Source organism: Rutidosis leptorrhynchoides, chromosome 6 (assembly GCF_046630445.1).
Source record: "Rutidosis leptorrhynchoides isolate AG116_Rl617_1_P2 chromosome 6, CSIRO_AGI_Rlap_v1, whole genome shotgun sequence".
NCBI classification, from domain to species: Eukaryota; Viridiplantae; Streptophyta; class Magnoliopsida; order Asterales; family Asteraceae; genus Rutidosis; species Rutidosis leptorrhynchoides.
The window spans coordinates 209,483,694-209,555,782 of record NC_092338.1 but is presented as its reverse complement, the minus strand read 5'-3'; positions in this window follow the sequence as shown (position 1 = coordinate 209,555,782).

The following is a 72,089-nucleotide window of genomic DNA, read 5'->3' as shown; positions in this document are numbered from 1 at the left end:
CTTAGAGAGAGAGAGATGAGTTTCTAGAGAGAGGAAGCTTGAGTTAATGATGAAGATGGTGATTTTTGCCTAAATTGGAAGCGGGTTTTGGTTCTCCTTGGTGTTTCTAGCTACTAGAGCTCGTTTTGGTGCTTGAGGTAAACCCTAATCCGAATTGTAGTGTTTGATTTCTTGTTTGAGTTAGGGTTTGTGTTAGTTAGAGTTATAAACCCATTTTATTGTGAAATTTGGGGGTTTTGGGTAAGATTCATGTAAGTAAGCCTAAATGGGTGACTTAGGGTTTCGATTGATTAAATTGTAAGTTTGGATCTTGCGTGTGTGGTTAAACCTTAGAACACTTGTGTTGACTTGGTTTTTAGGTGTAAACCCTAATTTAGGTCAAAACGGGTCGAATGGGTATTTTGGGACAAGTAAGCTTGATTCGGTGTTAAATTAAGTTTCAAGTCAAGTTTTGGTAAGTCAAGTAGGTAAATACTTGATTTAAGTGTTAGTGGTTGTCTTGGAAATATAATCACTAGTCGTTAGTGATTTTGGGGCGTTTTATGACTTTGGTCAAAATGGGTAATTTGAATTGGGTCAAAATTAAGGATGACACTAATTTGGATTAAATGGATGTTAAACGATTTTGTTAAGTGTTAAATGATGTTTTTGGAATGAATTACTCGCAAGAAGTAATTGTGAGTTAAAATGATATTTTAAGATTTAGTCAAACGTGGTCAACCTTGTTATGGGTCAATATTGCACGTGTTGGGGTTTTTGTGTAATTGGCGTTTGAAATGACTACTACCTAAGTAGTAATTTAGTTTTAAGACCAAGGTTTGGTCTAATGGGTGTAAAGTATGATTTACGGTTAAATCGTACTTTGTTGTGTTGGTTTGAATTACCACCCGAAGTGGTGATGTGTTAGTGTCCATTAGGTTTTAAATGGGCGGGTTTTGGCGAGCAAGGTGTAATCCCTCGGTTAAGGGATGTTTGTGTCGGGTTCTCTTTTAGAGAATGTGTAATTTATGTGTATATTGTGCCTATGTGTATTATAGGTGATTACTTGCTCGGATTTGAGGACGAAGATCATGTTGTAGATGACTTATGCGGGCATTCCAAGGTGAGTGGAATAATTATATGCGTATGTATATAATGTATCTATTTGTTGTAGCGTGAAAGGTGTAGTGTCGAGGTGTTAAGACACCACGTTTCACGTGAAGAGTGTAGCATCTAGGTGTTAAGATGCCACTCGGGTGTAGCATCGAGGTGTTAAGATGCCACCTAGGAGTGTAGTGTCGAGGTGTTAAGACACCACTCCGTAAAATAATGAGTGTTGCATCGAGGTGTTAAGATGCCACTCGGGGTGATGTGTCAAGGTGTTAAGGTGCCACCCTAGGGGTTAGTGGTGCGAGGTGTTAAGTGCCCTAACGGATGTTATGAACACCGATGGCGTTTTCGCGAGCGCCGTTCCCTTGTACTATTGGTCGACCATGGTTATTTGTGTTGTAAGCATATTATATTATTCGAGTCATATTTATATGCGGTTGTTATGCTAGCTTGTGGTATTGGAGATTTATAGCTTGTTATTGTGACGATAAGCTAATTATGTTTGCTAGCGTGTTTGCGGTTTGTGTAAGTGTTTGTAAGTAGGTATAATTATATATGTATTCGTATAATTATTGCATTCACTAAGCTTTTAGCTTACCCCTCTCGTTGTTTACCTTTTTACAGGTATTGTGTTATGAAACTAGCTAGTTGTTAGACTAGTTGCGTATGAGCGCTTGGGCTCGATGGGGTAGCTTTTGGATATGCGGACGCGGATTGGGGATTTGGTAGTCCCCGGGATTATGCTCTTGGTATCGGGTTGGGTTATAGAGTCCTAACTCGTCTAAATGTAAATTGTGATGGAAACTTGTATTTTGTACGAAAGTCGTAAAACGGCCAATGTGGGCCCCATTATGTAAAACTTGATTTTACGATTGAAATGTGTTAGTTTCATATATTTTAATGGGTTGTGAAAAGCGTTTGGTCTAATTATGTCGGGAAGTGGTCCATCTTTTTCGCGTTTCAAAACTTTTGGACAGGCTACTTTTGCGCGCCGCGCGAGGTCCATGGCGCGCCGCGCCACTTGCTGAATAAATAAATTTTTTTTTTGTGTGACATTTTAAGCGGGTTCGAACGTGGTTTGGTTTGGGTTGTTACACAAAAGTTAATCCTTCTAACTTGACTTTTAAAATTAACTACACACATGTTCTATATCTATATGATATGCTAACTTAATGATTTAAAACCTGGAAACACGAAAAACACCGTAAAACCGGATTTACGCCGTCGTAGTAACACCGCGGGCTGTTTTGGGTTAGTTAATTAAAAACTATGATAAACTTTGATTTAAAAGTTGTTATTCTGAGAAAATGATTTGTATTATGAACATGAAACTATATCCAAAAATTATGGTTAAACTCAAAGTGGAAGTATGTTTTCTAAAATGGTCATCTAGACGTCGTTCTTTCGACTGAAATGACTACCTTTACAAAAATGACTTGTAACTTATTTTTCCGACTATAAACCTATACTTTTCTGTTTAGATTCATAAAATAGAGTTCAATATGAAGCCATAGCAATTTGATTCACTCAAAACGGATTTAAAATGAAGAAGTTATGGGTAAACAAGATTGGATAATTTTTCTCATTTTAGCTACGTGAAAATTGGTAACAAATCTATTCCAACCATAACTTAATCAACTTGTATTGTATATTATGTAATCTTGAGATACCATAGACACGTATACAATGTTTCGACCTATCATGTCGACACATCTATATATATTTCGGAACAACCATAGACACTCTATATGTGAATGTTAGAGTTAGCTATACAGGGTTGAGGTTGATTCCAAAATATATATAGTTTGAGTTGTGATCAATACTGAGATACGTATACACTGGGTCGTGGATTGATTTAAGATAATATTTATCGATTTATTTCTGTACATCTAACTGTGGACAACTAGTTGTAGGTTACTAACGATGACAGCTGACTTAATAAACTTAAAACATCAAAATATATTAAAAGTGTTGTAAATATATTTTATACATACTTTGATATATATGTATATATTGTTATAGGTTCGTGAATCAACCAGTGGCCAAGTCTTACTTCCCGTGTAACATATGTTTGAAAATGAAAGAATTTATCATTCCTTCGGAAGCATGGGTATGGTTTGACAATAATCGAAGATGTGTCCCTGGTATGGTTGTTATCAACATTCTCGGAGTTTTTGGATATTCAAACAAGAAAAATGAAGTCATGTACATGGCACATGGTGGTGATTAGGTTGATCGAGTCCAATCACCATCACGAATCATTAGAACTTTGGTATGGCTTACCGTAATATAACCACATTGATCGAGTGTCGTTATATTACGCTAACTCATACCTCCATTCCCACATCACTCCATAACATCAAGTTCGTGTAACTGTGAAGATCTAGAATGAACAAAGTGTAACGACATCTCAAACGTGACTCGTATTAAATCGAAAGAATTTCTGCAACTCTAAAGAAGCGTTCCCCGAGGGAAGTGTATAAATGTTTGTTCACGTCAAAGCGGTTCGAGTCAGACAATAATGTATTCAGGTATGAAAAGAGTAACGAGTCATGATAACGAGTAGCATGCAACCGTAGTGATAAATGTTGATGACGATACTCACCTAGAGTAGTGATGGTAGTAACACCAAAAAGTAGATAGTAAGAAACACCAGTGGGAAACCAATAGTAAGTTGAAACGGTGGCAAATAACAATCCGGGAGACAGAGTTCCCGAACAAGTGTGACTAATGAAGTCGTCGTCATCCATACGTGTATGAATCTTGAATTTACGTGTGTTACCAGAAAGTGGCAGAATACGGATTCGTATGATGAAAGTTTGGTACCATCAAGAAGTTTGCCTAAGAATGATTCAAGTATAATGCACAAGTAGTCAAGTAAGTGCTATCTATAGCAAATGTATGTCAGAATGCAATGGCTAACTATCCGGTTGTAGTCTAGATTCACTAATGCGTCCCAACGACTCTGTCAGACACACTAATGCACATCCTAGTTCCCTACAACCAATGCTCTGATACCATCTGTAGCGACCCGACCAAATCGTCATTGACGGCGCCGACTACTTAGGTCCCGTTACGTGGTCGTAGTCCCTATATGAGACTCGTTTGACCAAAATTATGTCGCATTCTTTTGAAACGTATCATGTTTGCAAAGTTTAGTTTACAAAACCGTTCGACGACAAGTTTAAGTTTACAAGAGTATAAAGTATAAATGAAATAACTTGCGACATAATTAGTTTAAAATTGCGGTTGCTATAAATAGCGTAAGTATGTAAACAATATGTTTGAATCCAAAGGTGCTATCACTAGCGTATGTATGTATGTATGCTTGACCCCAAGCAAGAAATCAGAGTGTATGCATGCATGCTTGACTCCAAGCAAGTATGAGTGTACGCGGAAGCATGTATCAAATAGCCATGTATGAACCTGAGAATCATATAGAAAACTGTCAACGAAAAACGTTGGTGAAATCATAGGTGTTTTAGTAAACGTTGTATTTGAACCACAAGATTTAATATAAGATGATTATCAAAATCATTTGCATTCCAAAGTTGTTGTTTGTATCCCGGGCACCCAATTATCAAACTTAACTGTTTTGCACCCTTTGCGTAGTGTTAGAACATACACTAGACCCGAAAATATATTTCATCCGCTAACGGTAGCGAACCGTCCGAATGAGGCTCGTCAAGCCCATGTGATCACATAATATAAGTTCTCGTTTACACCCTGCAAGTGTAACTAATGATAATTGAATTGAGGCTTTTTGTTCAAACCCGCACTTGGAATGTTCGTTTTCGTACTTGTGTTCAAGTCTAAAAGTATGATACGTATATGTTTCTCATCCCATAGTTTAAAGCATAAAAGTTGTTGAAAGATGGGACTATGATCTCACCTCGAGTGCACGAGTATAAAAGTACTTCACAAAGTAAATGTGTGCATGATAGTTGCTTAGCCTTGACCTAAACAAATTAGTTGTATCAATTAACCGGTTACAACACAAGGTCGGGTGAAATGTGTTCAATTAGTCCTATGGCTCGTTACGACTCGATTATGTAGCATGTGAATCAAATTGTCAAGTTTCATGCAAGATACAAGTACAGAAACAAGTTAGGAAGGTTGCATAATCATTTGGTTAAGTTTGACAAAAAGTCAAACTTTGGTCGGTCAAAGTCAACGAAAGTCAACACGTTCGGGTCGGGTCCCGAACTATTTTTCTGAGGTTTTTATTCATATATAAGCATGTTAGAACAAGTCTCATGTGAATTGAAGGTGCGTAGCATAGCAAACATTTTTCGAAATTTGACAAAGTAGGTCAGAACCCAAACACGGCTATTGCCGCGCCGCGGCCAGAGGTGTCGCGCCGCGACATTAGGCGTGGCCTGGTACCTGGTCAGTTTCAAAAGTTCAAGTCTTGATCCAAAATTCAATTTAGCACAAAACGCAAACCGTAAACACTTAGAATACGCATCTTATATCATTGGAAAGCTCTTTTGACAAGGAATACAATTAACTACCTTTCACCAAGCAAAAACATCAATTACAATAACCGAAAACTCGTCAATTGATCAAGAAAGGTTTATTTTCAAAGTTTCAAGTTCGTAAAACGTATTTTATGATTCGGGAATCCAATTTACACATACGATATGCCGCTTCGAAGGTAATTAAGCATACATTGCATCTAAACACTTACTAACAACATTAACAAGCATTCAACGCATCAAAAGTTCATTTCAAAGTCTATCAAACCCTAACCAAAATTCACAAAAATCAATAATCATGTGTTTGAAGTTTTCTTAATCAACCTACGCATCAAAACGAAGCTAGTGATACTAGTAACACAATTAAAACATGAACTTTAACAATCAAACAACATTTAATCTTTCAAAATGCAAGATTAAGCAAACCCATTTCAAATGTTCAAACTAGTTACTCAAAACAACAAATCGAGCAAACAAAATATATATTCATGTTACACACGAGCCATAGACACTAACTAACACCATTTCAAGTATAAAAACACGAATTTAGAGAAAATCTAGAGTTTTAGAAATGTTACCCAAACTTGATGAAATTGGTAACAAAATGTAGAGGATGAAGAGAGGATCACGAAAATGTAATTTGTTTTGATGTTTCCTTCTTGATCCGGATTTAGATGATGATTTTATAAAGATGGGTGTTTGAGTTCTAAAATGGAAGAGAGAAAAAGAGGGAGAAGATGAAGTGAGAAATGAATGGATGAGATGGTGGGAGGTGGTGGTGACTAGTTACCAAAATTTGGCCAAGTGCCAAGATTAGTCCCTCAAGTTTCAAAGCGGGTGCGGGAATTAACCAAACGAATATTTTAAAAACGCTCGAGTAAACGAGTGATGTTATAATTAAATGACGGAATTATTATGAATGTTGGTCAATGGAAACTACGAATTTAAATAACGAAAGGTATTATTTTAAAAAAAAAGATAGTGTTAAAAATAAATTTAACGGAAAAACGCGGGATGTTACACCACATATTCTTCGCAGAATATCAATGAAGTTATGGATCAATACTTCATCGTTCATTATTGTTGGTACTCCTTGGTATCTATGGTGCGTATGATGTTGATGTTTGTGGGACAGATTATGATGTCGAGACGTGTGATGCGGAAGTTTTTTGTTAGTGGTAATGATGGTATTGTTCATGTTATTGATGGTGGTGCTGATTATGCTGCTGGTGCTGCTACTGGTGTTTGCAACCTTCGCACCATGTTCTCCAAAGCCGTCACGCGAGCGCGAAGTTCCTTAACTTCGCACCATGAACAAGATTTATAATATGGGATAGTATATAATCGTGACGAGATACTCTATAAATGAGAGAGAAAATGGTGTTTCGAATAGGTTCGCCGGTAAGTGCTTCAGGTTTATCGCCAAGAGGGCAATTTGGTGGATGGAATGGATCACCTTCTTCTTGTCTCCAGTGATTTAGTATATTACGAACCCATCCCCAATTCATCCAGAATAGATGATGGGAAATTGGTTGATCCATTCCGGTGACGCTGCTTTCGGAGCCCGAATGGAAATCCATATCGGCATAACTGTCGAAATCTGAAGAATTCGAACTAGATGCGGAATCCATCTTGTATAATGGGGAAAATGAATTTTTGGTATGGAATAGATTATAGGAGTTAGATTTGGTACTCTTCAATACATAATTTACATATGTGTATATAATACCAAAATCCCGTAAATTACAGAAAATCTTTGAAAAGATATCAGTCAAAGTTCGCAATAACAGATATGCTAAGATAAGAATTCGTCTATACACTATCAATGCAGTAAATGCAGTAAAACGAGTCTAGACTTATGAATGATAAGAAGGTAATTTCCTAAGGATGATAAGCAGATGATTTACGACTAGAAATGATAAGCAAAACTTTTGACATGTAGACACGGTCGAAGTCCAGACTCATTAATGCATCCTAACAACTACTAGTTAGACACACTAATGCAAGACCTGGTTCGCTACGACCACTGCTCTGATACCAACTGAAAGTTGGGGACGCATCCCACTCAGTGCCTTCTCAGCTAACCGCCTGTGACCACTGAGCGTACCTCAGACACTGATTTTACGGCCCGCCTCTCGGCAATGTACAGCCAACCCTAATATGGACCGCGAGGAGTAAGAGCCAATGCTTCGTCACAGGTAACACTGTGAGAACCCCCTATACAATTAACCCGCTAATAAACGGCATTAAACTAGCTCTGATACCAACTGAAAGGACCCGTCCTAATCCACCTGGATGAAGTCATTAACATTTGGTCCCATTACGATGATCGGCTCCAAGTAATGTCCTTATATTGAGCAAATGCACAGCGGAAGACTTAATTCGTACCTGAGAATAAACATGCTTTAAAGTGTCAACCAAAAGGTTGGTGAGTTCATAGGTTTATCATAACAATCATTTCAATATGTTAATAGACCACAAGATTTCATAATCATAAACATAATACACTCGCAAGTGTATGTAAAGCATTCTAAGTGGTTGAGCACTTGGTAACCATACTTAACATTTAATCAATGTCGCATATTCCCTTTATTATGAAATCTCACTACACCGTACCAAGTGTAGTCACCAAAACAAAGTACTGTGCAACCGTTGAATACTGGTCGTCCAGTCCGGTTGGGGTTGTCAGGCCGGATAGATCTATCAACAGGATTCGCGTTTACAATACCCATGTAAATAGTAGTTACCAAGCTACAGGGAAATATGCCACTGGTACAACTCAACGTAGAATATATTTTTAAGTACTTGTGTCTATTTTGTAAACATTTATAAAAGCAGCGCATGTATTCTCAGCCCAAAAATATATATTGCAAAAGCAATTAAAAAGGGAGCAAATGAAACTCACTTTTGCCTTGAAGGTATTTAATTCGACTTGGTCTCCGATAGATATCACGAACCTAACCATATATATAATATATCAACATATTTTCTTTTTAAGTAATCGTTACATATATATACACTTTTAGTACTTTTAATATTTTCTTAGTCCGTAGTTAGCAGTCCGATGTTAGTGGTCCATAATTAGTTGCTTAAATAAAATAAATAAAGACCCCATCGTATTCGTATTGATCAGAATTAATCTCGACCCATGGTACCATGTTGTCAAATGATGTGTTGCGTACATAAAGTACCGTGTTGTCAAATGACGTGTTGCGTACAATCATGAGGTCTTATGATTAATCTTCTCGTGTTGTTTATGGGTGGTCCTGAAATATATAAAATCAAATCATAAGTAATTATATATAAAATATCATATTAATTAGAAAAGATATGATTAATTTACTTTTTCTCCAAATATTTTCGTAGCTAAACTAGCTTCGGATACCCAATCTTGTTTTAGTCGTAGTTTCTTCATTACAACTCCGTTTTTATTGGTTCAACTTGCCACTTCCTTGGATCGAGTAAAATATGAACTGAAAATACCTTAGTTTGTATTCGAAATCATAGGTTATAGGTCAAACTTTGGTGAAACTTATGAAAATGATCATTTTCCATCATAAAAACAACATTTAATGATCATTTTTCTAAAAATATTTACACTTTGAGTTAAACCATGAAATTTTTATGTGTTAACATATTCATAAGAAATATCATTTTTTTCAGAACATGAAGTTCCAATTCAAAGTTCAAGATGGTTTTTAATTATCCAACCCAAAACAGCCCCCGGTTGCACTCCGACGACGTAGATTCAGTTTTTAAGATGTTCTTTGTAAAACCAAGTTATATCTTGTTAGGTTAGCATATCATTATTATATATTACAGGTCTTGAAGTGTTTTAAAAGTCAAGTTAGAAGGATCTATTTAGTTTGCGAACAAGTTTGAAATCATTCAAACTATGTTCTTGTTGTTAAAATTTTATACCACAAAATAAGATAGCTATATGAATATGAATTGAATAAGATTATGAATAAGGTTACTACCTCAAGTTACTTGGACAAAGTTACTGCAAAAGATAAGAATTAATCTTGGAATCAAAGAGTGGTGGAGTTAGATAAAAAGGTTGGAAGTAAACTTCTTTAAATGGGTGGTTATTTTGATATGTTCTTGAAAGAGTTTTCTTATGGTGTTTAAGGCTTGTAATTGAAGCTAAATGATGGGGAAAATGCTTGAAGATGATCAAGTATGAAGTTAGGAGTATTTTGAGAGAGAAATGAGGGTGTAGGTATGAGAAAATGGAGTGAAGAAATGGTGTTCATTTATAAAAACGTTTTTAGTTTATAAAGAAAGAAAAGGATTCCTAATTTTGTTTTCTTACTAATAATTCATACTACTTGACAAATTCTAGTTACCTCATATCTAGAGCAGTAATAATGTTGATTAGGATGTTGATTTGATGTGTATATACCAATAGTAAATACGTATAGAAGCTGGGTATGATACGGGTACATATACCCTAGATATACGTATAGAAATCTTGAGGAAACGGAACGAGAATTCAAATATAGCTATCTTTTGTGAATATATTTATATTGTTTTATGTATTTAAGTCCTTAAAAAGTGATTAAATACATTATATATACGATACATGTATAAGCATTATAGATTATAAGTATATATATCAAAGAATGTTACGTATAGTTATCGTTTTGAAAACTTAAGTTAGTAGTTTCAAAATATACTTATAACTCATTGTCATTAGTACACAATGAAATGTTAAACCATCCATAGATCATGTTAAATATATATAAATACATATATATACACAAACGTATAATTATCGTATATTATATAGTTCGTGATATCATCGGTCATATTGGACGGTCAAACGTTGTGTAAAACTCTTTTTTTTAAAAACACAAGTCTCAAAAATTTGGATTGCTTATCATATTGGTATGGTTTAATTTATGTAAATATTAATCTCATAAGTATAATTTGGTCGGAAAATTCCGGGTCATTACAACATGCTTGTACTTTTGATATTGCATTTAGACAGGGTAGGTTGAATCTTGAATTAGTTACACTTGCGGTTGAGATAAGGTATAAGATATGCATGTCCTTGGAAAGCTAGCGAAAAATTAAGAACTTTTCCTTTAGATATCGAATGGTTTCGATGAACGGATTAGAAGTTATAATCAATTGAATTTTCGATATTTTTATTAAAAATGATTATTATTATCGTTGTTTTTATCGTCGTTCTAGTTTTATCTTATTATTATCATTATTATTATCTTTATCAATAAAAGGGATTTATCATTAAAAATTGTTATTTTTTTTATTATTACTATCGTTATTATCGTTAAAGTTATAATTAGTATTATTATTATTATCTAATTATAATTATTATTATTATTAGTATTATTATTATTATTATCATTATTAATATGTATATCATTATTTAAAAATGGTTATTGTTATTGTTATTATTATTATTACTATATTATCATTAAGATAATTATTAGTATTATCGTTAATAATGTTATAGTAACTATCATTATTAATATTAGTGTAATTAAAACAAATATTTGTAACACCTAATTATTTTGATTACTATTATTATCATTATTATGAACACGATATAAAAGACGATTAAAAGCTATTAAACGAAACGATTAGGAAATAATGAGTAAGAGTATCATGATGAAATTAAAATATTATAAGATATTGATTTAGATAAAATTATCATTATTATTATTTTTATCATTACTATTATTATTAAAAGTATCGTTAGTATTAAAACTATCATTTTAACAAAAATTATCATTTTAATAGAAATGTCATTGTTACTATAAAATATCATTATTATTATTATTTTAAATAGAATTATTATTTTAAAGATAATATTAAAAATTATCGTAAATATTAAAGTTATCATAATTAGAATTATCGTTTTATCATAATGTCATCTTAGTAATTATAAATATTGATATTTTTATAATAATAATATTATTACAAAATAATACAACTTTACTTACTATCATTATCATTATAGATATTATTTTATAAAATAAATATGTGATACAAACATATTTTACTACGTGTAATAACTTACTTTAATAATACCTATCATATTATCTTTATGATATTAAATGAACCCTATAAATTTTATTACTTAATATATATAAAAGTATATTTTATTATATAAATTTAATATAAAACTTTATTTTAAAGCATGTTTATTCTCAGGTGTTAAAGAAATCTTCCGCTGTACATTTGCTCATTTTAAAGATATTACTTGGAGTCTTTCATAGCATATTTCGAAGAACGTTGCATTCGAGTCATTGATTTCATCAAAGATTATTATTAAATCAATTTATAGTTAGATAGTAGATATTATGAAATTGTATGCATGCCTGTCAATTTTCGATGTAAAGAAAGTTTACCTTTTAAAAACGAATGCAATGTTTGTAAAATATATCATATAGAGGTCAAATACCTCGTAATGTAATCAACTATTGTGAATCGTTTATAATGTATATGAATGGGTCCTTTCAGTTGGCATCAAAGCTGGTATAACGCCGTCCATGTGTGGCGGGTTAGTCGTAAAGGAGGTTCTCACAGTGTTACATGTGACGAAGCATTGGCTCTTACTCCTTGCGATCCCTTACGAGGGTTAGCAATTGCCGAGAGGCAGGCCCTAAAATTAGTATCTGAGGTACACTCAGTGGTCACCAGGCGGTTAGCTGGGAAGGCACTGGGTGGGATGTGTGGTGTCCCCAACTTACTTTCAGTTGGTATCAGAGCGGTGGTCTTAGCGAACCAGGTCTGCATTAGTGTGTCAAACTAATAAGTCGATAGGATGCATTAGTGACTCTGGACTTCGACCGTGTCTGCATGTCAAAAGTTTTGCTTATCATTTTGTGTCGAAAATTAACTACTTATCATCCTCGGGAAATTACCTGCTTATCATTTTTAGTCTAAGACACGTCTTGCTGCATTGATTGCATGAATAGTGTATAGACAAAAATTCATATCTTAGCATATCTGCTAAATCATATCTTATCGTATCTGTTACTTTAAACTTTGCCTGACATATCCCGCAAAGTCCTCCGTAATCTACGAAATCTTTTGATCTATATATATATATATATATATATATATATATATATATATATATATATATATATATATATATATATATATATATATATATATATATATATATATATATATATATATATATATATATATATATATATATATATATATATATATATATATATATATATATATATATTCTATGTAATTAGAATACCATCCGTTAGCCAAAACCATTTCATATCGAAAAAAAAATCCTTTATCCAATCGTACGAAATAGAATTCGTCATCAGTTCAAGTCACTCAGATTCCGAAATGGAATCCCATTCAAGCTCCGAAAGCAGTGTGACCAGAATAGATCAACCAATCAGTCATCACCTATTCTGGATGAATTGGGGATGGGTTCTTAGCCTCCTCAATCATTGGAGACAAGAAGAAGGTGATCCCTTCCATCCACCACATTGCCCTCTTGACGAAGAACCTGAAGCACTTACCGACGAACCTGTCCGAAACACCATTTTCTCGCTCATTTCCAGAGTATCTCGTCACGATTATATATTACATCAAATTTTAGATTTTATTTATCCGCTCGTCCGTACCGACAATCACCCCGGTGTAATAGAAGAAGTCAACGAGTTTCATGCTCGGGTAGTGGCTTTGGAGAATATGGTGCAGAGATTACAAACACCAGCAGCAGCATCAGCAGCATAACCAGTACCACTATCATCAACGCCAACAGTACCATTACCACCTCCAACCACAACCGCATCGTAAACTTCAACTTCACAATATGTCCTATGAGCATCAACGTCATACGCACCATAGATACCAAGGAGTACCAACAACAATAACTGACGAAGTATTAATTCATAACTTCATTGGAAAAACATTCCGTGGCGATTATGTAATCTCTAAAGTCTTAGAGATTATCTAATCTAACCCTAACCATAAATCAGTTAAACGAACCAAAATGATAGAAGGAAGAGTAGAAACCCTGACAAAAATGGTGTGTGATTAACAAGCTAAACTTGCTTTACCAACAGCATCAACAGTACCGTCAGCGTTACCAGCATCGTCAGTACAGTCAACATCCGAATCAACAACACCGATAACATCACAAACTCCGTCAGTTCAAGAATCACTGTGGACATCATTACGAATCAATAACGTGTATATTGTATCAACGAGTTATGAAGAATTAACTCATTCCCTCTGAAGAAATTATATGTAAATTATATATATATATATATATATATATATATAATATATATATATATATTTTGAAATAAATCTTTCCGTGCTAAGCTATTGTGTGTGAATCTTAACTACTCGGTTAATTCATATTACAAATATGCAATAATGTACGTCCTTCGGCCGCAACTTAACCAGCGTTAACTACGATCTCTGTCGCAATTCAACAAATTCCAATTCATAATAAATCAAGTATATATTTGATTTTACACTTTCATCATCGATGTACCCGAAACTTTTCAGATAACATCATTCGTACTTTGCGAAATTCACAAGAATTCCACGAACCGAACATCATACATCAACAAATAATGAAGTATTGATTCATAATTTCAATGTCATTAAAGAAATACTGCGTAAAAGTTATGTACTTTTTAAAGCCTTTAGGGAATATTCAATTCTAGTTTCAACCGTAAATCAAATGAGTTTAATTTAACATTAACTCATTAAATCTATGTTACATCTGAATAAAATATACATATATATATTTTCATAAAGACTGTAATAAAATTCTTTTGTACAAAATATTAATTGTGTAATTTTTTTTAACGGGTAGGTAATACCCGAGAGATATATAAATTCACAATTAATATGTTACATTCTTTGAATCTGATTCAGCAAATCTTCCATTATACTCCCTACTTTCACAACAATATACATTCTTTTATATAAATCAAAACAACCATACTCATTCAAAATTTAATTATATATTCTGATTTTGAAATCTCAAAATTCAACTTGAGATATGACCAAAATCATCACTCTTAGATCCTTACATCTTTCACAAGCTACATTTTGATTTCAAAACTGTGTTAGAATATCAAATGTATGTTAACGATTACAATCTGTGTTCAAACCCTTCGAAAATTTCTGAAGACGCTTCGAATGATGAGAAATCGAGATGATGATCCAACCACATGTTACCCACAGTTATGTACCCGAAAAACTCTTGAAACCAAAGTAAAAGTTTAAACAACGTATCCGCGTCAGATTCTTTGGCATTTATTAGCAAAAATAACTTTACGACTCCTATTCAAAGTAGCCAGTTTTGTCACAGCTCCAGCAAGTCAACTTCGACTTTTCAGTCAGACTAACCTTATTATAACCTTGAGATATACACCATCGTTATCAGGGAACCTTTTACATTCCACCACATTATTAGCAGATGTACCAACAACTTCATTACCCTTTGACTTTAGCCTCTCCAAAAAGTCATTATAATTACTCATTGAAACCCCATCATTTACTCATTCGCATCTTGTAATGAGAATTGCCATAAGAATCATTGGGAATTAGCAATCAGTATTTTGAAATCTCGCAGCATGTCTACACCAACAGTTATATATGTGTATATATAACGTCTATCTTCTGGACTTAATTTGAATGTGAAGTTTCTGAAAAACACTCCGAACTACGAATTGGTTCTTCGAAAATGGAAAAAATGCTGATGAAGCAGCAAAAACTATAAACGACTTTAAACGGTAAAAGCTGGATGATAATGATGAAGTGTGCTGGTAAAGCGCAGAAAAAGAGAAGTTTTGGAACTGGAAAACGGATTGAGCAAAGTAGGAAGGGGGCTGTGGACAAATTACAAAGACTGAACCTGACTTCAAAGGATCCAAATGATTCAGTACCTGCTGAAGTCATTAACGAATACCTTGCTCCTGACTCTAAACCCCTGCGGATAATATTCTTCATCATCCTATGATATTAGAAATTCTAAAATATCATCATATCTTTCATTATAAATATCCTCCATATTTCTGAAGATATTTTCTTAATTTTTCTTATTTGAAATCATTTACCTCTTCGCGCTATCTGTATTACATCATAAAAGAAACTATTTTAGTTTCTAAATTCTGAAACATTCAAGTTTAAAATAGGAATATTTTGAAGTAGTGTTGGGAACTGAAGCATGAATTAGAATAATATAATGACACTTGATCAATGTGATTATATTATAGTAAATCATGCTGAGTTTCTAAATGGAACGTGATGATTCACAGATCATAACATCATCATGTGCCATGTTATACGACTCTTGTATTCTATTTAACCTCTAAAATATCAAGAAAATATTTCTTGATGATTCGGCCTTTTCCAAGGTATTCTAGTAATTTGACAAGTCAAGATCGTGCCATCACAATTTTCTTCCTAGAACATTAACAATGTTCATTCCGAAATTCATATATGTGAATTCTGGACCATTACAAGCGGTGCTTAATCGCAAGAAGAAGAAACGAAAGGACAAAACTCCGAAATAGAAATTGGGGTATAAATTATAGCAAATAAAAGAGAGCATTAACTGTGAATGATAATGATTATAGAAGACAGAAGCAGAGACTTTGAAATATAAGGGAACATATAAAGCCCAACGATAAACCAGAAATTATAAACCATATATATCGATGCATATAGCAATATAAAGACACGGGAGAACTAGAAACACTATAAACCCAAGAGTATAGTAGAAGTAAATAGATTCTTCCAACGGTAGATGAAAAAGAAGAATGACCGATATGAAAGTTAGAAGTATATCGAGAATCAGAACTGGATGGAGCATATTGATGAATACTTTAAAATATGAGTTGAGGGGGAAAGAATAGAAGGTGATGAAACATGACTAAGAACTTAGAAATCAATAGATTTAACTCACACAATGGCGGAATAAGTGAATTAAACCCTCTAGTGAATAGGTTAAGTTTTTTTTTTGATTAATTTAGTCAAACCACAACTAAATCAAGTGTGATTAGATCAACACCTAGAGCTATTATTCACCACCTGGGTGATTTGGACTGAGAGAGAATCGAAGGAGCTCACTAGATCTGAGTGTGTGTAACAAATGAGAGGCTTAACCTAAAATAAAGAACATAAGACTTTATATACCCCTGCTGTTGACTCACCCATACAATTCATTCATCACACGTACGAGTTGGCTTCATCAGTCGTACGGGTGATCACTCACTCGTGTATTCTCATTTAGGTTGTAATTGTTACTTAGCTCAGCATCAACCGTGCGTATGAGCCTATCAGCCGTACTAGTGAGGCTTCACTCGTACGTCTGACTAAGTCTAACATAGGCAAACATCTAAATCTCGTTCCTGCAGTTCCTGTAACCACATACAAACACGGATATGATAATAACGAGCAATCATGGTGGCCTGTAAACTGTTGTACCTGCAATGGATGTGGGTAGATGTCTAGGGACTTGCATAAAATGCATCAACAAAAGGTGTGAGTTGTAAGGAAACGAAGGAGGTGAATTTATAAGAAAATCTCCGACAGAACAATAAAAATGGACGATCGCATTTAAAGCGGATCCTAATTCCCTTGATTACCTGAGAGTCAAATCTTATTAAGAAGATTTTCTTCAAATCCTTTGAAATCTGGGAATCAATCATATCTACGTCAAATAATAAGATGAATCTACACTTACTCATTTCACTCTTCTATGTTAGCTTCATTCGTACTCTTCATATAAATGGATTGTTTATCCAAATTATTCGCTGATGATAAAACTCTAATTTTCAGCCCGTATGCATCATGAAAACATACTTATTATCATTCACGACCTTTCCACTCAAATTTTAGGACGAAATTTCTTTAACGGGTAGGTACTGTGACAACCCGGAAATTTCCAACCAAATTTAAACTTTAATCTTTATATGTTTCCGAAACGATAAGCAATATTTGTTAAGTTAAATTTCAAGAATTTTAAACTATGTTCATACATTCATTCAACCTCGACCAAGTTCCAACGATTTACGAACCATTAAATGAATATGATTATATATGTATATGTGTATATAAATTATAACTTGAAACGTAAACAAAATATTAGATTAAATACTTTATATGATTGTATCTATTTCAAAATGTTTATCAATGGAATTAGAAGATAAGATCAAATGATTGAATTATCAGATATATTGAATTATGATTACAAGTCTCTGTTGAAAGGCCCACGTTGATTTGAGAAATCTTTCCATTTTAACAATATTCAAAAAATGGTAAAGTGATTTATAAATAAGAACAAATTGTCAATCATTGAGAACTAGACAAAGGATAATGGAAGATTGAATCTCATAAAGACTCGATTGATCTATTTAGTTTCAAACGTACAAAAACGTTTTCAGTTTAAAAAGAACTTTATTATTAAAACGTATATAACTTTTATAAATATCTAGAACCACTTTTGACAACTCATTACTTAACTAGTATGATAAAGATAACGATATTTATATTTTATTTTATTAAATATATATAACGATTTAAATTAATATTATATATATTTATACGCGTATTATATGTACATAGTTTTATACTACTTAAACTTTACCTTTACTTTATTTTTACTTTACTTTAACTTTAATAATTCACTTTAATAATTCATACTTTAATAATTCATACTTTAATAATTCATACTTTAATAATTCACTTTAATAATTCAAAAATCTATTATAAATAGAATTCAATAGGTTTCATTATTTCATAGAAACTTGAAAATATTTTTCTCTAAACTCTCTCAATCGATTTACATATATACATTTACTCCGTATTATTTCAAGTTATTATTAGTATACATAAAATATTACGACGGAGTGCTGTCCGAGTGATTTCGATATTGTTTTTCGAGTAGGATAGGATTAAGGAAATTATGGGTTATAGCTATGGAGGTGATTGAGTATGGTTCAAGTGTATGCTCGTGAGGTCAATATAGTTTTTATCATTTCCATTGCATCTACTTACCTTTAAGGAAATATTGAATCTCAATATTGATACGTGAGTACTCATAATTTAACTTTTACATACTAATAGTGTATCCCTGACTAGTGCTCGAGTATTTAGGATTATGCATGCTTGTACTTTTGATATTACCCTTAGACAGGGTAGGTTTAATCTTGAATTAGTTACACTTGCGGTTGAGAACTTTTCCTTTAGATATCGAATGGTTTCGATGAACGGATTAGAAGTTATAATCAATTGAATTTTTGATATTTTTATTAAAAATGATTATTATTATCGTCGTTTTTATCATCGTTCTAGTTTTATCTTATTATTATCATTATTATTATCTTTATCAATAAAAGGGATTTATCATTAAAAATTGTTATTTTTTTTTTATTATTACTATCGTTATTATTGTTAAAGTTATAATTAGTATTATTATTATTATCCAATTATTATTATTATTAGTATTATTATTATTATTATTATTATTATCATTATTAATATGTATATCATTATTTAAAAATGGTTATTGTTATGGTTATTATTATTATTACTAAATTATCATTAAGATAATTATTAGTAATATCGTTAATAATGTTATAGTAACTATCATTATTAATATTAGTGTAATTAAAACAAATATTTGTAACACCTAATTATTTTGATTAATATTATTATCATTATTATGAACACGATATAAAAGATGATTAAAAGCTATTAAATGAAATGATTAGGAAATAATGAGTAAGAGTATGATGATGAAATTAAAATATTATAAGATATTGATTTAGATAAAATTATCGTTCTTATTATTTTTATCATTACTATTATTATTAAAAGTATCGTTAGTATTAAAACTATCATTTTAACAAAAATTATCATTTTAATAGAAATGTCATTGTTACTATAAAATATCATTATTATTATTATTTTAAATAGAATTATTTTTTTAAAGATAATATTACAAATTATCGTAAATATTAAAGTTATCATAATTAGAATTATCGTTTTATCATAATGTCATCTTAGTAATTATAAATATTGATATTTTTATAATAATAATAATTATTAAAAAATAATACAACTTTTACTTACTATCATTATAGATATTATTTTATCAAATAAATATGTGATACAAACATATTTTACTACGTGTAATAACTTACTTTAATAATACCTATCATATTATCTTTATGATATTAAATGAACCTTATAAATTTTATTACTTAATATATATAAAAGTATATTTTATTATATAAATTTAATATAAAACTTTATTTATTAATAAATAAATTATATTATTTACTCTAATAAATCTTTTAAAAATATTTAAAAATATAAAACGACGATATTTAAACTATATATTAATCATGTATAGATTTTTAGAAATTATTTTGAGTCAAATTTACTTTTGTTGACTTTTGCATATTAGTCTCGAGCATTAGGATTGTGTACACTATTACTTGACCTAATTTGTTAGATAAATATTGACCAACACATAAATATATATAATTAATTTAGGTTCGTGAATCCGAAGCCAACTTTGCACTTGTTCAATGATGTTATATGTATTTTTACTACGAAATACAGTATGGTGAGTTTCATTTGCTCCCTTTTTCTCTTTACGTTTTTGGGCTGAGAATACATGCAAATGCTTTATTAACTGTTTTACAATATTTATATGCGTGAGTTTCATTTGCCTTTTTTACCCTTTATATTTTTGGGACTGAGAATACATGCGCTTTTATAAATGTTTGACGAAATAGACACAAGTAATTGAAACTACATTCTATGGTTGAATTATCGAAATCGAATATGCCCCTTTTAATTAAAGTCTGGTAATCTAAGAATTAGGGAACAGACACCCTAACTGACGCGAATCCTAAAGATAGATCTATTGGGCCTAACAAACCCCATCCAAAGTACCGGATGCTTTAGTACTTCGAAATTTATATCATGTCCGAAGGAGGATCCCGGAATGATAGGGGATATTCTTATATGTATCTAGTTAATGCCGGTTACCAGGTGTTCACCATATGAATGATTATTTTTGTCTCTATGCATGGGACGTATATTTATGAGAACTGGAAATGAAATTCTTGTGGTCTATTAAAATGATGGAAATAAATGATTATGATAAACTAATGAACTCACCAACCTTTTGGTTGACACTTTAAAGCATGTTTATTCTCAGGTGTTAAAGAAATCTTCCGCTGTGCATTTGCTCATTTTAAAGATATTACTTGGAGTCTTTCATAGCATATTTCGAAGAACGTTGCATTCGAGTCATTGAGTTCATCAAAGATTATTATTAAATCAATTTATAGTTGGATAGTGGATATTATGAAATGGTATGCATGCCTGTCAATTTTCGATGTAAATAAAGTTTGCCTTTTAAAAACGAATGCAATGTTTGTAAAATGTATCATATAGAGGTCAAATACCTCATAATGTAATCAACCATTGTGAATTGTTTATAATGTATATGAATGGGTCCTTTCACTACCTGCAAACACCGATATACGTATCTGTTCACCGCAGAGTAACCATTTTCATTCAATTTCATATTTGGATTTTGACCTATCAGAATCCAACAAGTGGCATAATGAAGAAAACATTGGATAAAATAGAACTTGTTAGAAACAGACAAATTATAAAGAATTTTGTTAAGAATCCACGCTAACTTTACCTAGCTAACTGGTTACATTTTATTTATCGCAATTTAATTATCATAATTTATATTCTCGCAATTTTATTTATCGTCATTTAATTTCTGTTATTTATTTTACGCACTTTAAAATCGGGACACATGTACACAATACGTCGGATTAATTCTGAGACAATAAGTTGTACATGGGTCATGATACGTATATATTAATTCGAATATTTGGTACATCCTAACACAATAAGTATACAATACGTTTTGATAAATCCTAAGACAATACGTACACAATACGTCTAAGTTAACTCTAAGACAATACGTCTCTGGGTTGATGCAAAGACAATACGTATACAATACGTCGTGGGATAATTCTATGATTATATATATATATATATATATATATATATATATATATATATATATATATATATATATATATATATATATATATATATATATATATATATATATATATATATATATATAAATCGATTATTGGACTATCAACATTGGACAATTAAAAATGAATTTAAAATATTGATTATAACATATGAAACAAAACAATTCTTCAAAGTTTGCCACTTGATTTCATCTTAAACCTCATTTGTACCTTGATAATTACATTCTGCGTTCAAATCCTTCAAAATTCTTGAAACACCTCGGATTGATAACCAACGATTCAGTTATGATAACTTTAAATGCTGATGAAGCAGCAAAAACTGTAGATGGTCTTAATGGTCAAAAGTTTGATGATAAAGAATGGAGTGTTGGAAACGCTTAATAGAAAACTTAGTACCGAAAAGCGGATTATGCGAAACTATGAAGGAAGTCGTGGACAAATCACAAAGAATAAGTTTGACTTCAAAGAATCGAAATGATTCAATGCCTGCTGAAGTCTTTAGCGAATATCTTGCTCCTTACTCTAAACTCTTGTGAACAATAGTCTTCATCATCCTCTGATCTTAGATATTCAAAGATATTATCGTATCTTTCATTATAAATATCCTCGATATTTCTGAATATATATTTTCATAACTAATCTTATCTGAAATCATTTATCTCTTGAGCTATCAGTGTTACATCATATGAGAAACTACTAGTTTCTATATTCTGCGAACCTTCGAATTTAAAATATGAATGATTTTGAAGTAGTGTTGGAAACTGAAGCATGAGTTAGTATAATATAATACGCTTGGCCAACGTGATTATATTACAGTAAGTCATGCTGAGTTTCTAATGAAACGTGATGATGATTCACAGATCATAACGTCATCATGTGTCATGTTACACGACTCGTTCAATCTGTTCAACCTCCGAACATGTCAATAAATATATTATTGATAGTTCCATCCTCAGTGATTCTGGTAATTTAACCAATCAATTTGTGAGAATACGCTCTTTCGTGCTTAGAATGTTATAATCATTCGAAACTCTATATCTACAAGTTATAGATCATTATTCGCTTGACTAAAAGTCGGGAAGAAAGAAAAACAAGAGCATGAAGCTCCGAAATATAAGGAAAAATATAAAGCCCGACAACAACACAGAAATTACAAACCGTGTATATCAATACGTATTGCAACGTAAAGACACGGGAGAATTAAAAACATTATAACCCCAAGGTAATCATAAAAGTAAACAGTTTCCTCTAGTGATAAATGAAAGAGAAGAATGACAGAAGCGATAGTCAGGAAAATACAAAGTATTAGTACTGGATTCAGCATTTCCAGAATCTTTTTAAGTATGAATTGAGTAAAGAAATGGTGAACAGAATGGAAAGGAAGCGGTAAATTTATAATGGAAACATCCAACAGAGCAATCGAGGTAGATGACCGCATTTAATTAAAGAGATCTTAATTTCTTTAATCACTGACGAATCAAATCTTATTTAGATTTCGAAGATTTCCTTAATCCCTTGAATTACGGAAATTCAACCAAGACGACGTCAAAAGATTAGACGCACCTTATTTTCTATATTCAACCATGACTAGTCAAAAGTTACGATGAAACTTGCCTTTCTCATTTCACCATTTAGTGATAGCTTCATTAGTACTCTTCGAGTAATCAAAATGTCTTATACATATTACTCAAGGATGATAAAACTCTATGTATCAACTCATATTCGTCATGAAAACATTTTTAGTGTTAGCCATGACGACCTCGATCAAATTTGAAAGGACCCGTCCTAATCCATCCGGACGAAGTTCATATCGATAATAAACGATTCACAACAGTTGATTACATCGCGAGGTACTTGACCTCTATATGATACATTTTACAAACATTGCATTCGTTTTGAAAAGATAATCTTTCATTACATCTGAAGTTGACAGACATGCATACCATTTCATAATATATCCAACTATAATTGACTTAATAATGATCTTGATAAACTCAACGACTTGAATGCAACGTGTTTTGAAATATGTCATGAATGACTCCAAGTAATATCTTTAAAATGATCAAATATACTGCGGAAGATTTCTTTCGTACCTGAGAATAAACATGTTTTCAAGTGTCAACCAAAAGGTTGGTGAGTTCATTAGTTTAGCATAAATAATCATTTCATAATTTTAATAGACCACAAGATTTCATATTTCCAATTCTCCTAAACATACGTCCCATATATAGAGACAAAAATATCATTCATATGGATTGAACACCTGGTAACCGACATTAACAATGTGCATATAAGAATATCCCCATCATTCCGGGATCCTCCTTCGGACATGATATAAATTTCGAAGTACTAAAGCATCCGGTACTTTAGATGGGGCTTGTTAGGCCCGATAGATCTATCTTTAGAGTTCGCGTCAATTGGGGTGTCTGTTCCCTAATTCTTAGATTACCAGACTTAATAAAAAGGGACATATTCGATTTCGATCATTCAACCATATAATGTAGTTTCGATTACTTGTGTCTATTTCGTAAAAAATTTATAAAAGCGCATGCATTCTCAGTCCCAAAAATATATATATTGCAAAAGCATTAAAAAAAGGGAGTAATGAAACTCACTTAATGTATTTTGTAGTAAAAATACATATATCGACATTAAACAACTGAACAATGCAGGGTTGGCCTCGGATTCACGAACCTAAAACATTTATATATTTATTAATATTCATATTTGTAATTGAACACATATATATGTATATATATAAAAGTATTAGTTATATCATTTTTATGTTGATAATATATATATGTTTTATATGTTTATTTTATATATATATATATATATATATATATATATATATATATATATATATATATATATATATATATATATATATATATAATGATATTAAGTTTTGTTATGTTGTATGTGTTAAATATATATATATATATATATATATATATATATATATATATATATATATATATATATATATATATATATATATATATATATATATTTATGTATGAAATTTAATTTGTCTATCAAAACAGTAGTTCTAATATACTAAGTTAATATTAGTGGAAAATAAATAATGATAATAACAATGATTTTAATAATAGTACTTGTAACAATATAAATTTTATTGTTTTTGGTAGATATGATATTAATGATTTACTTATAATAATAATAATAATTACTTTATTAAAAATGATAATATTAATAAAGATATTGTTAATATTGATACCTTTGTTTAATAATAATAATAATAATAATAATACTAATTGTTACAAAAGTGATACTAGTACTAATATTAATGAGAAAAATGATAACTTGTAATATATTCCATAATAATAATAATAATCCTTAATGATAACAATAATAACACTTATACTAATAATAATAGGATTCTTATTAAAAATGATACAATTAACAATTATACTACTTAAGATTAATAGTTATAATAATAATAATTTTAGTATTAATCCTAGTGTAATTAATAACAATTATAATTATTAATAATAGTCATAACAAATAACAATAACAATAATAATAATAATAATAATAATAATAATAATAATAATAATAATAATAATAATAATAACAAATTTTAAAATAAAAGCTACCTTTAAGAGAATTTCTAAAAAGAAAAGCCCCAAATCGGGCACGAACTCGTAACCTCCTGTATACCCTCAAACACTCCTTACCACTCATACATTTATGCCTTTCTGATATTATACAAACCATTTATTTATTTATCCTCTATTTAACTGTTTTGACAGTTTTGAGAAAAAAATAAATGTTGCAGGTGGGAGTCGAACCCGAGTCCTCTTAAACACCCGAATAGCTCTTATCCACTCAGCCACTTCCATTTTTCCGAAATTATACTGATCCCCATTTCTTTTATTCATATTTCCATTTTCATCTTCCTTATTAAAACTTTCAATCATTCAAACGATCCAACAGTTATCAAATTAAAAAAACGAATTGTTTTTAAGACTTATAGTTTAACAGAAACGATTCAGAGGTTTGATAAATTGAGAGAAAAAAAATAATAAAAAAAATTATTACCGAAGGTTGCTGCTGTCGCAAGACAAAAAAAAATAACAAAATGATTTTTGCAATCGAGAACGTTTTGGACAAAGTTTCCAATACAAATTGCGTTCCAATTCGTCCCTAATAACGTAATCAATCATCAACTTAACTGGAACTATTACCTTGAGCTCGAATTTAATCGATGAACAAACTTTGACTTTTTAAGACCAAAACTTTGACTCCAAAATTACGATTCGATATTAAAAATAAAGATTTGAAACTTTCCAGGTAGTTTGAGTATGCGATTCCTAACACTTCTGCATTTTTACATTTTGAAATTTGATTCGAATTTGAGAATTGGCTGAAAAGGTGAAAACAGGGTGTCGTGCTTATTTTATTTTTCTGTGTTTGGTTTTTTTTTATTTACTTACAGAGTGTAGTAGGTATTATATAAGACGAAATTTAGATATGATACAGTACCAGATCCATTCTCAGTTGTTTTGTAGCAAAAATCAAATCGGCATGAATCTTAGTCGTACAGAAAAAAATTAAAATAAAATAAAGTGTGATATGAGTTGTTGATAAATTGTACAATTTAAGAGACATAAAGCAGAAATCACCTACAGTTTTCGATGGAGTTATGTAACTGAATTGGACTCTAGTTCATATGTATCATTTTTCTTTTAATTATTATTAATTAATAATTATAATAATCTAATTACAAATAATACTAGTAATAATAATATTAATAGTAATAATGATAATAAGTCACAATAATATTAATATAGTGACAATGATAGTAATAATATTATTAGTGATAATAATAATAATACTATTTATATTAATGTTACTAATAATAATAATAATATTAATAATAATATCAAATTTTTTATATCTATAGGTTATATCTTTATAATACGTATCCGTTTATAAATATATATTGTTGTTTACTTAATACCCATTTGTATATATATAACAGTATATATACGAATAATAATTCTTAGTAGAAATCCCATATATACATATAGGTTCATAATAACATCATGTATAATACTTAATTTCTTATTATTTTATATGTCTAATTCCAACTGCTTAAAGTTTTATTTTACTAATATTATATATACACTTTTATATTTATAAATATTTATTTATATATTTAACTACACACAATGGTTCGTGAATCGTTGAGCACAGTCAAAGGGTAATTGAATATATGACACAGTTCAAACTTTTGAGACTCAACCTTATAGACTTTACTTATTGTGTCGAGATCATATAAAGATTAAGTTTAAATTTGATCAGAAATTTCCGGGTCGTCACAGTACCTACCCGTTAAAGAAATTTCGTCCCGAAATTTGATTGGGGTGGTCATGGTTGACAATAAGTATGTTTTTATGACGCATAGGAGTTGATAAATAGAGTTTTATTACTGTTGAGTAATATGGATAAGATAATTCGATTACTCGAAGAGTACGAGTGAAGTTATCTCAAAAGAGTGAAATGAATAAATGAAGTTTCGTTTTAACTTTTGACGTTGTCTTGGTTGAATTTTTTTAAAAAAATAAGGTGCGTCTTTAACCTTGGACGTGGTCACGTTTGAATTCCGGAATTCAAGAGATTTAAAGAAAATCTTCGAAATCTAAAAGATTTGATTCTTCGGCGAGTAAGGAAATTAAGATCTCTATAATTAAATACGGTGATTTGCCTCGATTACTTTGTCTGATATTTCCATTATAAATTTACCTTTTCCGTTCCATTAGTTTCCTCCACTTCTATACCTTCTTTCTCAGTTCATATATCCAAAAGATTATAATAATGCTGATATTGCTAAAAACGAACATATATTTCGTAGCATTATTCCTCAAGAAAGACAAGCTTTTAGTTGCAATTGTCCTATTTACAAGTGATTCTCATTTAAATAATAAAAATATGAAGACGAAAGACAGATTCGACGAATTGAAGACGCAAACGACCAAAAAGCTCAAAAGTACAAAAGACAATCAAAGAGGTTCCATTTATCGATAAGAAACGTCTCAAATTTACAAGAGTACAAGATTCAAAATGCAAAGTACAAGATATTAAATTGTACGCAAGGACGTTCGAAAATCCGGAACCGAGACCAGAGTCAACTCTCAACGCTCGACGCAACGGACTAAAAATTACAAGTTAACTATGTATATAAATATAATATAATATATAATTAATTCTTAAAATTAATATATATATTATAATATATTTATAAATCATCGCCAAACAAAGAGCCAAAGCTGGGTGAGCTGTAATTTCAAACTCCGCGAGTTGCGGAGTTTGAAGGCAAAAAATTACGCGACTCGAGGAGTCCCCCTGGACGAAAATTCCTATAAAAGCCAGCGAATTCTGATCGTAAAAATATCCTAAAAAATCTCTCTTTCTCTATATGTATACATAAATATTTATATTTATATTTTAATTTTAATTTTAATTATAATTTTAATTTTAATTTTAATCCTAATAATAAGGGTATGTTAGCGAATGTTGTAAGGGTGTAAGTCGAAATTCTGTCCGTGTAACGCTACGCTATTTTTAATCATTGTAAGTTATGTTCAACCTTTTTACATTAATGTCTCGTAGCTAAGTTATTATTATGTTTATTTAAAACGAAGTAATCATGATGTTGGGCTAATTACTAAAATTGGGTAATTGGGCTTTGTACCATAATTGGGGTTTGGACAAAAGAACGACACTTGTGGAAATTAGACTATGGGCTATTAATGGGCTTTATATTTGTTTAACTAAATGATAGTTTGTTAATGTTAATATAAAGATTTACAATTGGACGTCCCTATAAATAACCATATACACTCGATCGGACACGATGGGCGGGGTATTTATATGTACGAATAATCGTTCATTTAACCGGACACGGGAATGGATTAATAGTCACTAGAATTATTAAAACAGGGGTGAAATTATGTACAAGGACACTTGGCATAATTGATAACAAAGTATTAAAACCTTGGGTTATACTCAGTCGACATCCTGGTGTAATTATTAAAAAAAGTATTAAAATCTTGTTACAGTTTAAGTCCCCAATTAGTTGGAATATTTAACTTTGGGTATAAGGATAATTTGACGAGGATACTCGAACTTTATATTTATGACTGATGGACTGTTATGGACAAAAACCAGACGGACATATTAAATAATCCAGGACAAAGGACAATTAACCCATGGGCATAAAACTAAAATCAACACGTCAAACATCATGATTACGGAATTTTAAATAAGCATAATTCTTTTATTTCATATTTAATTTCCTTTATTTTATATTTAATTGCACTTCTAATTATCGCACTTTTATTTATTGTTATTGTATTTAATTGCACTTTTAATTATCGTACTTTTTAATTATCGCAAGTTTATTTTATCGCACTTTTATTTATCGCAATTTCATTATCGTTATTTACTTTACGCTTTAAATTAAGTCTTATATTTATTTAATATTTTACATTTTGTTTTAACTGCAACTAAAGTTTTTAAAATCGACAAACCGGTCATTAAACGGTAAAAACCCCCCTTTATAATAATAATATTACTTATATATATATTTGTATTTTTATAAAATAAAACTAATATAGCGTTAAGCTTTGTGAAAAAGATTCCGTGTGGAACGAACCGGACTTACTAAAAACTATACTACTCTACGATTAGGTACACTGCCTATAGTGTTGTAGCAAGGTTTAGGTATATCCATTCAATAAATAAATAAATATCTTGTGTAAAATTGTATCGTATTTAATAGTATTTCCTAGTAAAATTTAAGCTATTTTATATACACCTCGCATAACAATCAAATGCTTAATCCGGTTCTAATCCTTTTTCTTGTTCTGACTATCGCAATTATCGTTCTTCTTTTCCAACTCCCACCGAAAGAATCTGTTTATTTCTACTATGCTCTAGGGATTATTGTATTTATAATCCTCCCGTGTCTTTATATTGCTATACGCACTGATATCCACAGTTCGTAACTTCGGTGTTGTCATTGGGCTTTATATCTTCCCTTATACCTCGAAGTCCTTGCTTCTGTTTTCTATAATCATTGTCATCCGCAGTTAATACTTCCCCCCTATTTGCTGCGATTTATACTCAAATTTCTATTTCGGAGCTTTGTCCCTTCGTTTCTTCTTCTTGCGATTGGGCATCTCTTGTAATGGTCCAGAATTTTACAGATATAAGTTTCAGAATGAACATTGTTAATGTTCTAAGAAGGAAATCGTAATGGCACGATTTGATTTGTCAAATTACCAGAATCACTGAGAACAGAACTATCAAGAATATATTTTCTTGATATGTTCGGAGGTGAAGTATAATGAATGAGTCGTGTAACATGGCACATGATGACGTTATGATATGTGAATCATCATGTTCCATTAGAAACTCAGCATGACCTACTGTAATATAATCATGTTGATCAAGTGTCATTATATTATACTAACTCATGCAGCAATTCCCAACACTACTTCAAAAACATTCATAATTTAAGCTCGAAAGTTTACTAACAGTTTCTATATGATGTAACACTGATAACACAAAGAGATTAATGATTTCAGATAAGAATAATTATAAAAATATCTTCAGAAATATGGAGGATATTTATAATGAAAGACACGATGATATCTCGGAATATCTAAGATCAGAGGATGATAGAAACTATTGTCTGCAAGGGTTTAGAGTAAGGAGCAAGATATTCACTAAAGACTTTAACAGACATTGAATCATTTGGATTCTTTGAAGTCAAACTTATTCTTTGTGATTTGTCCACGGCTTTCTTCACAATTTTGCATAATCTACTTTTCAGTACTAAATTTTCTATTGAATGTTTCTAATATAATGATACACAGGAAGCACGAAGAGGTATATAATTTTGGACGAGAATATTTATGAAAATATCCTCGGAAATATCGAAGATATTGATGATGATATTTTGGAATTTCTAAGTTCGATGGTTGATGGAGAAAGATTTTCCGCAAGATTTTAACATGACTTTGGAATAGGATATTCTCTAAAGATTTCATCGGATACAGAATCATCTGGATTCTTTGAATATAGGGTATGGTCCTTGTATTTGTCCTTGGTCTCCTTCATGGTTAGCTCAATCCGTTTTTCAGTTCAAATTTTTCTGAGCTTTTCCATCGTACTATTCTTTATCATTAAACTTCCGATGATTAAGGTCGTTTACGGTTGTCTACAGTTTCTGCTGCTTCAATCAGCTTTTTCAAAGTTCAATGTATTGATTCGTAGGCTGGGTGCTTTTCAAAATTGAAAATCATAATTCTAAGAGGTGAATGTTATATGTATACATATAACTGTTGTTGTAGATATGCTGTGAGTTTTCAAAGTACTGATTACTAATTATCAGTAATTGGTATGGCAATTCTTGTTACAAGATGCGGACGAGTACATGATGAGTCTTCAATAGATAAATATAGTGATTTGTCGGAGAGATTTAAGTCAAGGAGCAATGGGGTTGTTGGTACGTGTGCTGGTAATATAGTGGAATATAAAAGAATTTTCCGGTATCGAAAGGGTAATCGTATATATTAGGATTATAGTAAGGCTACTTCGAATGAAAAGTCGAAGTTGACTTTCTGAAGCTGTGACAAAATTTGCTACTTTGAAAGGGATTACTAAATTATTTTGGGTAATAATAACACTATAGAAATTAGCATAACTACATGTTAGACGTTTACTCAAGTTCCGAATGTTTTCAGGTGCATAACTATATGCATCAATCTCTTCTTCCATAGATGAAGTGCGGTTGGTTCATCTTCTCGATTGAGGTGTTTTCAAGAATCATAAAAGGTTTAAACGCTGATTGTAATCGTCAAGATACAAATGAAGTTTAAGATGAAATCAAGTGGCAAACTCGAAGAATTGTTTAGTTTCATATGTTATAGTCAATATTTTAATTCATTTTAATTGTCCAATGTTGGTAGTCCACAGTTGATAGTCCACAGTTAGCAATCCAATAATTCATATACATTTTAATATATAATATTTAAATTAATTAAAACGTATCGTGACCCGTATTCGTCTCAAACTCGATCACAACTCAAACTATATATATTATTGTAGAATCAACCTCAACCATGTATAGAGAACTCGATCATTACTGCATATAGAGTGTCTATGGTGATTCCAAATAATATATACAAATGCGTCAATATGATATGTCAAAACCTTGTATACGTGTCCCGATATTTAAAGTGCGTAAAATGAATACCAAAAAAATAAATGACGATAAATAAAGTGCGTAAAGTAAATAACAGAAATTAAATGACGATAAATAAAATTGCGAGAATATAAATTGCGATAATTAAATTGCGGTAAATAAAATGTAACCAGTTTGCTAGGAACAATTAGCTAGGATTTTGTTAGCGTGGATTCTTAACAAAATTTCTCATAGTTAATTTGTTTGTTTCTAACAAATTTTATTTTGTCTAATGTTTTCTTCATTATGCCACTTGTCGGATTCTGATAGGTCAAAATCCAAATATGAAATTGAATGAAAATGGTTATTCTGTGATGAACGGATTCGTATAGCTGTGGTTGCAAGTAGGATAGTAAATGACTGTTGAATCAGATTCGAAGAATGTACAGTGTAACTTATTAATGCGAAATCTAAATATTCCTCGGGTATTACCTACCCGTTAAAATATTTTCACCATTAACAGTTTGTACAATAAAAATTTTAATTACAATATTTATGAAAACATATATACATATATATTTTCTTCAGACGTAATTATGGATTTAATGAGTCAATGCGATATTAAACTCATCAGATTTACGGCTAAAACTAGATTACATAATCTCTAAAATATTAAAGATTACATAATTACCATGAAGGACGAAGATAAATGATGTAGAACGATTTGTAGAATGATGATTATACTCGAGGTACAGAATGAGATGTTAAGGCATGTGTTGTTGTGGTTTGTGTTGTTGCTGGTGGTAAAGTTGATGCCGTTGATGTTGTTGAAGCTGGTACATTTTTCCCCATACTTTCCAAGGCTACAACTCGGGCTCGAAACTCATTGACTTTATTATTCCGGGATGATTGTCGGTATGAACGAGCGAATGAATAAGGTTTTGAATTGTGGATAGAATATAATCGTGTTGATATATTCGGGAAATGAGGGTGAAGATGGTGTTTTAGACTGGTTTGTCGGTAAGTGCTTCAGGTTCTTCACCAAGAGATGAATTCGGTTGGTGAAAAGGATCACCTTCTTCGCGTCTCCATTGATTAAGTCATTTACGAACCCATTAGATAAATTGGGGATGGTTGATTTGTTGATTCATTCTGATGACACCGCTTTCGGGGCTTAGGTGAATATCCATGTCGGAATAGCAGCCGGAATAACTATCGGAATAGCTATCGAAATCTGAGGGACTCGAATTGGTTGAGGGATTCATCTCGTATGATCAGACGAAGGATTTTCGATAAGAAATAGATTATAGGATGTAAATTAGTACCCTGCAATACATAATTTACATATGCATATATAATACTAAAATCCCATAAGTTACGGAGGAATCTACGGAAGCTATTAGGCAAAGGTAACAATAATAGATACACTAAGATATGAATTTATCTATACACTATCTATGCAATAGAGGCAGTAAGACGTGTCTAGACTTTAAGGATGATAAGCAAATAATTTTCGACACTAATGATAAGCAAAACTTTTGTCATGCAGACACGGTCGAAGTCCAGACTCATTAATGCATCCTAACGACTTATCAGTTATACACACTAATGCAGACCTGGTTCACTAAGACCACCGCTCTGATACCAACTGAAAGGACCCGTCCTAATCCATCCGGACGAAGTTCATATCGATTATAAACGATTCACAACAGTTGATTACATCGCGAGGTACTTGACCTCTATATGATACATTTTACAAACATTGCATTTGTTTTGAAAAGACAATCTTTCATTACATCTGAAGTTGACAGACATGCATACCATTTCATAATATATCCAACTATAATTGACTTAATAATGATCTTGATAAACTCAATGACTCGAATGCAACGTCTTTTGAAATATGTCATGAATGACTCCAAGTAATATCTTTAAAATGATCAAATGCACTGCGGAAGATTTCTTTCGTACCTGAGAATAAACATGCTTTCAAGTGTCAACCAAAAGGTTGGTGAGTTCATTAGTTTAGCATAAATAATCATTTCATAATTTTAATAGACCACAAGATTTCATATTTCCAATTCTCCTAAACATACGTCCCATACATAGAGACAAAAATATCATTCATATGAATTTTACACCTGGTAACCGACATTAACAATGTGCATATAAGAATATCCCCATCATTCCGGGATCCTCCTTCGGACATGATATAAATTTCAAAGTACTAAAGCATCCGGTACTTTGGATGGGGCTTGTTGGGCCCGATAGATCTATCTTTAGAGTTCGAGTCAATTAGGGTGTCTGTTCCCTAATTCTTAGATTACCAGACTTAATAAAAAGGGGCATATTCGATTTCGATCATTCAACCATATAATGTAGTTTCGATTACCTGTGTCTATTTTGTAAAACATTTATAAAAGCGCATGCATTCTCAGTCCCAAAAATATATATATTGCAAAAGCATTAAAAAAGGGAGTAATGAAACTCACCTAATGTATTTTGTAGTAAAAATACATATATCGACATTAAACAACTGAACAATGCAGGGTTGGCCTCGGATTCACGAACCTAAAACATTTGTATATTTATTAATATTCATATTTGTAATTGAACACATATATATGTATATATATAAAAGTATTAGTTATATCATTTTTATGTTGATAATATATATATGTTTTATATGTTTATTTTGTGTGTATATATATATATATATATATATATATATATATATATATATATATATATATATAATGATATTAAGTTTTGTTATGTTGTATGTGTTAAATATATATATATTTATGTATGTAATTTAATTTGTCTATCAAAACAGTAGTTCTAATATACTAAGTTAATATTAGTGGAAAATAAATAATGATAATAACAATGATTTTAATAATAGTACTTGTAACAATATAAATTTTATTGTTTTTGGTAGATATGATATTAATGATTTACTTATAATAATAATAATAATAATTACTTTATTAAAAATGATAATATTAATAAAGATATTATTAATAATGATACCTTTGTTTAATAATAATAATAATAATAATAATAATAATAATAATAATAATAATAATAATAATAATAATAATAATAATAATAATAATAATAATAATACTAATTGTTACAAAAGTGATACTAGTACTAATATTAATGAGAAAAATGATAACTTGTAATATATTCCATAATAATAATAATAATCCTTAATGATAACAATAATAACACTTATACTAATAATAATAGGATTCTTATTAAAAATGATACAATTAACAATTATACTACTTAAGATTAATAGTTATAATAATAATAATTTTAGTATTAATCCTAGTGTATTTAATAACAATTATAATTATTAATAATAGTCATAACAAATAACAATAACAATAAAAATAATAATAATAATAATAATAATAATAATAACAAATTTTAAAATAAAAGCTACCTTTAAGAGAATTTCTAAAAAGAAAAGCCCCAAACCGGGCTCGAACTCGTGACCTCCTGTATACCCGCAAACACTCCTTACCACTCATTCATTTATGCCTTTCTGATATTATACAAACCATTTATTTATTTATCCTCTATTTAACTGTTTTGACAGTTTTGAGAAAAAAATAAATGTTGCAGGTGGGAGTCGAACCCGAGTCCTCTTAAACACCCGAATAGCTCTTATCCACTCAGCCACTTCCATTTTTCCGAAATTATACTGATCCCCATTTCTTTTATTCATATTTCCATTTTCATCTTCCTTATTAAAACTTTCAATCATTCAAACGATCCAACAGTTATCAAATTAAAAAAAACGAATTGTTTTTAAGACTTATAGTTTAACAGAAACGATTAAGAGGTTTGATAAATTGATTTAAAAAAATAATAAAAAAAAATTATTACCGAAGGCTGCTGCTGTCGCAAGACAAAAAAAAATGATTTTTGCAATCGAGAACGTTTTGGACAAAGTTTCCAATACAAATTGTGTTCCAATTCGTCCCTAATAACGTAATCAATCATCAACTTAACTGGAACTATTACCTTGAGCTCGAATTTAATCGATGAACAAACTTTGACTTTTTAAGACCAAAACTTTGACTCCAAAATTACGATTCGATATTAAAAATAAAGATTTGAAACTTTCTAGGTAGTTTGAGTATGCGATTCCTAACACTTCTGCATTATTACATTTTGAAATTTGATTCGAATTTGAGACTTGGCTGAAAAGGTGAAAACAGGGTGTCGTGCTTATTTTATTTTTCTGTGTTTGGTTTTTTTTTTATTTACTTACAGAGTATAGTAGGTATTATATAGGACGGAATTTAGATATGATACACTACCAGATCCATTCTCAGTTGTTTTGTAGCAAAAATCAAATCGGCATGAATCTTAGTCGTACAGAAAAAAATTAAAATAAAAAAAATTAAAATAAAATAAAGTGTGATATGAGTTGTTGATAAATTGTACAATTTAAGAGACATAAAGCAGAAATCACCTACAGTTTTCGATGGAGTTATGTAACTGAATTGGACTCTAGTTCATATGTATCATTTTTCTTTTAATTATTATTAATTAATAATTATAATAATCTAATTACAAATAATACTAGTAATAATAATATTAATAGTAATAATGATAATAAGTCACAATAATATTAATATAGTGACAATGATAGTAATAATATTATTAGTGATAATAATAATAATACTAATTATATTAGTGTTACTAATAATAATAATAATATTAATAATAATATCAAATTTTTTATATCTATAGGTTATATCTTTATAATATGTATCCGTTTATAAATATATATTGTTGTTTACTTAATACCCATTTGTATATATATAACAGTATATATACGAATAATAATTATTAGTAGAAATCCCATATATACATATAGGTTCATAATAACATCATGTATAATACTTAATTTCTTATTATTTTATATGTCTAATTCCAACTGCTTAAAGTTTTATTTTACTAATATTATATATACACTTTTATATTTATAAATATTTATTTATATATTTAACTACACACAATGGTTCGTGAATCGTTGAGCACAGTCAAAGGGTAATTGAATATATGACACAGTTCAAACTTTTGAGACTTAACCTTACAGACTTTACTTATTGTGTTGAGATCATATAAAGATTAAGTTTAAATTTGATCGGAAATTTCCGGGTCGTCACAAAATTTCGGGACGAAATTTCTTTAACGGGTAGGTACTGTCACGACCCGAAAAATTTTGACAAATTTTAAACCAAACTCTCGATACGATATTGTATTTTCAACACGATAAACAAAGTCTGTTAGGTTGGATCTCAAAAATTTTGATCTGTTTCATACATTCAATTGACTTCGACCATTCCCGACGATTCACGAACAACTATTTGTAAATAGATAACATATATATTTAAATAGGTATTTACAATTTGAAATATTATATAATTTAATTATTAGAATTGATATTGTGAAATAAATAAAATAAAATGCGATGTAATGGAAACTATATTTAAGAATATATAGATATATATAAATATGTATATAAATATTACTTGTAAATATATAAAGTAGATTAAATCTATTTGTCCAAATATATATAATACATTTGTTTTAGTAATTAAACTTGCTAATGTAAAACTGTTTATATATAGAAAGGGAATAAATGATTTCGAGCTTAATTAGTAAAAGTCAGTAATACTCGGTTAACATTTCGTTAGCATTCATATAGATTTAACATGAGTTTATGAAGGATTAAAATAAAAGTTGAACTATAAATCGATTACGAAGATTTTAGATTTGTCAAAAGTATTTTTACCTTTTTAAGTTTAAATATTAGTACTCCGTACATAAAAATTGGAACATAAAATAAATAATTATAGAACCTTTTTATCCGGTTTCAAACAGTTAATGAGTGAAATAATTAAATATATTTAATCTAAAAGTTTGGTGATTTTTCGGAGAACTTTTATCCGTAACTGGTTAGCAATGGACACGATTTAGCACTCAGTATAAACTGTCGGTACTATCAAACAAGTGAATGGCTACCAATGTATATTTTATTAATGGTGATGGCACGTTTTTTTAAATATTATTAATAATTCATATCCCCACTTTTCTGTCAATCACATAATTTGTTACAGTAAAATGGATGTTAACAAAGGAAAATTCCATATTCTTTTATTTGTACAGCTAATTGTGACATAATTCCCACTTCTTATTATTATATTATAAAATTATAAAATAGGTATATAAATATAGATATATGGATGCTCATAACACCCATCAAAAGGGCTTGTATTCTTCTCCTTACGACAACTTTTGGCCACCACAATCCAACCACCCTACAACCGCAACCATCTCCATCCATCACCCCATCGAATCACCACTTCAATCCACCTTCCAACACCACAAACCAATCGTCCAAACATCCTTAAACTGCTCGAAATACTTTTGCTATTTATTTTCTGTTTTGCAGACCCCAAAACTATCATTTTCTTTACTTATTCAACAACCGCTATCTATTAGCATCGTAAACAACCACTTTCAACAAGAGCACCATCATCCACCATCAAATTCACTTTTCTTGTGTTGTGTTGGACAACTCAAACTCAAAAGAAAATCCTCTCTCTCTCTTTTAATTCCATCGTGAACCACCATAATCATTATTTTTTTTTACAACATCGAACACTTATTGTTACTTGAACCAGTCTTGCTATATATGATTAGAAAACTTTATCGTGTTATAATCTTTACCTATTACGTAATCGAAATAAAATAAAATAAATTTTTTTTTTTTTGAGGCAGTCGCTAATGGCAGCAGCCATATATTTTTTATTTTTTATTTTTTTTATAACCAAGAACATCTTTAGTTATATTTATTTATAAGTTTTAAATTCGTTGTGATTAGTATTTAAGGTTCCTTGGTTCGATTTTGGTTTTGAATTGAAGATGAAGAAACTAACATTTGATATAAAACAAATTAAAATGGTTGAAATAACAGAAAAGCGTAGTAGACTAGATGGTTAGGGGTGTTTCTAATTATCAAGAGGTCCTGAGTTCAATTCTTGCTTGTAGCAGCTTATTTTATTTTTATTTAACTAACAACACATCAAATTACTATTGGGCCGCTATGTTCCTCCTTGTTGGGCTACGTTATGGGGATGTATGTTGGGCCGAAATTTGATCACGTTTGTTGGGCTGTGACCCAATATGTAAGCAGGCTACTGATTAAGGTTAAATAGAAATAAGCTAGGAGTTAGATCAGAAAAACAAAAGGCATATGGAGGGTTTGGGATGTTGTTCTCTTAGCAAGAGGTCTTAGGTTCAATCCTTGGTGGAGACATATCTTTTTAAAAGCTCATTGCTTTGAGGTGGAGACATATCTTTTTAAAAGCTCATTGCTTTGAGGTAGTTTACATATTATTATTATTATTATTATTATTATTATTATTATTATTATTATTATTATTATTATTATTATTATTATTATTATTATTATTATTATTATTATTATTATTATTATTATTATTATTATTATTATTATTATTATTATCATTATCATTAAGAGTATCAGAAAAATAACCATATTATGAAAAGTATCGTATTACCAAGAATTATTATTATCATTGTTATTAGTATCATTATTTTTAGTATTATAAGTATTATTATTATTACTAATATCATTATTATCATAACGAATAAACATTTCTATTAATATATATACATATTATAAGATATCAATATAAATATGTATGAAAATATTAATACATTGTAGTATATAATATATAAAAATAAATATATTCAAAATAGTAATTAACATAACTTAAAATTTAGTTGTTTGATTATAAGTATGTGTTAATATATATATATATATATATATATATATATATATATATATATATATATATATATATATATATATATATATATATATATATATATATATATATATATATATATATAAATGATATAGGCTCATGGATCCGAGGCCAACCCTGCATTGTTCAGTTGTTCAATATAGTCATATGTATTTTTACTACAAAATACATTGGGTGAGTTTCATTTGCTCCCTTTTTAATTGCTTTTGCAATATATATTTTTGGGCTGAGAATACATGCAATGCTTTTATAAATGTTTACGAAATAGACACAAGTACTTAAAAATACATTCTACATTGAGTTGTACCACTGTCATACTTCCATGTAGCTTGGTAACTACTATTTACATGGGTATTGTAAACGCGAATCCTGTTGATAGATCTATCGGGCCTGACAACCCCAACCGGACTGGACGACCAGTATTCAACGGTTGCACAGTACTTCGTTTTGTAGGCTACACTTGGTACAGTGTAGTGAGATTTCATAATAAAGGGAATATGCGACGTTGATTAATAGTTAAGTATGGTTACCAAGTGCTCAACCACTTAGAATGCTTTACATACACTTGCGAGTGTATTATGTTTATGATTATGAAATCTTGTGGTCTATTAATATATTGAAATGATTGTTATGATAAACTTATGAACTCACCAACCTTTTGGTTGACATTTTTAAGCATGTTTATTCTCAGGTACGAATTAAGTCTTCCACTGTGCATTAGCTCATTTTAAGGACATTACTTGGAGTCGATCATCGCAATGGGACCAAATGTTGATGACTTCATCTAGGTGGATAAGGACGGGTTATCACAGCAAAGACTTCCTAACAAATTTTATAAATCTGCCATCCAAAGTGGCTCAAGAGTTTTTAATAAATATCTTAATAGTAAGCTTTATCTCTAACGGAGGGCGAGAAGAAGTGTGATCCACACATGGTGTAGTCCAATACGAAAACCTTTAATAAAGTCAACCAAGGAAGTTTTGAAAATCCTTTAAACGTTTGCTGTGACAACATAAACGGAACGAAGTTCCTAGTAAATTTAGAAGTATGTACAACGTGTACCATTTTGCAAAAAACTATTTGACTTAAGTTAAACGGCTCAATAAAGGAGAAATTTTTAAATAACTTGAAGGTATAACTTAGTATGTACTAACCAAAATAAGTAAAGGTAAATTTGTTAACTTAATTATATACATACACATATGATTTTATAAATCGCATAAGTGACAGAAAGGTTTCATTTGTCCATAAATCTCGTGAGGACCGCACAAATAAACGTGTAAAAATTTTGATAAACATAGTTTTTCGTATTTCAGAGGTTACGAGTTGAAAAAGATTGAGTGAAAAATCTTTGAATCATCGGTTGACATGTTACTCGGTATTGAAAACTAATGAATTGAATGTAGTTTTGATAATTATCAGGATACAAGTCTTTGGACCAAAAATGTTCACGTGTAAAGCCGTTGCTAAACAGTGGAGTATGAGGGATAGAGCATGAGGACGAGAAATTAATTTCTTCTTGACTTTGAAAAATGTCAGACAGGTTATGACTAATATTGAAGTCGGAATACTGATGGTGTTAATATCACTAAATGGGAATTCCCCAGGAATAAGTCAAGACTTATAGTTATGTAAGATAGAGCATCATTCCAACAGGTGTGGGAAATAAGATCCTTGAGGTAATGCAATAATTTTGAATGGTTTAAGTGTTAGTGGATGCTCGAAGGCTCTGCATGACGTGGTAGTAAGTACTTTCTTCACATACACTCACACATGAATCCCTCGATTTCGACGGTTGTAAAGTCTTCACGATGACTTGGATACGAATAAGCAACGAAAAAATTTATATAACAAGTAACGAAATTTTTTAGGGAAATCGTTTAAGGTGACAATGTAAGGAAAGAAACAAAATTCTTTGTAAACTAGAGTTGTGTACAACATGTACTATTCTAAGTAAAATATCCTTTAAATAAAAGGATCGATTTGTAAAAGTGAAAGTAAAATATTATATGTACTAGTAAAAAATAAGTAATTATTTATATAACATATACGGTTTCTAAAATTTGTGCGAATGGCAATAAAATAAATTTATAAAACTTTGAGAGATTTGCACAATAAAATAGTGTGTGTAAAATTTTGGCAAACAAACTTTTCATATTTCGGAGGTTACAACTTGGAAAAAGATTGATGAGGATTGAGTAAAAGATTTTGAAAATTTCGGGTGATATTTGAGGTAATAAAAACTATTGAATTTAAATGCGGTTGATGACTATTAGTAGAGCATAAGTCCTTCGACCAAAAATGCTTAATTATGAAGTTGTTGCTTATAAGTGAGATACGAATGGGAGAGTATGAGGATGAGAATTAAACACCCATTGATTTTGGAAGATTCCGAATTGGTATGACTAATATCGAAGAGGGAAGGATGATTGTGTAATTTTCATCGAATAAGAAATCTCTCGGGATAAGTTAGGATTCAGATTCGTGTAAGAATGAGTATCAAATAAGATTTTTGGGTAGCCTTTAATATAGAATCTGAATTGCTGAAGTGACGGGATATAATTTCCTTTATGTATCGTTGTGAAAGTTTATCCATTGCATCAGTTTCTTTCATGGCTAGAAAGTGAGCAGTTTTGGTGAGACGGTCAACAGTAAACCAGATAGTGTCATAACCACCTACCATTTTCGGTAGCTTCGTGATGAAATCCATTTTTATTCCTTCCCACTTCCATTATGGGATTTCATGCTGTTGAAGTAACCCAGATGGCTTTTGGTGTTCGGATTTGACTTTGGAAAAAGTCAGACACTTCCCAACATAAGTAGCAATGTCCTTTTCTCATGACCTTTTGTGCCTTCATGCAACGAATAAGGTTTGGCTTCGGGTTACTCCTCTCTCGTAAACTATTAATGGCTCACCATTCTCGCGAGGTATACGAATAATCTTCTTACTATAAATAACTTTCGCGTTCATCCTCGAAAACCAGTCCGTTCCAACTATTTCATCAAAGCTTCCTAACTTGATGAGTATTAGGTTAATCCTAAAGTCCATTCCAAGTATTGCATCAAGCTTCCCAAATTGATGGGTGTTAGGTTAGTCTTAAGTTTCATTCCAACCAAATCTTATTGTACTACCGTGAAAAATTCAATCAATCTTCTCAAATAACATCTGCTTGTGCATAGGTAACTAATCCTTTCCAACTACTTCTTTAAAACTTCCAAGATTTGTTGAAATGAGGTCATCTCCGAATGACCCACCTGTTAATTTTAAGGTACTACCTTAAATTATTCCCCTATCTCTGCCAGCTTACCATTAGCATGTCCTATAGAATACTTAACTCTCATGGTTGTTAATGGCTTATTAGTCATAACACTAAGGTTCTTATATATAAGGTTTCTATCACTCTAGTATTAAACAATTTCGAGACAATAAAACGTTGTGACAAAAAATACCCTAACTAAAATCAGGATCCATACGAGTCTCCATAGCTGAGATAACGATTGCTCTACCCAAGTAAGTCCAAAGTTTTTCCAATTTGAGAACTTTTCCCTTAAGTGTCCAGGGTGTCTATATCTATAGCGAATTTTCGGGTTATCAATTCTGCAATCAAGGCCCTCCTTGTACAAGATCTTGGCTAAGTGGTTATTCTTTCTCTACCCCTAACAGACCATAATGCGTATACTCAAGTGGTTCCTACCAAAATTTCCTTTGAATCGCTTCATATTCCTTATATAGTGACATTGGGACTTCTGCATGATTTACTTCAATATAATCACGCTGGCCTGGCATCATTATATTGTACTAAATCGTACGTTCATTCCAATATCACTCTATATGGTCAATGCAACATGATCACTTCCAGTTCTACTCAATTTCATCTAATGGTGCTTTATTTATGCTATCTCAAGACAAAATCTACATAATCAATCTCACGGTTTCTCAGTGTAGATGCGTAGGTTCTGTAGGTCATGCATCAATGCCTAAATGTCTCGAAATTTCTTCAAGATGTTCGGGTTCAGGTAACGTCGTTAGGTTCCTTTCTGGAAATTCAATCTGGGTCTCGTGTCGAGTTGTACGTGTCGCAAGTAGTAATACGATATGTCTTGAGGTGACTCCCAAGTCTTTGGGTATGGCTGAGCATCAGTAGAAGGCACTCTGACCTTTTGAAAAGAGATGTCCTCCCGACTTCTCCAATGCCTAAGAGTGTTGGGGACCTAAGTCCAAAAGTGTCGTTAGATTGTCGAGTAGTGGTGAAGAATGAAAGAGATAAGTGACGTTCATGAAAGCGTACAGGATACGGGTCAACTCACAGAAACTGAGCAACCTTCAAATGTTCATACGTTGTACGTGGAAAATTAGAGTGAGCTCGGGGTGCGATTACTCCGACATGTCCTCACATATCTCCTCCTCCGAGGATCAACTTTAGTAGGCATATAATCTGAGGGGTACTCCTCCTAGATTGCGTGGAGTGATGTTTCGATCTGTAGAACGGTGGAACGGTAGTAACAGGTGGATTACAATAATAGGCCTTAGGGTTAGATGAGTGGGAAAAGGATTCAGAAAAACATCTGAACTAGGAAAGATAAATTTTCCAAGTCGGTACAACGAATAGCAGACATGTAGCGAGTACGTAATCAGGCATAATAACTAGAGCAGCCTAGATCGTCTACAGCAGTACGTAGCATGGAAATTTTAACAGTATACAATTTTAACAGTATCAAACAGAAGTAACATGTAAAAGCAGATAGTAGCATGCAGTAGTGAGAATAAGCAATAGCATACAGCAAGTTCACATAGAAGTGAAAGTAAGCAGTAGCATGCAGCAAGTTCATATAGCAGTAAAAGTAAACAGTAGCATGTGGCAGGTTCCGTAGAAACAAGCAAACGAGCAAGTTTTAGATTAGTCCTATTAGCAAAGCCTACACGACTCGGTCAAGACTCACTAATGCAACCTAATTCCTTACAACCAATGCTCTGATACCAAATGTGACACCCCGTACAAAATCAACGTGTACGGATCATCAACAACAGGATCTTTACATGGTTACAAAACTATATGCTCTTTTAAAACAAGTTTTGTATTCATGAAAAGGTAATTTTTTTACCAACGTCAAATGTTTTACAAGGATAATGAAATGTCCCGTTCTTATTGATTAAAAACGTTCCATATTAATTGATTTCGTTGCTAGGTTTTGACCTCTATATGAGACGTTTTTCAAAGACTGCATTCATTTTAAAAACAAACCATAACCTTTATTTCATAAATAAAGGTTTAAAAAGCTTTACGTAGATTATCAAATAATGATAATCTAAAATATCCTGTTTATACACGACCATTACATAATGGTTCACAATACAAATATGTTACATCGAAATCAGTTTCTTGAATGCAGTTTTTTTTACACAATATCATACAAACATGGACTCCAAATCTTGTCCTTATTTTAGTATGCAACAGCGGAAGCTCTTAGTATTCACCTGAGAATAAACATGCTTTAAACGTCAACAAAAATGTTGGTGAGTTATAGGTTTAACCTATATATATCAAATCGTAACAATAGACCACAAGATTTCATATTTCAATACACATCCCATACATAAAGATAAAAATCATTCATATGGTGAACACCTGGTAACCGACAATAACAAGATGCATATATAAGAATATCCCCATCATTCCGGGACACCCTTCGGATATGATATAAATTTCGAAGTACTAAAGCATCCGGTACTTTGGATGGGGTTTGTTAGGCCCAATAGATCTATCTTTAGGATTCGCGTCAATTAGGGTGTCTGTTCCCTAATTCTTAGATTACCAGACTTAATAAAAAGGGGCGTATTCGATTTCGATAATTCAACCATAGAATGTAGTTTCACGTACTTGTGTCTACTTTGTAAATCATTTATAAAACCTGCATGTATTCTCATCCCAAAAATATTAGATTTTAAAAGTGGGACTATAACTCACTTTCACAGATTTTTACTTCGTCGGGAAGTAAGACTTGGCCACTGTTGATTCACGAACCTATAACAATATATACATATATATTAAAGTATGTTCAAAATATATTTACAACACTTTTAATATATTTTGATGTTTTAAGTTTATTAAGTCAGCTGTCCTCGTTAGTAACCTATAACTAGTTGTCCACAGTTAGATGTACAGAAATAAATCGATAAATATTATCTTGAATCAATCCACGACCCAGTGTATACGTATCTCAGTATTGATCACAACTCAAACTATATATATTTTGGAATCAACCTCAACCATGTATAGCTAACTCCAACATTCACATATAGAGTGTCTATGGTTGTTCCGAAATATATATAGATGTGTCGACATGATAGGTCGAAACATTGTATACGTGTCTATGGTATCTCAAGATTACATAATATACAATACAAGTTGATTAAGTTATGGTTGGAATAGATTTGTTACCAATTTTCACGTAGCTAAAATGAGAAAAATTATCCAATCTTGTTTTACCCATAACTTCTTCATTTTAAATCCGTTTTGAGTGAATCAAATTGCTATGATTTCATATTGAACTCTATTTTATGAATCTAAACAGAAAAAGTATAGGTTTATAGTCGGAAAAATAAGTTACAAGTCGTTTTTGTAAAGGTAGTCATTTCAGTCGAAAGAACGACGTCTAGATGACCATTTTAGAAAACATACTTCCACTTTGAGTTTAACCATAATTTTTGGATATAGTTTCATGTTCATAATAAAAATCATTTTCTCAGAATAACAACTTTTAAATCAAAGTTTATCATAGTTTTTAATTAACTAACCCAAAACAGCCCGCGGTGTTACTACGACGGCGTAAATCTGGTTTTACGGTGTTTTTCGTGTTTCCAGGTTTTAAATCATTAAGTTAGCATATCATATAGATATAGAACATGTGTTTAGTTGATTTTAAAAGTCAAGTTAGAAGGATTAACTTTTGTTTGCGAACAAGTTTAGAATTAACTAAACTATGTTCTAGTGATTACAAGTTTAAACCTTCGAATAAGATAGCTTTATATGTATGAATCGAATGATGTTATGAACATCATTACTACCTTAATTTCCTTGGATAAACCTACTGGAAAAGAGAAAAATGGATCTAGCTTCAATGGATCCTTGGATGGCTCGAAGTTCTTGAAGCAGAATCATGACACGAAAACAAGTTCAAGTAAGATCATCACTTGAAATAAGATTGTTATAGTTATAGAAATTGAACCAAAGTTTGAATATGATTATTACCTTGTATTAGAATGATAACCTACTGTAAGAAACAAAGATTTCTTGAGGTTGGATGATCACCTTACAAGATTGGAAGTGAGCTAGCAAACTTGAAAGTATTCTTGATTTTATGAAACTAGAACTTTTGGAATTTATGAAGAACACTTAGAACTTGAAGATAGAACTTGAGAGAGATCAATTAGATGAAGAAAATTGAAGAATGAAAGTGTTTGTAGGTGTTTTTGGTCGTTGGTGTATGGATTAGATATAAAGGATATGTAATTTTGTTTTCATGTAAATAAGTCATGAATGATTACTCATATTTTTGTAATTTTATGAGATATTTCATGCTAGTTGCCAAATGATGGTTCCCACATGTGTTAGGTGACTCACATGGGCTGCTAAGAGCTGATCATTTAAGTGTATATACCAATAGTACATACATCTAAAAGCTGTGTATTGTACGAGTACGAATACGGGTGCATACGAGTAGAATTGTTGATGAAACTGAACGAGGATGTAATTGTAAGCATTTTTGTTAAGTAGAAGTATTTTGATAAGTGTATTGAAGTCTTTCAAAAGTGTATAAATACATATTAAAACACTACATGTATATACATTTTAACTGAGTCGTTAAGTCATCGTTAGTCGTTACATGTAAATGTTGTTTTGAAACCTTTAGGTTAACGATCTTGTTAAATGTTGTTAACCCAATGTTTATAATATCAAAAGAGATTTTAAATTATTATATTATCATGATATTATGATGTACGAATATCTCTTAATATGATATATATACATTAAATGTCGTTACAACGATAATCGTTACATATATGTCTCGTTTCAAAATCATTAAGTTAGTAGTCTTGTTTTTACATATGTAGTTCATTGTTAATATACTTAATGATATGTTTAATTATCATAATATAATGTTAACTATATATATAACCATATATATGTCATCATATAGTTTTTACAAGTTTTAACGTTCGTGAATCACCGGTCAACTTGGGTGGTCAATTGTCTATATGAAACCTATTTCAATTAATCAAGTCTTAACAAGTTTGATTGCTTAACATGTTGGAAACATTTAATCATGTAAATATCAATCTCAATTAATATATATAAACATGGAAAAGTTCGGGTCACTACAGTACCTACCCGTTAAATAAATTTCGTCCCGAAATTTTAAGCTGTTGAAGGTGTTGACGAATCTTCTGGAAATAGATGCGGGTATTTCTTCTTCATCTGATCTTCACACTCCCAGGTGAACTCGGGTCCTCTACGAGCATTCCATCGAACCTTAACAATTGGTATCTTGTTTTGCTTAAGTCTTTTAACCTCACGATCCATTATTTCGACGGGTTCTTCGATGAATTGAAGTTTTTCGTTGATTTGGATTTCATCTAACGGAATAGTGAGATCTTCTTTAGCAAAACATTTCTTTAAATTCGAGACGTGGAAAGTGTTATGTACAGCCGCGAGTTGTTGAGGTAACTCTAGTCGGTAAGCTACTGGTCCGACACGATCAATAATCTTGAATGGTCCAATATACCTTGGATTTAATTTCCCTCGTTTACCAAATCGAACAACGCCTTTCCAAGGTGCAACTTTAAGCATGACCATCTCTCCAATTTCAAATTCTATATCTTTTCTTTTAATGTCAGCGTAGCTCTTTTGTCGACTTTGGGCGGTTTTCAACCGTTGTTGAATTTGGATGATCTTCTCGGTAGTTTCTTGTATAATCTCCGGACCCGTAATCTGTCTATCCCCCACTTCACTCCAACAAATCGGAGACCTGCACTTTCTACCATAAAGTGCTTCAAACGGTGCCATCTCAATGCTTGAATGGTAGCTGTTGTTGTAGGAAAATTCTGCTAACGGTAGATGTCGATCCCAACTGTTTCCGAAATCAATAACACATGCTCGTAGCATGTCTTCAAGCGTTTGTATCGTCCTTTCGCTCTGCCCATCAGTTTGTGGATGATAGGCAGTACTCATGTCTAGACGAGTTCCTAATGCTTGCTGTAATGTCTGCCAGAATCTTGAAATAAATCTGCCATCCCTATCAGAGATAATAGAGATTGGTATTCCATGTCTGGAGATGACTTCCTTCAAATACAGTCGTGCTAACTTCTCCATCTTGTCATCTTCTCTTATTGGCAAGAAGTGTGCTGATTTGGTGAGACGGTCAACTATTACCCAAATAGTATCAAAACCACTTGCAGTCCTTGGCAATTTAGTGATGAAATCCATGGTAATGTTTTCCCATTTCCATTCCGGGATTTCGGGTTGTTGAAGTAGACCTGATGGTTTCTGATGCTCAGCTTTGACCTTAGAACACGTCAAACATTCTCCTACGTATTTAGCAACATCAGCTTTCATACCCGGCCACCAAAATTTTTTCTTGAGATCCTTGTACATCTTCCCCGTTCCAGGATGTATTGAGTATCTGGTTTTATGAGCTTCTCTAAGTACCATTTCTCTCATATCTCCAAATTTTGGTACCCAAATCCTTTCAGCCCTATACCGAGTTCCGTCTTCCCGAATATTAAGATGCTTCTCCGATCCTTTGGGTATTTCATCCTTTAAATTTCCCTCTTTTAAAACTCCTTGTTGCGCCTCCTTTATTTGAGTAGTAATGTTATTATGAATCATTATATTCATAGATTTTACTCGAATGGGTTCTCTGTCCTTCCTGCTCAAGGCATCGGCTACCACATTTGCCTTCCCCGGGTGGTAACGAATCTCAAAGTCGTAATCATTCAATAATTCAATCCACCTACGCTGCCTCATATTCAGTTGTTTCTGATTAAATATGTGTTGAAGACTTTTGTGGTCGGTATATATAATACTTTTGACCCCATATAAGTAGTGCCTCCAAGTCTTTAATGCAAAAACAACCGCGCCTAATTCCAAATCATGCGTCGTATAATTTTGTTCGTGAATCTTCAATTGTCTAGACGCATAAGCAATCACCTTCGTTCGTTGCATTAATACACAACCGAGACCTTGCTTTGATGCATCACAATAAATCACAAAATCATCATTCCCTTCAGGCAATGACAATATAGGTGCCGTAGTTAGCTTTTTCTTCAATAACTGAAACGCTTTCTCTTGTTCATCATTCCATTCAAATTTCTTCCCTTTATGCGTTAATGCAGTCAAGGGTTTTGCTATTCTGGAAAAGTCTTGGATGAACCTTCTGTAGTAACCAGCTAGTCCTAAAAACTGGCGTATGTGTTTCGGAGTTTTCGGGGTTTCCCACTTTTCAACAGTTTCTATCTTTGCCGGATCCACCTTAATACCTTCTTTGTTCACTATGTGACCGAGGAATTGAACTTCTTCCAACCAAAATGCACACTTTGAAAACTTAGCGTACAATTCTTCCTTCCTCAATACTTCTAACACCTTTCTCAAATGTTCACCGTGTTCTTGGTCATTCTTCGAGTAAATAAGTATGTCATCAATGAAAACAATGACAAACTTGTCAAGGTATGGTCCACACACTCGGTTCATAAGGTCCATGAACACAGCTGGTGCATTAGTTAAACCAAACGGCATGACCATAAACTCGTAATGACCGTAACGTGTTCTGAAAGCAGTCTTTGGAATATCATCTTCTTTCACCCGCATTTGATGATACCCAGAACGTAAGTCAATCTTTGAATAAATAGACGAGCCTTGTAGTTGATCAAATAAGTCGTCGATTCTCGGTAGTGGGTAGCGGTTCTTGATGGTAAGTTTGTTCAACTCTCGGTAGTCGATACACAACCTGAATGTACCATCTTTCTTCTTGACAAACAAAACAGGAGCTCCCCACGGTGATGTGCTTGGTCGAATGAAACCACGCTCTAAAAGTTCTTGTAATTGGCTTTGCAGTTCTTTCATCTCGCTGGGTGCGAGTCTGTAAGGAGCACGAGCTATTGGTGCAGCTCCTGGTACAAGATCTATTTGAAATTCAACGGATCGATGTGGGGGTAATCCCGGTAATTCTTTCGGAAATACATCGGGAAATTCTTTTGCAATGAGAACATCATTGATGCTCTTTTCTTCAGTTTGTACTTTCTCGACTTGTGCTAGAACAGCATAGCAACCTTTTCTTATTAGTTTTTGTGCCTTCAAATTACTAATAAGATGTAGCTTCGTGTTGCCCTTTTCTCCGTACACCATTAAGGGTTTTCCTTTTTCTCGTATAATGCGAATTGCATTTTTGTAACAAACGATCTCCGCTTTCACTTCTTTCAACCAGTCCATACCGATTATCACATCAAAACTCCCTAACTCTACTGGTATCAAATCAATCTTAAATGTTTCGCTAACCAGTTTAATTTCTCGATTCCGACATATATTATCTGCTGAAATTAATTTACCATTTGCTAATTCGAGTAAAAATTTACTATCCAAAGGCGTCAATGGACAACTTAATTTAGCACAAAAATCTCTACTCATATAGCTTCTATCCGCACCCGAATCAAATAAAACGTAAGCAGATTTATTGTCAATAAGAAACGTACCCGTAACAAGCTCCGGGTCTTCCTGTGCCTCTACCGCATTAATATTGAAAACTCTTCCACGGCCTTGTCCATTCGTGTTCTCCTGGTTCGGGCAATTTCTAATAATGTGGCCTGGTTTTCCACATTTATAACAAACTACATTGGCATAACTTGCTCCGACACTACTTGCTCCGCCATTACTCGTTCCGACACCATTTGTTCCTTTCGTTCTATTAACCCCTGGTCCGTAGACCTCACACTTCGCCGCGCTATGACCATTTCTTTTACACTTGTTGCAAAATTTGGTGCAGAACCCCGAGTGATTCTTTTCACACCTTTGGCATAGCTGCTTCTGATTGTTGTTGTTGTTGCGGTTATTATTGTTGTTGGGATGATTGTTGTAGTTGTTGTTGTTGTTGTTGTTGGGCCGTTTGTTGTAGTTGCGATTGATGTTGCGATTGTTGGGATAATTGTTGCGATTATTGTTGTAATTGCTGTTGTTGTTGTATTGGTGATTCTTATCACCGTTTTCCTCCCACTTTCTTTTGACTTGCTTCACATTGGCTTCTTCAGCAGTCTGTTCTTTAATTCTTTCTTCAATCTGGTTCACTAGTTTGTGAGCCATTCTACATCCCTGTTGTATAGAGGCGGGCTCGTGTGAACTTATATCTTCTTGGATTCTTTCCGGTAATCCTTTCACAAATGCGTCGATCTTCTCTTCCTCATCTTCGAATGCTCCCGGACACAATAGGCACAATTCTGTGAATCGTCTTTCGTACGTGGTAATATCAAATCCTTGGGTTCGTAACCCTCTAAGTTCTGTCTTGAGCTTATTGACCTCGGTTCTGGGACGGTACTTCTCGTTCATCAAGTGCTTGAATGCTGACCACGGTAGTGCGTACGCATCATCTTGTCCCACTTGCTCTAGATAGGTATTCCACCATGTTAACGCAGAACCTGTGAAGGTATGCGTAGCGTACTTCACTTTGTCCTCTTCAGTACACTTACTTATGGCAAACACCGATTCAACCTTCTCGGTCCACCGTTTCAATCCGATCGGTCCTTCGGTTCCATCAAATTCCAAAGGTTTGCAGGCAGTGAATTCTTTGTAGGTGCATCCTACATGATTTCCTGTACTGCTAGATCCAAGGTTATTGTTGGTATGTAGCGCAGCCTGTACTGCGGCTATGTTTGAAGCTAGAAAAGTACGGAATTCCTCTTCATTCATATTCACGGTGTGTCGAGTAGTCGGTGCCATTTCCTTCAAAATAGTTAAATGGAACAAGTTAATCATACAGAATATTAAGAGTAGTTAATAGTATTTCGTAGCATAATATGAACTCATTTATAAAAGCTTTTTCTTCATATTAGCGTTTTATAAGTTTAAATTCGGGTAGTACCTACCCGTTAAGTTCATACTTAGTAGCTAATATACAATTCAACTACTACAATTCTATATGAAAAACTGATTGTAATAATATTTCGCGTTCAAACTTTTATACAATATTTTACAAACTTAAAATACCGCTTATTTTACATAAAGCATGAAATATAGCACACAATAACTTTGATACAAGATAGTTGTGAAGACAATTCTAGCTAGTACACAAGTCGTTCGGCAAAGGCAATAAAGACACGTAATTCATACGTCCAGAAACAAGTCATGCATTCTGGTTTTACTAGGACCACTTCCCATCCTTGGTCTTGTGCAACATAACCGTTATGGCCGTTGATAAGACAGCGTGTTGTAACGTCATCAAAGGGACGAGGGTTACGTAATGTCCAACAGTCCCGTAATAATCTAAAAACCTCATTTCTTACCCCAATTACCGACTCCGTCACTTGTGGAAACTTTTTGTTTAATAGTTGTAGCCCGATGTTCTTGTTCTCACTTTGGTGAGAAGCGAACATTACTAATCCGTAAGCATAACATGCTTCTTTATGTTGCATGTTAGCCGCTTTTTCTAAATCACGAAGTCCAATATTCGGATATATTGAGTCAAAATAATTTCTTAACCCGTTGCGTAAAATAGCATTTGGGTTCCCCGCAATATATGCGTCAAAGTAAACACATCGTAACTTATGGGTTTCCCAATGTGATATCCCCCATCTTTCAAACGAAAGTCTCTTATAAACCAAGACATTCTTGGAACGTTCTTCGAATGTCTTACAAACTGATCTCGCTTTAAATAGTTGTGCCGAAGAATTCTGGCCGACTCTAGACAAGATTTCATCAATCATGTCTCCGGGTAGGTCTCTTAAAATATTGGGTTGTCTATCCATTTTGTGTTTTTAAACTGTAAAATAGACAAGAGTTAGTTTCATAAAAAAAATACTTATTAATACAAGCAATTTTTACATATATCATAAAGCATAAGAACACTATATTACATATATTACACCACACGAATACAACTATCTTATTCCGACTCGCTCGTTTCTTCTTCTTCGGTTTTGGTTCGTTTTGCCAAGTTTCTAGGGATATATGTTGTTCCCCTAATACGAGCCGTCGTTGTCCACATTGGTTTAGAAAAACCTGGTGGTTTAGAGGTTCCCGGGTCATTGTTACAACCTAAGGACTTCGGGGGTTGACGATACATATAAAGTTCATCGGGGTTGGAATTAGATTTCTCTATTTTTATGCCCTTTCCCTTATTATTTTCTTTTGCCTTTTTAAATTCAGTTGGGGTAATTTCTATAACATCATCGGAATTCTCGTCGGAATCCGATTCATCGGAGAATTGGTAATCCTCCCAATATTTTGCTTCCTTGGCGGAAACACCATTGACCATAATTAACTTTGGTCGGTTGGTTGAGGATTTTCTTTTACTTAACCGTTTTATTATTTCCCCCACCGGTTCTATTTCTTCATCCGGTTCCGATTCTTCTTCCGGTTCCGATTCTTCTTCCGGTTCCGACTCTTCTTCCGGTTCCGACTCTTCTTCCGGTTCCTCTTCGGGAACTTGTGAATCAGTCCACAAATCATTCCAATTTACATTTGACTCTTCATTATTATTAGGTGAGTCAATGGGACTTGTTCTAGAGGTAGACATCTATCACATAATATTAAACACGTTAAGAGATTAATATATCACATAATATTCATATGTTAAAAATATATAGTTTCCAACAAAAATGTTAAGCAATCATTTTTAAAGAAAACACGGTCGAAGTCCAGACTCACTAATGCATCCTAACAAACTCGATAAGACACACTAATGCAAATTTTCTGGTTCTCTAAGACCAACGCTCGGATACCACCTGAAATGTCCCGTTCTTATTGATTAAAAACGTTCCATATTAATTGATTTCGTTGCGAGGTTTTGACCTCTATATGAGACGTTTTTCAAAGACTGCATTCATTTTAAAAACAAACCATAACCTTTATTTCATAAATAAAGGTTTAAAAAGCTTTACGTAGATTATCAAAAAATGATAATCTAAAATATCCTGTTTACACACGACCATTACATAATGGTTTACAATACAAATATGTTACATCGAAATCAGTTTCTTGAATGCAGTTTTTTTTACACAATATCATACAAACATGGACTCCAAATCTTGTCCTTATTTTAGTATGCAACAGCGGAAGCTCTTAGTATTCACCTGAGAATAAACATGCTTTAAACGTCAACAAAAATGTTGGTGAGTTATAGGTTTAACCTATATATATCAAATCGTAACAATAGACCACAAGATTTCATATTTCAATACACATCCCATACATAGAGATAAAAATCATTCATATGGTGAACACCTGGTAACCGACAATAACAAGATGCATATATAAGAATATCCCCATCATTCCGGGACACCCTTCGGATATGATATAAATTTCGAAGTACTAAAGCATCCGGTACTTTGGATGGGGTTTGTTAGGCCCAATAGATCTATCTTTAGGATTCGCGTCAATTAGGGTGTCTGTTCCCTAATTCTTAGATTACCAGACTTAATAAAAAGGGGCGTATTCGATTTCGATAATTCAACCATAGAATGTAGTTTCACGTACTTGTGTCTACTTTGTAAATCATTTATAAAACCTGCATGTATTCTCATCCCAAAAATATTAGATTTTAAAAGTGGGACTATAACTCACTTTCACAGATTTTTACTTCGTCGGGAAGTAAGACTTGGCCACTGTTGATTCACGAACCTATAACAATATATACATATATATTAAAGTATGTTCAAAATATATTTACAACACTTTTAATATATTTTGATGTTTTAAGTTTATTAAGTCAGCTGTCCTCGTTAGTAACCTATAACTAGTTGTCCACAGTTAGATGTACAGAAATAAATCGATAAATATTATCTTGAATCAATCCACGACCCAGTGTATACGTATCTCAGTATTGATCACAACTCAAACTATATATATTTTTGAATCAACCTCAACCCTGTATAGCTAACTCCAACATTCACATATAGAGTGTCTATGGTTGTTCCGAAATATATATAGATGTGTCGACATGATAGGTCGAAACATTGTATACGTGTCTATGGTATCTCAAGATTACATAATATACAATACAAGTTGATTAAGTTATGGTTGGAATAGATTTGTTACCAATTTTCACGTAGCTAAAATGAGAAAAATTATCCAATCTTGTTTTACCCATAACTTCTTCATTTTAAATCCGTTTTGAGTGAATCAAATTGCTATGATTTCATATTGAACTCTATTTTATGAATCTAAACAGAAAAAGTATAGGTTTATAGTCGGAAAAATAAGTTACAAGTCGTTTTTGTAAAGGTAGTCATTTCAGTCGAAAGAACGACGTCTAGATGACCATTTTAGAAAACATACTTCCACTTTGAGTTTAACCATAATTTTTGGATATAGTTTCATGTTCATAATAAAAATCATTTTCTCAGAATAACAACTTTTAAATCAAAGTTTATCATAGTTTTTAATTAACTAACCCAAAACAGCCCGCGGTGTTACTACGACGGCGTAAATCTGGTTTTACGGTGTTTTTCGTGTTTCCAGGTTTTAAATCATTAAGTTAGCATATCATATAGATATAGAACATGTGTTTAGTTGATTTTAAAAGTCAAGTTAGAAGGATTAACTTTTGTTTGCGAACAAGTTTAGAATTAACTAAACTATGTTCTAGTGATTACAAGTTTAAACCTTCGAATAAGATAGCTTTATATGTATGAATCGAATGATGTTATGAACATCATTACTACCTTAATTTCCTTGGATAAACCTACTGGAAAAGAGAAAAATGGATCTAGCTTCAATGGATCCTTGGATGGCTCGAAGTTCTTGAAGCAGAATCATGACACGAAAACAAGTTCAAGTAAGATCATCACTTGAAATAAGATTGTTATAGTTATAGAAATTGAACCAAAGTTTGAATATGATTATTACCTTGTATTAGAATGATAACCTACTGTAAGAAACAAAGATTTCTTGAGGTTGGATGATCACCTTACAAGATTGGAAGTGAGCTAGCAAACTTGAAAGTATTCTTGATTTTATGAAACTAGAACTTTTGGAATTTATGAAGAACACTTAGAACTTGAAGATAGAACTTGAGAGAGATCAATTAGATGAAGAAAATTGAAGAATGAAAGTGTTTGTAGGTGTTTTTGGTCGTTGGTGTATGGATTAGATATAAAGGATATGTAATTTTGTTTTCATGTAAATAAGTCATGAATGATTACTCATATTTTTGTAATTTTATGAGATATTTCATGCTAGTTGCCAAATGATGGTTCCCACATGTGTTAGGTGACTCACATGGGCTGCTAAGAGCTGATCATTGAAGTGTATATACCAATAGTACATACATCTAAAAGCTGTGTATTGTACGAGTACGAATACGGGTGCATACGAGTAGAATTGTTGATGAAACTGAACGAGGATGTAATTGTAAGCATTTTTGTTAAGTAGAAGTATTTTGATAAGTGTATTGAAGTCTTTCAAAAGTGTATAAATACATATTAAAACACTACATGTATATACATTTTAACTGAGTCGTTAAGTCATCGTTAGTCGTTACATGTAAATGTTGTTTTGAAACCTTTAGGTTAACGATCTTGTTAAATGTTGTTAACCCAATGTTTATAATATCAAAAGAGATTTTAAATTATTATATTATCATGATATTATGATGTACGAATATCTCTTAATATGATATATATACATTAAATGTCGTTACAACGATAATCGTTACATATATGTCTCGTTTCAAAATCATTAAGTTAGTAGTCTTGTTTTTACATATGTAGTTCATTGTTAATATACTTAATGATATGTTTAATTATCATAATATAATGTTAACTATATATATAACCATATATATGTCATCATATAGTTTTTACAAGTTTTAACGTTCGTGAATCACCGGTCAACTTGGGTGGTCAATTGTCTATATGAAACCTATTTCAATTAATCAAGTCTTAACAAGTTTGATTGCTTAACATGTTGGAAACATTTAATCATGTAAATATCAATCTCAATTAATATATATAAACATGGAAAAGTTCGGGTCACTACAGATAACGTGCTCTACGAATAGAAAGTATTAACATAAGTACGTGACACAAAGGTCATTACAAAACCATTGTTCAAATGTAACATAAGTTGTGAATGCAAAGTAAAAGTTCCATGATTGAGACATCTCTAAACAATGCAGTGGAAGTCTAACACAACGAGTCTGAAACAGCAAGTCTATACACCAAGACTATAACAGCAAGTCTAACAGCGGAAGCAACAACGTCTAAGCACCTGAGAAATACATGCTTTAAAATGTCAACATGAATGTTGGTGAGCTATAGTTTGTTTGTAATCAGCAATGTAATGTAGACCACGAGATTTCGTATTCAAACAGTATCTCAAATTTGTATGATAAAGTATATGCTTATCTGTGGGCACCCGGTACCTAACTTAACAAGTAATATATCACCCCCTAAAAGTACACTTGGCGAGTGCATAAGTTTATGAAGTATTAAACACCCGTTGAATGCTAGCGCGACTAGCCTTAGTGGGGATGTCAAACCCTATGATCCATATCTAAGACTCGCGTCTACCGGTTCATAAACCAATAGTTAAACGTTACCGAGCTAAGGGGAATCTTTGTGCCGTTATTTCACCCACACATATATAAAGTTTAAGTACTCGTGCCTAGTATGTAAAACATAAAAAGCGCATGTATTTTCAGTCCCAAAAATAGTAAAGTAAAAAGGGAGCTATAATTCACAGTGAATGATGCGGTAAAAGTCGATATGCAAAGTATGCAAGTAGTAAGTCGGTCCGAAAGGTCCTCAACCTAAGTCAAAGGTCACCAATTCAGTATATTGCCCCCAAAAGTTTAAAAGTGAATAAATTAAGTCTTAAGTATCATCATCATCATCATTCGTAAAAGCTAAAGTAAGTTTTCAACATGAATAGAGATCGAAACAAAATGTTGACTTCGGACAGCTTCTACGACCTCTATACAAAAAGAAAAGACGCGTGGTCAGTGGCCAAGGCTTCGTATGTGAGTCGGCTAACCGTGTCTAATTTTCAGATCCTAACTCGATGTCTTTTGACCATGGCGACGGTTCAAGCACGAGTAGGTCATAATTTTCAGCACGTCATTACAAAGGCGTAGTGACTTTCGGGAGGATATAAATCCTAAACCGTATATCGGATTTAGGCGAGTCCTAAACGAAAAGTCATCTACTCGAAATGAAATATCTGAAAATCAATTTTCTAGAAGTCCAAGGTGTAGTGACCCGAACTTTTCCATGTTTATATATATTAATTGAGATTGATATTTACATGATTAAATGTTTCCAACATGTTAAGCAATCAAACTTGTTAAGACTTGATTAATTGAAATATGTTTCATATAGACAATTGACCACCCAAGTTGACCGGTGATTCACGAACTTTAAAACTTGTAAAAACTATACAATGACATATATATGGTTATATATATAGTTAACATGTTTTTATTATAAGTATGTATCTCATTAGGTATTTTAACAATGAGTTATATACATAAAAATGAGACTATTAATTTAAGAAACTCGAAAACGATATATATAACGATTATCGTTATAACGTCTTACTAGGTACATATGAATCATATTAAGATATTGATACACTTGGTTAATTATGTTAAATGATAAGTAAATATATTATTAAGTGTATTAACAATGAAATACATATGTAAAAATAAGACTACTAACTTAATGATTTCGAAACGAGACATATATGTAACGATTATCGTTGTAACGACATTTAACTGTATATACATCATACTGAGATATATTATATATCATAATATCATGATAATATAACAATTTAACATCTCATTTGTTATAATAAACAATGGGTTAACAACATTCAACAAGATCATTAACCTAAAGGTTTCAAAACAACATTTACATGTAACGACTAACGATGACTTAACGACTCAGTTAAAATGTATATACATGTAGTGTTTTAATATGTATTCATACACTTTTGAAAGACTTCAAGACACTTATCAAAATACTTCTACTTAACAAAAATGCTTACAATTACATCCTCGTTCAGTTTCATCAACAATTCTACTCGTATGCACCCGTATTCGTACTCGTACAATACACAGCTTTTAGATGTATGTACTATTGGTATATACACTCCAATGATCAGCTCTTAGTAGCCCATGTGAGTCACCTAACACATGTGGGAACCATCATTTGGCCACTAGCATGAAATATCTTATAAAATTACAAAAATATGAGTAATCATTCATGACTTATTTACATGAAAACAAAATTACATATCCTTTATATCTAATCCATACACCAACGACCAAAAACACCTACAAACACTTTCATTCTTCAATTTTCTTCATCTAATTGATCTCTCTCAAGTTCTATCTTCAAGTTCTAAGTGTTCTTCATATATTTTACAAGTTCTAGTTACATAAAATCAAGAATACTTTCAAGTTTGCTAGCTCACTTCCAATCTTGTAAGGTGATCATCCAACCTCAAGAAATCTTTGTTTCTTATAGTAGGTTATCATTCTAATACAAGGTAATAATCATATTCAAACTTTGGTTCAATTTCTATAACTATAACAATCTTATTTCAAGTGATGATCTTACTTGAACTTGTTTTCGTGTCATGATTCTGCTTCAAGAACTTCGAGCCATCCAAGGATCCGTTGAAGCTAGATCCATTTTTTTCTTTTCCAGTAGGTTTATCCAAGGAACTTAAGGTAGTAATGATGTTCATAACATCATTCGATTCATACATATAAAGCTATCTTATTCGAAGGTTAAAACTCGTAATCACTAGAACATAGTTTAGTTAATTCTAAACTTGTTCGCAAACAAAAGTTAATCCTTCTAACTTGACTTTTAAAATTAACTACACACATGTTCTATATCTATATGATATGCTAACTTAATGATTTAAAACCTGAAAACACGAAAAACACCGTAAAACCGGATTTACGCCGTCGTAGTAACACCGCGGGCTGTTTTGGGTTAGTTAATTAAAAACTATGATAAACTTTGATTTTAAAGTTGTTATTCTGAGAAAATGATTTTTATTATGAACATGAAACTATATCCAAAAATTATGATTAAACTCAAAGTGGAAGTATGTTTTCTAAAATGGTCATCTAGACGTCGTTCTTTCGACTGAAATGACTACCTTTACAAAAACGACTTGTAACTTATTTTTCTGACTATAAACCTATACTTTTCTGTTTAGATTCATAAAATAGAGTTCAATATGAAACCATAGCAATTTGATTCACTCAAAACGGATTTAAAATGAAGAAGTTATGGGTAAAACAAGATTGGATAATTTTTCTCATTTTAGCTACGTGAAAATTGGTAACAAATCTATTCCAACCATAACTTAATCAACTTGTATTGTATATTATGTAATCTTGAGATACCATAGACACGTATACAATGTTTCGACCTATCATGTCGACACATCTATATATATTTCGGAACAACCATAGACACTCTATATGTGAATGTTGGAGTTAGCTATACAGGGTTGAGGTTGATTCCAAAATATATATAGTTTGAGTTGTGATCAATACTGAGATACGTATACACTGGGTCGTGGATTGATTCAAGATAATATTTATCGATTTATTTCTGTAAATTTAACTGTGGACAACTAGTTGTAGGTTACTAACGAGGACAGCTGACTTAATAAACTTAAAACATCAAAATATATTAAAAGTGTTGTAAATATATTTTGAACATACTTTGATATATATGTATATATTGTTATAGGTTCGTGAATCAACCAGTGGCCAAGTCTTACTTCCCGACGAAGTAAAAATCTGTGAAAGTGAGTTATAGTCCCACTTTTAAAATCTAATATTTTTGGGATGAGAATACATGCAGGTTTTATAAATGATTTACAAAATAGACACAAGTACGTGAAACTACATTCTATGGTTGAATTATCGAAATCGAATATGCCCCTTTTTATTAAGTCTGGTAATCTAAGAATTAGGGAACAGACACCCTAATTGACGCGAATCCTAAAGATAGATCTATTGGGCCTAACAAACCCAATCCAAAGAACCGGATGCTTTGGTACTTCGAAATTTATATCATATCCGAAGGGTGTCCCGGAATGATGGGGATATTCTTATATATGCATCTTGTTAATGTCGGTTACCAGGTGTTCACCATATGAATGATTTTTATCTCTATGTATGGGATGTGTATTGAAATATGAAATCTTGTGGTCTATTATTATGATTTGATATATATAGGTTAAACCTATAACTCACCAACATTTTTGTTGACGTTTTAAGCATGTTTATTCTCAGGTGATTATTAAGAGCTTCCGCTGTCGCATACTTAAATAAGGACGAGATTTGGAGTCCATACTTGTATGATATTGTGTAAAAACTGCATTCAAGAAACTTATTTTGTTGTAACATATTTGTATTGTAAACCATTATGTAATGGTCGTGTGTAAACAGGATATTTTAGATTATCATTATTTGATAATCTACGTAAAGCTTTTTAAAACCTTTACCTATGAAATAAAGGTTATGGTTTGTTTTAAAAATGAATGCAGTCTTTGAAAAATGTCTCATATAGAGGTCAAAACCTCGCAACGAAATCAATTAATATGGAACGTTTTTAATCAATAAGAATGGGACATTTCAGTTGGTATCCGAGCGTTGGTCTTAGAGAACCAGAAAATTTGCATTAGTGTGTCTTATCGAGTTTGTTAGGATGCATTAGTGATTCTGGACTTCGACCGTGTTTTCTTTAAAAATGATTGCTTAACATTTTTGTTGGAAACTATATATTTTTAACATATGAATATTATGTGATATATTAATCTCTTAACGTGTTTGATATTATGTGATAGATGTCTACCTCTAGAACAAGTCCCATTGACTCACCTAATAATAATGAAGAGTCAAATGTAAATTGGAATGATTCGTGGACTGATTCACAAGTTCCCGAAGAGGAACCGGAAGAAGAGTCGGAACCGGAAGAAGAATCGGAACCGGACGAAGAATCGGAACCGGAAGAAGAATCGAAACCGGTGGGGGAAATAATAAAACGGTTAAGTAAAAGAGAATCCTCAACCAACCGACCAAGGTTAATTATGGTCAATGGTGTTTCCGCCAAGGAAGCAAAATATTGGGAGGATTACCAATTCTCCGATGAATCGGATTCCGACGAGAATTCCAATGATGTTATAGAAATTACCCCAACTGAATTTAAAAAGGCAAAAGAAAATAATAAGGGAAAGGGCATAAAAATAGAGAAATCTAATTCCAACCTCGATGAACTTTATATGTATCGTCAACCCCCGAAGTTCTTAAGTTGTAACAATGACCCGGGAACCTCTAAACCACCAGGTTTTTCTAAACCAATGTGGACAACGACGGCTCGTATTAGGGGAACATCATATATCCCTAGAAACTTGACAAAACGAACCAAAACCGAAGAAGAAGAAACGAGCGAGTCAGAATAAGATAGTTGTATTCGTGTGGTGTAATATATGTAATATAGTGTTCTTATGCTTTATGATATATGTAAAAATTACTTGTATTAATAAGTATTTTTTTTTATGAATCTAACTCTTGTCTATTTTACAGTTTAAAAACACAAAATGGATAGACAACCCAATATTTTAAGAGACCTACCAGGAGACATGATTGATGAAATCTTGTCTAGAGTCGGCCAGAATTCCTCGGCACAACTATTTAAGGCGAGATCAGTTTGTAAGACATTCGAAGAACGTTCCAAGAATGTCTTGGTTTATAAGAGACTTTCGTTTGAAAGATGGGGGATATCACATTGGGAAACCCATAAGTTATGATGTGTTTACTTTGACGCATATATTGCGTGAAAGGACCCGTCCTAATCCATCCGGACGAAGTCCATATCGATTACAAACGATTCACAACAGTTGATTACATTGCGAGGTAATTGACCTCTATATGATAAATTTTACAAACATTGCATTCGTTTTTAAAAGACAAACTTTCGTTACATCGACAGTTGACAGGCATGTAATGCATTTCATAATATATCCAAATATAATTGACTTAATAATAATCTTGATGAATTCAACGACTCGAATGCAACATCTTTTGAAATATGTCATGAATGACTCCAAGTAATATCTCTAATATGAGCAAATGCACAGCGGAAGATTTCTTTCGTACCTGAGAATAAACATGCTTTAAGGTGTCAACCAAAAGGTTGGTGAGTTCATTAGTTTAGCATAAATAATCATTTCATAATTTTAATAGACCACAAGATTTCATATTTCCATTTCTCATAAACATACGTTCCATGCATAGAGACAAAAATATCATTCATATGGATTGAACACCTGGTAACCGACATTCACAATATACATATAAGAATATCCCCATCATTCCGGGATCCTCCTTCGGACATGATATAAATTTCGAAGTACTAAAGCATCCGGTACTTTGGATGGGGCTTGTTGGACCCGATAGATCTATCTTTAGGATTCGCGTCAATTAGGGTGTCTGTTCCCTAATTCTTAGATTACCAGACTATATAGGGGCATATTCGATTCGATAATCCAACCATAGAATGTAATTTTCGAGTACTTGTGTCTATTTCGTAAAACAGTTATAAAAACAGCGCATGTATTCTCAGTCCCAAAAATATATATTGTAAAAGCATTTAAAAAGGGAATAATGAAACTCACCATACTGTATTTTGTAGTAAAAATACATATAACGATATTGAACAATGCAGGGTTGGCCTCGGATTCACGAACCTATATCAGTTGTATATACATTAACACATATACTCGTAATCGAACAACTTTATATATATCTAAATTTATTAGTTATATCATTTTACAATAATAATTGATATGTTTCATGTACACATTTAAATAAAAATATAAATACAATCATATTATATGTGTTAAGTATATTTTTATATAATATCATTTGTTTTAAAATAATAATTATATTAATCTTAAAATAATGATATTAATAATAAATATAAAGTTAAAAATAAAATATTGTTAATACTAATAATAATAATGATAATAATAATAATTCTAAAAATGATTAATTTAATAATAATGAAAATTTTAATGATATTAGTAATGATAATAATGTTAAAAATTATATTTTTATTAATAATGATAATTTCAATACTAATGGTAAAAATAATAATAAAAATGATAATAACCATAATGATACTTATGTTAATAATAATAATAATAAAAAATGATAATTATAATAATATAATAATAATAAATAAATAAATAAGTAAATAAGTAACTACCTCAAAGTAGATATTAAAATACGCCCAAGCCCGGGTTTTAACCCGAGACGTCCCGCTAACCCGATAACATCCTTAACTCGAATCATCATCACTTGTAAACTTTTATTATCCTATTAAACTATCATCATTAAAATCCCAATCATAATCCTAAGCATTTTAATTCCACCATCTTAATCATAATCATAATCAAAATCATAATTATAACATAATCGTAATCATAATATAATCATAATCATATCATAATCATAATTATAACATAATCGTAATCATAATATAATCATAATCATATCATAATCATAATCATATCATAATCATAATCATAATCATCTAAACGCTTTGCTATCATCTTCATCATTCATTTACAACCTCAAATCATAATCACTCGGGAATCATATACGACCTTCATCATTATTAACATTACCATCGACCAACATTATCATGAAGTATCACCATCATACTCATCATCATGTACCATCATCTTCATCCTAACTTATATCATCATTTAACCCTCATCATTATGATCTTAACACCATCATCGTCATCCTCCTGGTTTATTATCAACCTTAAGTATCATCACGATCCAACAAAAATGCAGATCCTCGGCCCAACAATTTATATACATACGGCCCAATGAAACAAAATGGGTCACGGCCCAAACTGAAAAGTGATTCTCGGCCGAAGTTCCAAAGAGATCCCACGTCCAGAATATAATTTTAATATAGGCATCGTATAATTAAATGGTTGTGGGGTTCGGTAATTAAATAAAAAGATACAAATGATAGCAGCCTTCCATAACCTTCCAAATCATCTTTCTTGCTAATCTTTACAGCTCACTTCCTATCTTTATCATCATTATCGTTATCATTTTCGCATTTTAAATTACAATAGAAATCAGGAACATGAAGTGATAGGTGAAGATGAGGCAGAAAAGAATCGTATAACTGCCGGTGGTGATTATGTTGGGGTTGTATCGAAAAGTAAATAAAAAAATAGCAGTAGTAGCAGCGGTTCAGAAAATAAAAAGGAAGGGAAGAGGAACGATGCAGCAGTAGGAAGTGGTGTTCAAGTATTGGTGGTTTGCAACGAGTATAATAGTAACAGAAGCAACTTTCAATAGGTGGTTTCGTGGCAGCTGTTTGGACAGAAGGTGGGAGAAAAATACAAGCAGGAGGTGGGGTGGTGATTGTTGTCGATTTGTTTGTGGATGAAGTAAAAACAGATTATCTACAGGAAGCAAGAGAGGATTGAAGGGATGATGACGTTTGTTCGTGGTGTCTATGTTGCTTTTGTTGTGATGATGATTTCGTGGTGTGTGCAAAATGGTAACAAAACCATAGTAGCAGCAATAAGGTAATTGCAGGAGGTTGGGGTCGTTGGGGTTCGATAGGAAGCAAAAAGAGAGGTGGTTCGGTTGTGGGGCTGTTTGAAAGTGGTCATGGTTAGGGTTATGATCTTGGTTGTTCATAGCATTTTACGAAGATAAAGAAGATAGATGGTTGATGTTAGGATTCTGTGGTAGGTTTGGAGATATCTTTATCTCATATTCAAGTGTATGTATATATGAATATAGATAGAAGTTAGTTAGTTTGTAAAGAGATAGTGGAGGATTGATAAATGGTCATGGTGAGCTGTCGATAGAACAAATGAAAAAGAAATGTGATGCTGTGCGATGATTTAGACAGGAAGCAGAAAGCACCCTACATGTACTATCAATCAATTTATCATTGTAAAAGTTTCAATTAGTAATAGTAGAATATTTGTTTTGTTTTGGTGATTCACAGATAGGATTGGATAGACAGGATACAGAATTCAGATATTGAAATATAATAGAACAGATATTTATTTCTATTTATTTATTTATTATTTATTATTTATTATTATTTTTATTTAATAAATATTAATAATTTAGTAATTATATTAATAATAATGATACTATTAATATTATTATTAATAATAATAATACTAATAATAATACTAATAGAAATAATAATAATAATCATAATAATAATAATAATAATAATAATAATAATAATAATAATATCAAAATAAAAATATCGAAATAATACTAATAAAATAATAATAATGATACAAGTAATAAATGATAATGATAATAATAATAACTAATAATATTTTGATTACAACCGAATTATAATGTTGATCATCCCTATATTAATATTTAATATTTATACATTGTATATATATTACAATATAATAATAATTATGAAAAGAAATTATATATATATATATATATATATATATATATATATATATATATATATATATATATATATATATATATATTACAAAAATTGTTCGTGAATCGTCGGTAATGGTCGAAGGGTAATTGGTTACATGAATATAGTTTCAAAATTTTCGAGACTCAACATTACAGATTTTGCTTATCGTGTTGGAAACATATAAAGATTAAAGTTTAAATTTGGTCGGAAATTCCCGGGTCATCACAGTACCTACCCGTTAAAGAAATTTCGTCCCGAAATTTGAGTGAGGTTATCATGGCTAACAATAAAAATGTTTTCATGACGAATATGGGTTGATAAATAGAGTTTTCATCTTTACCGAATAATACAGATAAAATAATTCGATTATTCGAAGAGCACGAATGAAATTATCATGAGAGAGGTCCCAACGGGCATCGTCCACCTTCGTCCAAAAACTTGCCCAAATTTTTAGCCGTTAGTAAAATAAAAAAAAATTTCAACGGCTATCCCAACGGTCACTTTTTACACTATATAAACACCAACCATATACTTCATTTTATACACTCAAACATATATTTCTTTTATATTTCCATCTTTCTCAAGATCAAAATCAAACACTCCCAAACTGCAAAATGTTAACACTTCCCCCAATGATTGTTTCATTCGATGTTCATTACGGAGGTGATTTCCGTAATCAAATGAAGGAATATGAGTGGGGCGACAGTATTTCATTTGAAGATATCGACATTCGTGATGTTGGTTTACAAGATTTGCTATCCTTTCTGAAGGAAAAAGTTCCGTGTGAATTCACGTCTGTGTTCTTTTATAGAGACGATTATGATGCGGATTGTAGGGCAAGTTTTCTGTGTACCGATGATCAATGGTACTTTATAAAAGATACCATTGAAGATCGCGGTAAACGCATTTCTTTGTATGCGGTTCTTGAAGATGAAGAGACGTTGGGTTATCGTTACTTCGATGAATCAACTGAAGCAGCAGTTGAGGCATCAAGAGAAATACCGATGTCTCCATAGTACCTCACGGATGGTGAAATGACTGGTGAACGCTACTTAGCAGATGACAATTGACGACGACGAGTAGTTTGATTGTAATCTTTTAATTTTTAATTGTCGTGATGTTTTAATTTTTAATTATTGTAATTTCAGTGTTGTTGTCGAGTTTTATATCTTCCTTTATGTTTCGGAGCTCTTCATCTTTTTAATCTCCTCTCGATCTCTAGTAAAACGAGTAATGGTCTAGAATTTGTAAGTATGGAGTTTCGAATGAATTTAATGTTATAATCAAGAATGAACGTAATAGCACGATTTGATTCGTCAAATTACCAGAATCATTGAGAATAGAGCTATCAAGAATATACTTTCGTGATATGTTCTGAAGTTAATTAGAATGAAAGAGTTATGTAACATGACACAAGATGGTGGTATGATCTACTGTGAACCATCATGTCCCATTAGAACTCAGTATGACTTACTGTAATATAATCACGTTGATCAAGTGTCATTATATTATACTAACTCATACATCAGTTCCCAACATTACTTCAATAACATTCATATTTTAAGCTCGAAAGTTTACAGAATATAGAAACTAACAGTTTCTATATGATGTAACACTGATATCATGAAGAGATTAATGATTTCAGATAAGAATACTTATGAAAATATCTTCAGAAATATGGAGGATATTTATAATGGAAGATACGATGATATATTGGAATTTCTAAGATCAGAGGATGATAGAAACTATTATCTGCAAGGGTTTAGAGTAAGGAGCAAGATATTCACTAAAGACTTTAGTAGACATTGAATCATTTGGATTCTTTGAAGTCAAACTTATTCTTTGTGATTTGTCCACGGCTTTCTTCATAGTTTTGCATAATCTGCTTTTCAGTACTAAATATTCTATTGAATGTTTCCAATATAATAATACACAGGAATCACGAAGAGGTATATAATTTCGGACGAGAATATTTATGAAAATATCCTCAGAAATATAGAAGATATTGATGATGATATTTTTGGAATTTCTAAGTTCGACGGTTGATGGAGAAAGATTTTTCGCAAGATTTTAACATGACCTCGGAGCAAGATATTCTCTAAAAATTTCAACGGATCCAGAATTACCTGAATCCTTTGAATATAGGATTTGGTCCTTGTATTTGTCCTTGGTCTCCTTCATGGGTAACTCAATCTGTTTTTCAATACCCAATTTTCTATCGAGCGTTCCTAACACTCCTTTCTTTATCATCAACTTTTGTCCGTTTAGACCATCTACCATTTTTCTGTTTCCTCTGCATTTAATGCTATGATATCTGAATCATCGGTTATTAATCCGAGGTGGTTTCAGGAGAATTGTGTTTTTAGATGATTAAACGCTGATGGTAATATGGTGGAATATAAAAGGTTCCCGGTAACAGTAAATGAACATACATATTAGTCAAGGTGATAATAAGGTTGTTTCGAACGAAAAGTCGAAGTTGACTTGCTGGAGCTGTGACAAAATTGACTAATTTTGAAAAGGAATTGCAAAGTTATTTTCGGTAATAATAACGCTAAAGGAATTAGCACAACTACGCGTTAAACGTTTACTCAGTTGCCGAGAGTTTCTCAGGTGTATAACTATACGCATCAATCTTTTCTTTCTGTAGATGAAGTGTGGTTGGTTCATCTTCTCGATTGAGATGTTTTCAAGAATCATGAAAGGTTTGAACGCAGATTGTAATCGTCAAGATATAGATGAGGTTTAAGATGAGATCAAGTGGCAAACTTGAAGATATGTTTAGTTTCATATGTTATAATCAATATTTTAATTTATTTTAATTGTCCAATGTTGATAGTCCTCAATTGATAATCCACAGTTAACAGTCCAATATTTCATATATAATTTAATATATAATATTCGATTTAATTAATATGTATCGTGACCCGTGTACATGTCTCAGACTCGATCACAACTCAAAGTATATATATTATTTGAGAATCAACCTCAACCCTGTATAGAGAACTCGATCATTACTGCATATAGAGTGTCTATGGTGATTCCAAATAATATATATAGATGCGTCGATATGATATGTCAAAACCTTGTATACATGTCCCGATATTTAAAGTGTGTAAAATAAATAACAGAAATTAAATGACGATAAATAAAATTGCGAGAATGTAAATTGCGATAATTAAATTGCGATAAATAAAATGTAATCAGTTAGCTAGGAAGAATTAGCTAGGAACAGTTAGCGTGGATTCTTAACAAAATTTCTCATAGTTAATTTGTTTGTTTCTAACAAATTTTATTTTGTCAAATGTTTCCTTCATTATGCCACTTGATTTTTGATAAATCAAATTCGAAATATGAAATTGGATGAATATGGTTATTCTGGAGTGAACTGATTTGTATATCGGTGGATATAAGTAGGATAGTAAATGATCGTTGAATCAATTCCGAAGAATGTACAGTGTAACTTATTAATGTGAAATCTAAATACTCCTCGGGTATTACCTACCCGTTAAAATATTTTCACCATTAACAGTTTGTACAAAAGAATTTTTAATTACAATCTTTATGAAAACATATATACGTATATATTTTCTTCAGATGTAATCATGAATTTAATGAGTTAATGTGATATTGATCTCATTTGATTTATCATTAGAACAAGAATATGTAATTTCTAAAACATTAGAGATTACATAATCGCCATGTCGAACGAAAATAAAATAGATAGAACGATACGTAGAACGATGATTATACTTGAGGTATAGAATGAGATGTCGAAGCTGGTGATGCGGATGTTGTTGTTGGTGGTACTAGTGTTGTTGGTGCTAAGGTTGGTGATGTGACTGGTGTTGGTGATACTGCTGGTGTTTGCAGACTGTGTACCGTGCTCTCTAAAGTTAACACTCGAGCTCGGAGTTCTTTAACTTCTTCTACTAACCCTGGTTGGTTATCAATGTGAGGTAGAGATTGGATATCTTTTCTAGTTCCATTAATGGTAGTCTCAAGACGAAAAATTCTGGCAAAAAGGGTATAAACGGTGTTGCGAACAGGTTCTCCAGTGAGCGGGTCGAGGACTCCAAGGTTAGGTGGTAGATTCGATTCATGATATGGAGTACCTTCTTCCCTTCTCCATAGAGTGAGTATGTCGCGAACCCACCCCCATTTTCTCCAGTAATCACGATAGTTGATTGATTGATGTGCTCCTGTCACGCTGTCTTCGGAGTCAGAGGAATTTGATCGATTCGTAGAGGCCATCTTACGCGATCTCAGGAAAGATTTTTGATATGAAGAGTTTAGTGATAGTAATTGATAGTTGGATGGTATTCTCAATGCATAATTTACATAGATATATATAGTACCAGGATCCCTTAAGTTACGGAGAAATTTACGGAAGATATCAGGCAAGATCTACAGTAACAGATACGCTAAGATATGAATTTTGTCTATACACTATTTATGCAGTCAATGCAGTAAAACGTGTCTAGACTAAGAATGATAAGCAAATGATTCTCTAAGAATGATAAGCAGGTAATTTTTGACACGAAATGATAAGCAAAACTTTTGACATGCAGGCACGGTCGAAGTCCAGACTCACTAATGC